Below are 72,089 nucleotides of genomic sequence, written 5' to 3'. Positions count from 1 at the left end.
TTCCACCTGAGGTCACTGGTTATTGTGATTCCAAGATATTTATATTGGCTGACCTTGGTCAGCGGTTCAAGCCGAGGTTATAGACAAACGACATCTTTTTTTTGTTATGGACATATAAACAGTTTTTTCTCTGTTCAATTCCATACCCCACCGACTGCACCAGGAAAGAATGTTTTGAAGGCCAGAGTTAAGCATTAATTGATCATCGTGGCAAGTAACCTCGTTAAACAACACACAATCGTCAGCAAATAGTCTAACTTGAACGGGATGAGAAATTTCGTTAGTGATGTCGTTTATGTATATTAGAAATAGTGACGGTCCTAGCACGCTACCTTGAGGTACTCCCGAGGTTACTGAAAGTTCATTAGAAGAGTAATTATCAATTGAAACAAACTGCTTGCGATTAGAAAGATAAGCCGCCACCCAGTTAATAATATAGGCTGGAAGGTCTATCGACTGTAGTTTTTCTATAAGTTTATTGTGAGGAACAAGGTCAAACGCTTTCTCAAAGTCTAAAAATATTACGTCAATTTGGCTTCACTTGTCAAGAGCACTTGCAAAGTTGTGAATAATTGTGGGTAATTGTGTTACAGTAGAGAAACCCTTCCGGAAACCATGCTGATGAGGGGACAGTACGTTGTTGTCACTTAGGAATTTGGTTATTTCATTAGCTATAATATGTTCGATTAACTTGCAACATGATGAAGTTAATGATATAGGACGATAACTAGTTACTAGGGTTCTGTCACATTTTTCGGTATGGGAACGACACGTGCAGTTAGCCAGTCTGTAGGAAGATTAGCCGAAGATAACGAGGAACGGAAGATAACAAGAAAAGGGGGCTAACGCTTCAGCATATCTGGGCAAAAAAGCGTTCGGTATGTTGTCTGGTCCTGGAGATGATTTAGCTTTGAGGTTCAGCAGCATCGACACTACACCCGGTTGCGATACAATATCAGTGGTCGAGTTGCATGACATGCGGTTAAGGTTTATACCACCATCAAAATGGGAAAAAACACTGAAATTATTGAAGCACTCCGCGATGCGTTGTTTATCGACAACGACATGGCCCTCATGAACAATTTGGTTAATTGACTTAGTTTTTGAGCTTAGAAAAGCCCAAAATTTTTGGGGTGCCGTTTGAATGAAATTTGGCAATGTATGGTGAAAATACCAGCGCTTAGCTAGCCGTACTTCTTGGTTTAGTTTATTTTGGATTTCATGAATTGAAACACGTGAGGCACATCGTCGTCTTAAGCACTTAACTTTTCTTTTAAGGTGCAAGATCTTTCTCGTTATCCAGGGTGTAGTATTGGAAGTTTTTTTAGTTCTATTAGGAATAAAGTTGCTAAGGCAGTGAGCGATAATTTCTTTAAATTTATCCCAAAGCACAGTAGTATTGTTACTGTGAAAGTTATCAAAGCATTGCTCAAGATAATCCAAGACACTTTCGTCTCTGGCGCGAGAAAAATCTTTAACAGTGGTTGTTTTACATTTTTTGGTGTTAAGCACTTCCAAAGAACAAGAAAAATATACCAGACTATGATCAGAAATTCCAGGCTCAACCGAAACAAAAAAGTTTTCTAATGAACGACTTACAAAAACGAGGTCAAGTATGGTTGCTGACGTACCATAGGTGCGCGTTGGCTGTCTCGCAACCTGGTGTAGATTGTGAGACAGAATGATGTGATGCAAGTAATCTAAGTGTGAATTAATCCCGGTGCTGAGAAACCCGTTCTCCCAATCAATATCTGGTAGGTTAAAGTCGCCTATAAGTAGCACTTTATCGCTTGTGAATGAAACCATGTGTTCAAAAAGATCACGAAAGAATTCTGGGTGCAAGTCAGGTGCTCGATAAACTGCAAATAGCAAAAATGATTTATCCCAGCAAGTAAGCTTCATTGTAACAGATTCCAAGTTATCGGCCTGACATAACAGAGTAGCGGATATAGTTTCTTTTATCAAAACTGCTACCCCGCCCCCTCTAGTACACCTGTCACGGCGATATGCTTGATAAGATGGAGGAAACACAACAGCATCATCAATATTGTCATGCAACCATGTTTCTGTTATCACAACTACATGTGGATTGTATCCCATGATAGTTGCCTCAAGGCTTTCCGATTTATTAACGACACTGCGGGCGTTGATGTTTAAAATTCTCAGTTCTTTAGCACTAGAGGAAGTATCAGCGGAGGCAAGTCAATCATTTTTCGAAGTATTTACATGGCCGTCAGTTTTGATCCTCAAGTTCTTACTGTCATCCCATGTGAAAAGCTCATTGTTAATACGCATCTTATCATTAATTAAGCGAACTTTCTTGCCTTGTTCTCTTTCACTTTTAGCACTATCCCACAAGAGTTTACGTTTCCTTAGTGTGCTGCGCGAGTAATCGTTTTGAATCGATATTCGACTACCCTTTAGTTTGTACGCACTTTTTAAGACAAGCTGTTTTTCGGTAAAATCCTGGAAATAAATGATTACTGGTCTCTTGTTACCTTTGTTACCAAGACGATGAATTCGGCTGACAGATTTGCAAGGGACAGCAAGCTTTGCAGAAAACACCTCGTCAAGAACTATTTTTAAGAATAGGTTCAGTTTCGCCGGCATCCTCCGGAATGCCAAAGACTACCAGATTGGATCTCCTGCTCCTATCCTCCAGATCAGCCAACTTCGCCTCCAGTGACCTTACTGTACGTTCAAGGTCATCTACACGCGAGGCTCGTTTTTCTAATTCAACGAATCTGGCTCCCCAATCAGCTATAACGTTTTCCACCTTATTCTGTTGCTCCCTGAGCGCAGTCACGTCAGCTGCCAACTTGCTCTGACCAGACAGCAGCTCTTTCAGCATGGATTCGATAGAGGCCCCACTACCGTCAGTGGGGCCGGGATTTAACTCAGTGTCGCCGCACATCAGCAGCAAGCATACGCAGTACACATCATGGACAATAGAAGCACACCGTAGGGGGCACGGCAAGACCAAAAGGCCACGACAATCACTTCTAATCGTGCTATAGCAGTTACTAACCTGCACAAGGTAGCAGAACGGTTTAAGCCACATGCTTGTCGATGGTCCGCCGTGCCCACTGAAAGTGTAGGCTTGGAGCTGTTCCTTTATAAAGCGATGCGTTGACGGCACGTGAAGAATAGGTAGCGCCTCAAGTGACGCATCCCAAAACAGCGAAGGGTTGGCGTCATGAAAGCAGTGACGTGGCATCGGTGTTGTAGTTGTGGTCCAAGTGCACATGGCGATGTTTGGTAGATGCGGACGGTCGATTTCATTTCTTGAAGACTGGTCAGGCTGCGGTAGTTGTGGTATCGTTGGTCCGACCAGGCCATGAGCAAGCACCTGCACAAGGTAGCAGAACGGTTTAAGCCACATGCTTGTTGATGGTCCGGCGTGTCCACTGCACACAAGATTGTCATTATTCAGAATCTGGGTTCTCTGTGAAGCACAGTGTTTTACTGTTGCTATGGCTTGAAGACGCCCCTGGCTGGGCCAATGAAAACCTGTAAAAATCGTCTCTAGGTGACATTCTGGCATTACCGTCCCAAGTGGCTGATGCTGTAGGGACATACCAGCGCCAGTTTAATTCACCGACCGACATCTGGTGGAGCGTTAACACGAAGAAACAAATATTGCGCTCCAGAGTTTGCCTGTATCAAGTCACTACTGCATGGCATGAATTCGGATATTCTACTGTAGTACCCACCAAATTCAGGTCTCCAAAACTGTGTCAACTTCTACAGCTTCTCTCGCCAATAAAGTAACAAATTACATGTAAAAGGTTACTGAAAAGAGTGATTGAATTACAGTAATTGAATTACAGGAACCCGTGTGGGTTTCCTTTGTAGCAATTGCTACGAACGGGTGGATGTCTGATTTTCCCTTTATTCATTACTTCTCTCCACCTTGCGGGTTTCCGCAGAACTACTACGTCAAACTCTTGCCTTTGCTTCGTGTTGTCGACAAATTCGACTTCACCCTGCCATCTGCTAGGCGCCTGGTTAGCTCAGATGGTAGAGCGGCTGCCCCGGAAAGGCGGTGGTCCCGGGTTCGCGTCCCGGACCAGGACGAATTTTTCTTCAACCATGAGGCTTTTCTTTCGAGGAACCCGTATGGGTTTCCTTTGTAGCAATTGCTACGAACGGGTGGATGTCTGATTTTCCCTTTATTCATGAATTACAGTAAGTGTATCAGAGCAAAAATTCAATCGTTAAATTACAAATTACCAAAATGTTTAATAGATTACAATAATTACATGTAATTTGTTATGTACATGTCTGCTTATCTGGGAATGACAATGTGTCATACAAATTAGAACATTTCTGTTGGGCTATAAAAGATGGCTTATACTTTCTGCCGCTGGGCCTTCCACTGATCTCTTGTGATTCAATGTACAGTCGTATGGGAGAACTACAGATAACTTTCAATTTTGAACTTTGCCATGAAATTTAGGCTTACTGTTAAAAAGTTCAAAACAAGAGATCACTGTTGCACTGTATGCCCCACTGCCTTGTACACTGGCCACTGATATAAAGGAACTATAGTATTGATGATATGTGGTGTTTAATGGCGCAAGGGCCAGGTGTGGCCAAAGAGCGCCATGACAAGTGGTGATGTTGACGATGTATTATGGTAATGGGACTTGGCTGTAAAGTGGCCTAAAAATAGTTGCTGTAAAGTGCATAAAATCTACGTGATATAAAATTATGGCGATGATTAATGATGAATACTATGAACATTAAAATCCATCGTAGGAGAATGATGCAAAATAGAAAATATATAAGACAGTAAAATCACTTGGGGCACTGCTGCCTCGCCAGAGCCCTTGAAACACAAGGGCCTGGAGGCATGTGCTATACGAAAGAGCTATCACAGCGGCATCCTCTGAAGAGAGGACCCGCTATGAACATGTGGGGCTAACAACATGCAAGACAACATCTTTCAGAAAACTTAGAACTGCGTTGGTGTGAAATAAAGGTTCTGGGCCGACTAGCGTTACAGGATGTAGGGGGAGGTGCTGCCGGTATGCCAGAGAAAAATGTTTCCTTCTCTCAGATTCGGCTGCCCGACACTCCAGGAGGACGTGGAGGACGGTCAGCCTCTCCCCGCATCTACCGCAGGTTGGAGGATCATTTTCAGTGAGTAAAAAGTTATGCGTGCCAAGTGTGTGTCCTATTCTGAGGCGGCAGAATAGGACATCTGTTCGCCGTGATTTTGTTACGGAGGGCCAAGAACCTAACTGTGGCTTTATCAAGTGCAGTTTGTTATTTACTTCTGCGTCCCATATACGTTGCCAGTGGTTTCGCAGTTTCGTTCTTAAGAAAGGCTTCAGGTCTGCGACAGGGACCGAAGCAGTACGATTAACTAATGTAATGTAATAAAATTGATGGGGCCATCTGGTCCACTAGAACGTTACCCTGGATGCCCCTATGGCCAGGCACCCAGCATATAATCACATGCTGGTTAGATACATATGCTTTACATAACACGGAATAGAGTTCAATTAAAACAGGATTTTTGCGCTTACAGAACGATATCAAAGCCTTCACAACACTTAGGGAGTCCGTAAAAATAACTGATTTTTTGAGTTTTGTTTTCCTTATATGCTTCACGGTCGACAATACTGCGTAGGCCTCAGCCGTAAAGATACTAGTTTCCGGATGCAGTACGTCGGATTCCGAGAAGGATGAACCGACGGCTGCATAGGACACCCCGTCGTGTGACTTCGATGCGTCTGTGTAGAACTCCGTACAGGAGTATTTGTGCTGGAGTTCCCGGAAATGCATTTGGATTTCAATCTCTGGAGCGTTTTTTGTAATTTCCATGAAAGATGTATCGCATTGTATCAACTGCCACTCCCAAGGAGGTAGCAGCTTGGCTGGATGCATTAGGCGAAGTTCGAGAAGTGGAACATGCATTTCATGACTAAGCTCCCTCACACGCAGCGAGAAAGGCTGTCTTACGGAAGGACGATTACGAAACAGTGTAGCATATGTCATGTCATTAATGGTGTTAAAACAGGGATGTTCAGGATTAGAGTGGACTTTCACGAAATATGTTTGGCTGATGTATGTTCTCTGGATATGAAGTGACCACTCATTCGATTCTGCATATAAACTTTGTACGGGACTCGTTCTGAAAGCTCCTGTGGCTAAACGGATACCCAGATGGTGAACAGGGTCTAGCATCTTTAGCGCGCTCGGGGCGGCAGAGTTATATACCACGGTACCATAATCTAACCGTGACCGGATTAGGCTCTTATAGAGATTCATTAGGCACTTCCTGTCACTACCCCACGTAGTCTGGGATAGGAGTTTCATTATGTTCATTGTTTTTAGACACTTTTCTTTAAGATGTTTAATGTGTGGGACGAAAGTGAGTCTATTGTCGAGTATAACACCTAGAAATTTGTGCTCTTTGTTTACAGGTATCTGTTGTCCACACAGTTCTAAGCAAGGATCCGGAACCAGGCCTCTCTTTCTTGTAAACAAAACACAAGAACTCTTTTGAGGATTGATTTTAATCCATTTTTCTCTGCCCACCCTGACACCTTGTTCAAACCATGCTGTACCTGTCTCTCGCACACTGCGAGGTTACAGGATTTGAAACCTATTTGAATGTCGTCCACATAGACGGAATATAAAATGGCCGGTGGTAAGGAAGCACGAAGTGTTGTCATCTTGACAATAAAGAGTGCGCAACTGAGCACGCCACCCTGGGGTACACCGGTTTCTTGTATAAAAGGACGCGACAGCACATTGCCTACTTTCACCCGGAAGGTACGATTGGACAAGTAGCTTTTTATTACGTTTAGCATATTACCATGAATGCCCATTTCTGACAAATCTCTCAAGATTCCGTAGCGCCACGTTGTGTCATACGCCTTTTCCATATCGAGAAATATTGATAAGAACAACTGTTTATGTATAAAGGCGTCCCGGATATTTCCTTCAATACGTACAAGATGGTCGGGAGTGGAGCGCCCTTCTCGGAAGCCACACTGATAGGGATCAAGCATTTTGTTCTGTTCAAGGAAATGGATGAGTCGCCGATTTATCATTTTTTCAAATACCTTACAGATGCAACTTATGAGGGCTATCGGGCGGTAGCTTGCCACTGAGGAAGGATCTTTGCCTTGTTTTAAAACAGGGACCACAATGGCTTCTTTCCATGCGGTCGGAAGGTACCCTGCGTTCCAGATAGTGTTGAAAAGTGTAAGTAGTGTAACTTGCGTGTCATTGTGTAAGTTTTTCAGCATTTCATACATGATTCTATCAGATCCCGGTGCACAGTTCTTGCATGCGCTCAAGGCAGCTCTCAACTCTGCAATACTAAAGGGGCGGTTGGACGGTTCATTCTGCCGGCACTTTTTTATCAGTGGCTTGCATTCTTCTATTTGTTTATATTTGAGAAAGGGTTTGGAATAATTGCTGGAACTTGACACGCTCTGAAAATGCTCCCCAAGTGAGTCTGCTTGTTCAAGCAGGGTATCGCCTTGTGTGTTTACCAGGGGGAGTGAATAAGTTTGTCGTCCTTTTATCCTGTTAACCCTGTTCCAGACTTTCGGCGCATCTGTATAAGAGTTGATACCCGATAAAAACTTCTGCCAACTCTTTCTTCTGGCCTGTCGGCGCGTTCTCCTGGCTTGAGACTTTGCTTTTTTGAAGTTAATAAGATTATCTGCAGTGGGAGAGGCGCGTAACGATCCCCACGCTTTGTTCTGTTTCCTACGGGCGATCGTACATTCGTTGTTCCACCACGGTACACGTCGTTTGCATGGCAAACCGCTTGCTTCGGATATGCATTTTGATGCGGCATCTATTATGAACGCTGTAAAATACTCCACAGCAGCATCAATTTCTAAAGACATGTGATTCCAGGAGATACTAGTGAGAGTTCGGAATTTCTCCCAGTCGGCTGTATCGATCTTCCACCTAGGAGCCTGTGGTAGATATTCGTTTTCTTTATATGTTCTCAGCAGTATGGGGAAGTGGTCGCTCCCGTAAGGATTGTTTATAACTTCCCATTCGAGTTCAGACAGTATTGACGGGGAAACTAGGCTAAGATCAATTGAAGAAAAGGTATTGTTTGCAGGAGAGTAATAGGTGGGTTCTTTCTTATTCAGCAGACACGCACCGGACGAAAAAAGGAATTGTTCAACGAGACGACCTCGCGCATCGATACGAGTCTCCCCACAAGCTGCTGTGTGCATTGAAATCACCCAGAACAACATAAGGTTCTGGCAATTGATCTATAAAGGATTGGAATTCATGTTTAGTTAATTTGTAATGTGGGGGTATGTAAACAGAGCTAATAGTGATGAGTTTGTTTAGGAGAACAGCTCGAACCGCCACTGCTTCAAGAGGCGTTTGTAGCTGTAAATGTTGACACGCAATGCTTTTATGTATGACAATGGCCACACCGCCCGATGATGCGACACCATCATCGCGATCTTTACGAAAGGTTATATACTGTCGGAGAAAGTTTGTGTGTTTTGATTTCAGGTGTGTTTCCTGTAAACACAGCACTTTTGGATTGTGTTGGTGGATGAGTTCTTGTACATCATCAAGGTTTCTCAGAAGACCTCTGATATTCCATTGTATGATTTGTGTATCCATATTTAATGCAAATTGGTGCTGTGTATACGGAAACAGAAATGATTAATTAGATTACAGGGCTCTTGCCAGGCCCTGTAACCGGGGTTTTGCCTTTTTTGGAGCGTTCGAGGGAGCCTCGCCGCTCCTTAGGCGCTTGGTGCGCCGTGGGGATAGGTGTTGTGTCCATTGCCTCTTGTGAGGCGCCGGACACGCGCTCTTGCAAGCGACAAGTTTTTCGGGAGAGTCTCACCTCGGAAGGCGAGACCCCTGCGCCCACCAGCCCGGAGGTCGATGGGGCTCCCTGTGGAATTTGGCTGTGCCGGCTGTTGCCAGCGCTGGGGGGGGGGGGGGGGCCGGGGAGGTCGCGGCAGCCTCAGCGGCGCCTACCTTCGTGGCCGCTATCGGTCCTGCGGGATCGCTGCGTGTAGCGCAGGTTGCCGCAGATAACTCTTGTGGGGCCGGCAACCCAAGGGTAGCCTGGCCTGGTTGCTGGTTGGATGGAGTAGGCTTACCTACTTCCACCCTGGGGGCAGGAGCCAAAGGTACCTGCTCGCTGTACGCGCGCTGGGTACTTGGCAATGGCCGCTGCAACGCTGCCCCCCGACGCGCCGCATCAGCATAAGGTGTGCTGTGGAAAGGTGAGCACCGTTTACGGGCTTCCTTAAACGAAATATTTTCCTTGACTTTAAGTGTGATTATATCTCTTTCTTTCTTCCAGTTCGGACAGGAGCGTGAGTAAGCTGGATGGTCACCACTGCAGTTCACACAGTGAGGTGTGCCACTGCAGTTCTCGGAGGGGTGGCCCTGCACTCTACACTTTGCACAAGTTGTTTGACCACGGCAGCTCTGCGAGCCATGGCCGAACCTCTGACATTTGAAACACCTTCTAGGGTTGGGGATATATGGTCGAACATTTAATCTGATGTATCCTGTTTCAATCGTTTCTGGCAGTACGCTGGATGCAAATGTTAGGATAAGATGCTTTGTGGGGATTTCCTTATTGTCCCGTCTAATTATAATACGCTTTACATCGGTCACATTTTGATCTTTCCACCCTTCCAGCAGTTCAGCTTCTGTCAAATCCTGAAGGTATGCCTCTGAGACGACTCCGCGTGAGCTGTTCATTGATCGGTGTGGTGTAACAGAAACTGGAATGCTGCCAAAGGTCACCAGACTGTCTAGCTTTTCATATTGATTTTTCTGTGGGATCTCAAGAAGAAGATCTCCACTTGCCATTTTCGTCACCTTGTAACCTGACCCTAAGGCTTCGGTCAAATATATTGAAACTATGAATGGTGAAATGAGTCTGGCCTGTTTTGCAGCATTCTCACTATGTACAACATGGTAGTTCGGGTAGTTCTCTTTGGTGCGGGTCAAATATGAATTTATTTCATCGGTGCGTCCCCTCTTCTGAGGGTGGCGATCAAGTAGGCGGGGAAATGCGGGTGTTCCCATAATTTGTTAGTTCGTTTTCGGCAGCAATGGCGGCCACCCACCACGGAGCCCAACATGGGGACGCTGCAGGCCTTAACGTGTAAGGCTGCAGGCGCCAACCGTACATTGCCACTATAACCTAATATATTATACCCAAGGGAGGGCACATACATAAGGTTAACCGTAGCCGCCGTGAAGAAAGGAAGTAGATGGAAGAGAGAAGAAGACAGGAAAGATGTAAAAGTGGGAGAGAAAGTCGAAGATTGGAGAGGAGGACAGGAAAAGGCGACTGCCGATTTCCTCCAGGTGGGTCAGTCTGGAGGCGCCGTCTATGTGAAGCCGAGGCCGAAGAGGTGTGTTGCCTCCGCCGGGGGGCCTTAAAGGTCCAAGCACCCAGCATCGGCTCAACCTCCAGGATCTCCCTTTCCCCAGGCACGGCTAAGCCGCGCACGGCTACACGCGGGAGGGTCCAACCCTCGTGTGCTCGGGTACGTGGTGTCGCAACACACCAAACGCCTGCTTCGCAGACGCCTCTGCGGGGGAACTATAGTGTAGTTACGATCTGTGAAGCAAGGCAAGCTCACTCAGTGGAGCGTTCAGCTGTCCTAAACAGTACTGCACGATACGCTGCCACGTACACTCACTAGTTTTATTCAGCCAGCAAAGCATGTGCCAGTGTAAGACAACCCAGAGCTACTAAGTAAGCACAATGTACAGCCTCATTAATTTAAAATTGGATTCATGACTTGTGGCTCTTCCACCATTAAATTTGTATGTGAACACAAAGTGTGCGAGTTTTTTAATACTGTATTTTGCAAGGTTAGAAGGAAATTACATGTAGTAGACTGCTTACCAGATTCACCTCTCCGTAAATAATTTACGCACTTGAGACCTACCCTTCTTGCTATCTTGCATCTCTGCTGGCACTCTACTGACAATTTTGGGCAATCCTAGTAAAACATGCATTTGTTTCTCACACATTGTGGTTTACGCAATGTGAAAAATAAAAGCAAATTCACATTCTTGGCAGCTCATAGAGCAGCCAAATGTGAAAAGAAAAATATGCAGTTCAGTTTAGCATTGTAAGAGAGCTTTCCGGTGTTTAGGTCTGAGAAAAAAAAGGCTCTCACAGAATAGATTGCTTGATCTAGCCTGTGGCTTTTTTTCCCTTTATATGCGACGTCGGCAATGATACTACAGCAGACATGAAAGCCCATAGACACTAGCCATTGAGTGAATATTTCTGACCATGAATTGGGCTCACACATGGGCACCCTTCCATAAATTATAGGGAATAGGGAAGAGGTGGTTGTTAAACAGTCCTCGCCCTTAAAGCTAGAACCATCAGCAAAAGGAAGAATGCTAACGTAACCCTAATCCATAAGAAAGGGGACGCCAAAGACTTGAAAAATTATAGACCTATCAGCTTACTGTCACTTGCCTACAAACTATTTACTAAGGTAATCGCAAATAGAATCAGGAACACCTTAGACTTCTGTCAAGCAAAGGACTAGGCAGGATTCCGTAAAGGCTACTCAACAATAGACCATCTTCACACTATCAATCAGGTGATAGAGAAATGTGCGGAATTTAACCAACCCTTATATATAGCTTTCATTGATTACGAGAAAGCGTTTGATTCTGTCGAAGCCTCAGCAGTCATGGAGGCATTACGGAATCAATGTGTAGACGAGCCGTATGTAAAAATACTGAAAGATATCTATAGCGGCTCCACAGCCACCGTAATCCTCCATAAAGAAAGCAACAAAATCCCAACAAAGAAAGGCGTCAGGCAGGGAGATACGATCTCTCTAATGCTATTTACAGCGTGTTTACAGGAGGTATTCAGAGACCTGGATTGGGAAGAATTGGGGATAAAAGTTAATGGAGAATACCTTAGTAACTTGCGATTCGCTGATGATATTGCCTTGCTTAGTAACTCAGGGGACCAATTGCAATGCTTGCTCACTGACCTCGAGAGGCGAAGCAGAAGAGTGGGTCTAAAAATTAATCTGCAGAAAACTAAAGTAATGTTTAACAGTCTCGGAAGAGAACAGCAATTTACTTCCAGCTAGCAAGGCACTGGAAGTGGTACGGGAATACATATACTTAGGGCAGGTAGTGATGGCTGATCGGGATCATGAGACGGAAATAATCAGAAGAATAAGAATGGGCTGGGGAGCGTTTGGCAGGCATTCTCAGGTCATGAACAGCAGGTTGCCATTATCCCTCAAGAGAAAAGTGTATAACAGCTGTGTCTTACCAGTACTCACCTACGGGGCAGAAACCTGGAGGCTTGCGAAAAGGCTTCTACTTAAATTGAGGACGACGCAATGAGCTATGGAAAGAAGAATGATGGGTGTAACGTTAAGGGTTAAGAAAAGAGCAGATTGGGCGAGGGAACAAACGCGAGTTAATGACATCTTAGTTGAAATCAAGAAAAAGAAATGGGCATGGGCAGGACATGTAATGAGGAGGGAAGATAACCGATGGTCATTAAGGGTTACGGACTGGATTCCAACTGAAGGGAAGCGTAGCAGGGGGCGGCAGAAAGTTAGATGGGTGGATGAGATCAAGAAGTTTGCAGGGACGACATGGCCACAATTAGTACACGACCGGGGTTGTTGGAAAAGTATGGGAGAGGCCTTTGCCCTGCATTGGGCGTAACCAGGATGATGATGATGATGATAATGATGTTGATGATCAGCAAATATGAGTACTGCTGCCAATATAGTACATCCATTTTGTCTGCATGTACTATCATTGCACAATTACTAGTCGAGAGTATCGCTACATACATCTAACACCACCTAGAAGCCCATCGGCTGTTCTAGCCACTAGCACCAGCTCCGGCACTTCAGACATTGTTTACCTTACACCAACCTGCTGTCATCTAATATTGTCGCGTTTAATTGTCAGGCGACTTCTGAAAGAGGCGTTAAAGTCCGAGTCGTTGACGGGGCAGCGCAGCACCGACAAAAGACTAAGGCCCGAGCCCGTGAGCCAGCTCTTCTTCGTTTTCTTCTGCGAGCAAGTGGCCCAAGCGCGCGGCGCAAGCGCATGGCATTAACCCTTCTCCCAGAAGAGCATCGACTTGATGCTAAACAAATCGTTCACAGGCAGAAAGACTTCTCCCAGGACAAGCGCAATGGTCCGAACACCATGACTATTATGGTGTGTGATATGGTTTTAGCCGCACGACGTGCACAATCTCGGGCAGCGGTTGTCGGCGGCGTGCTGGCTGGTTGCCATCCGGAAGAACTATATGGTTGAGGTCACTCACATGCCGAAGCACTTTGTAAGGGCCGCAGTACCGACTAAAGGCTGTTTCACATGCTGCGACTGCAACGACAAAAATCGGTGCAGTCGCAGGCATCGCAATGCGATTTTTAGAGGGCCCATTTCACATGATTGCGATTTCAACAATGCGACTGGTGCAAGGCCCAGGGTTGCTTACTGCCAGGTTTCGTGGCACACGCTGCATAATTCTTTTATTGCAATGAATAAGACGTTTACATTATAATATTGTGGACTTTCCTTTATTAGGAGCAAGTAATATGCGTGTTTTATGATTCTAAAACGTGTTGAAGTTAAGATTTGTTTTGGAGTGCGCAACAGCGGGTTCTGAAGTTCAGTGCGACATAGCGCACGTAAACAGCAGTTCGCAGGTGGTGCAGCACTGTGTGTTGTCTCATCTGCCTTCTATGACCGTTTCGTTCTGCCTGCGCTACAACAATCTACAAGATGACCTATCGACAAGTTCATAAGCTACCCTCACCGCATATGCAGTATTAGAAATTCGGCTGCCACGAAGTCGTCGTGACAGCCCAACAAGATCCTCGCGCTACTCGTGCTCGGCGTCAGCTTCTGGAGAAATGATGTGTGTATAGCTCGTGATTGCGCATATGCGGTGCCTGCCCCTAGCCATATTTTTGCGCCAAACGCAACAACAAGCACCAGCCCGAAAGCCCGCATGTGCCCCTGAACGAAACCGCAAATTATATGTGTGATTACTGGACTTGGAAAGAAAATTGTGCTGTGAAATTCAACCTAAGCGCTAGCCTGGTTCGTCCATCGCCATGCGTGTGCTTTGAATATATATATATATATATATATATATATATATATATATATATATATATATATATATATATATATTGTCACGTGGTAGTGACGTTAAAGCACACAGTAGCAGTACTGTGAAAGACAAAACTAGCTTTTATTGGGCGAACCTGTGCCCACAAAACAGGCTACAACGATAGCACAACGATAGCGGCGAACACAGTCGGCGATCGTTGAAAATATGATCTGCGGGTCAAGCGCGTCGGCTTTTATACTGCAGTTGTCGAACGTTCCAGACTAATCGTTCGGACCCGCGTGCCTTCCACAAAGTTCTACACCATTCGCGTCACGCGATGAAATCAGATAACACAGGGTTCGGCGACAACAGACAGCCGGATAGAAGCATCGATAACTTTCCAGAAACTTCGGATACATGCAGGCGCATCCCGCGCTGTGCGATTACATTTGTTAGGCGGCGAAACGTGGTCGCCCGATAAAGATAGGTACACGCGTCGATACCCCCCTCTTAAAAAGCATCGTCCCGATGCTACAAATATAAGAGCGAAACACAAAAGGACACTTATTAAACATAAGTAACAAAACAACGAAAAGAAACAAAGTCCAAAGGTCAGTTACGCGAAGTCCCAAAGTTCATTATCGCTGGTAGTACGGCTTGAATCGCACAACGTGGACTATTTCAGGTCGTGAGCGGCGCCGCTGTGATAGCGAAATGCCGTCTGGCACGACCTCATAGTCCAGTGCCCCAACACGTCGGATGATCTTGTACGGTCCGAAATAGCGACGCAAAAGCTTCTCGCTCAGTCCTCGTCGGCGTATAAGGGTCCAAACCCAAACACGGTCACCGGGCTGGTACTCGACGAAGCGTCGTCGGAGGTTGTAGCGTCGGCTGTCGGTACGTTGCTGATTCTTGATCCGTAGGCGGGCGAGTTGTCGGGCTTCTTCGGCGCGCTGGAGAAAGGTCGCGACGTCAAGATTCTCTTCGTCGGTGACGTGCGGCAGCATGGCGTCGAGCGTCGTCGTCGGGTTCCTGCCGTAAACCAGCTTAAACGGCGTGATCTGTGTTGTTTCTTGCACCGCCGCGTTGTAAGCGGATGTTACGTACGGCAGGACCACGTCCCACGTCTCGTGCTCGACGTCGACGTACATTACTAGCATGTCGGCTAGGGTCTTGTTCAGGCACTCCGTGAGACCATTCGTCTGCGGGTGATAGGCAGTTGTCCTCCTGTGACTTGTATGGCTGTACTGCAGAATTGCTTGGGTGAGCTCTGCTGTAAACGCTGTTCCTCTGTCGGTGATGAGGACTTCTGGGGCACCATGTCGCAGCAGAATGTTCTCGACGAAAAATTTTGCCACTTCGGCTGCGCTGCCCTTCGGTAGAGCTTTAGTTTCAGCAAAGCGGGTGAGATACTCCGTCGCCACGACGATCCACTTATTTCCGGATGTTTACGCCGGAAACGGTCCCAACAAATCCATCCCGATCTGCTGAAATGGTCGGTAAGGAGGTTTGATCGGCTGTAGTAATCCTGCTGGCCTTGTCGGTGGTGTCTTGCGTCGCTGACAGTCCCGACATGTCTTGACGTAACGAGCGACGTCGGCGGTCAGACGCGGCCAGTAATACCTTTCCTGTATCCTCGACAGCAATCGGGAGAATCCGAGGGGCCCAGCGGTTGGATCATCATGTAGAGCGTACAGTACTTCTGGACGTAGCGCTGACGGAACAACAAGAAGGTAGCTGGCGCAGACTGGTGAGAAGTTCTTCTTTACGAGCAGGTTGTTTTGTAATGTGAACGAAGACAATCCGCGCTTAAATGCCCTAGGTACTACGTCGGTGTTCCCTTCCAAATACTCGACGAGGCCTTTTAGCTCCGGGTCTGCCCGTTGCTGTTTAGTGAAGTCTTCTGCGCTTATTATTCCGAGGAAGGCGTCGTCATCCTCGTCGTCTTCCGGCGGGGGATCGATGGGGGCGCGTGATAGGCAGTCGGTGTCTGAGAGTTTTCGTCCGGACTTGTAGATCACCGTGACGTCATATTCTTGCAGTATGAGGCTCCACCTCGCCAGCCGTCCTGAAGGGTCCTTTAAGTTAGCTAGCCAACACAACGCGTGACGGTCGCTGACGACTTTTAATGGCCTGCCATATAGGTAAGGGCGGAATTTTGCTGTAGCCCAAATGATGGCGAGGCATTCCTTTTCAGTCGTAGAATAATTGCCTTCCGCTTTTGAAAGCGACCGGCTAGCATAACATATCACCCGTTCATGTCCGTCTTTCTTCTGGACTAGGACGACACCGTGGCCTAGGCTACTGGCGTCAGTGTGGATTTCAGTGTCGGCGTCTTCGTCGAAATGTGCGAGTACCGGCGGTGACTGCATGCGTCGTTTTAGTTCTTGAAATGCGTCGGCCTGCGGCGTTTGCCATTTGAACTCGACATCAGATTTGGTTAGATGCGTTAGCGGCTCAGCGATGCGTGAAAAGTCCTTGACAAAGCGCCTGTAGTAGGCACACATGCCAAGGAATCTACGCACTGCCTTCTTGTCGATGGGCTGCGGGAACTTTGCGACGGCAGCTGTTTTCTGCGGGTCGGGGCGTACTCCGGATTTGCTGATGACGTGGCCTAGGAACAGAAGCTCGTCGTAAGCGAAGCGACACTTTTCTGGCTTCAGAGTGAGCCCTGATGATTTGATGGCCTCTAGTACTGTTGCAAGCCGCCTAAGGTGATCGTCGAAATTTCCGGCGAAGACGACGACGTCATCCAAGTAAACGAGACAGGTCTGCCACTTCAATCCTGCTAAAACCGTGTCCATGACGCGCTGGAACGTTGCAGGCGCCGAGCACAGTCCGAATGGCATAACCTTGAGCTCGTAGAGGCCGTCTGGGGTGATGGAGGCGGTCTTTTCGCGATCTCTTTCGTCGACTTCTATTTGCCAGTAGCCAGACTTGAGGTCCATCGACGAGAAGTATTTAGCGTTGCAGAGCCGATCCAATGCGTCGTCTATTCGTAGGAGGGGATATACGTCCTTCTTCGTGGTCTTGTTCAGACGACGATAATCGACGCAGAAACGTAAGGTTCCGTCCTTTTTCTTCACCAGGACAACAGGAGATGGCCACGGGCTTTTCGACGGCTGGATGATGTCGTCGCGGAGCATTTCGTCGACTTGTTGCATAATAGCTTCACGTTCTCCCGTCGAAACTCGGTAAGGGCTCTGGCGGAGTAGATGAGCGCACTCTTCGGTTATTATGCGATGCTTTGCAACTGGTGTTTGTCGAATCTTCTATGAAGTCGAAAAGCAGTCCTTGTATCGTCGGAGAAGACTTCTGAGCTCTTGCTGCTTGCTTATGGGGAGACTTCGATTTACGTCGAAGTCTGGTTCGGGGACTATGGTCGGCGGGGTAGATGCGGCAGAATCTGAGAGGACTAAGGCATTGCTCGTTTCCACAATATCCTCGATGTACGCGATTGTCGTGCCCTTGCTGATGTGCTTGAACTCTTGGCTGAAGTTAGTTAGCATCACTTCCGTTTTCCCTCCGTGGAGTCGACCGATCCCTCTTGCGACGCAAATTTCACGGTCTAGCAGTAGACGTTGGTCACCCTCGATGACGCCTTCTACGTCGGCAGGTGTTTTTGTGCCGACGGAAATGACAATACTGGAGCGAGGCGGGATGCTGACTTGACTTTCCAGCACACTTAAGGCATGATGACTACGAGAGCTCTCCGGCGGTATCGCTTGATCCTCAGACAGGGTTATCGACTTCGACTTCAGGTCGATGACTGCGCCGTGTTGGTTTAGGAAGTCCATGCCGAGAATGACGTCGCGTGAACACTGTTGGAGGATAACGAAGGTGGCAGGGTAAGTCCGGTCATGAATGGTAATTCTTGCCGTGCAGATTCCAGTCGGCGTAATCAGGTGTCCTCCAGCGGTCCGAATTTTAGGGCCTTCCCATGCAGTCTTAACCTTATTCAACTGGGCGGCGATGTGTCCACTCATGACGGAGTAATCAGCCCCTGTGTCCACTAAGGCGGTAACTGCGTGGCCGTCGAGAAGGACGTCGAGGTCGATGGTTCTTTGTCTTGCGTTACATTTAGGTTGTGGCGTCGGATCACGGCTGTGTCGCGTTGACCTGTGGCTGGTATGGGACGTCGTCAGGTCGTCTTTCGTCGTCGTATTCGTTGCTTTCACACTTCGTCGGGACGGCGGCGTGTCGGTATGTCGTCGAGGTAGTTTCTTCGGCGTCTTCGGCGTCTTCGTCGGCGGCGGAGGATCTTCGTCAGTTCGACGAACAGCAACCGCACCTCCATCGGTTGCTGCTTTTAGTTTTCCGGATATGGACTCACGGATCGGCCCCGGGCTGGGCCAGTGTATGCTCGGCGCAGCGGCGACAGGTAGCGGCCTGGTGATGGTGAACGCGACGGTCGTCGAGAGCTCCACTGAGTAGCGGCGAGATAGTCGGCGATATCGCGAGGGCGTTCATCTTGCTGCGGGCGCGGAGCGTTGACGGCGAAACCTCGCAGTCCCATCTCCCGGTATGGGCATCGTCGGTAGACGTGGCCGGCTTCGCCGCAGTGGCAGCAGAGCGGGCGGTGGTCGGGGGTGCGCCAAATGTTCGTCTTCCTCGCGTAGGTGCGCTGGGCGACGGGTGGTCGTGCTGGCGGCGGCGGCGGCGGACGACGGAACTGCGGCCTGACAGGGCCCTGGCGCGGTCGCGGCGGGGGACCTTGACGGCGTGCGACGGCGGCGTAGGTCATCGCTTCTGGCTGGGGCTGCGGTAATTGAGCTTGCACCTCAGGAGCTCCCAGCGATCGCTGAACCTGATCTTTAACGACGTCAGCGATCGAAGCTACTTGAGGCTGCGACGAAGGCAAGACCTTGCGCAGTTGTTCGCGCACAATGGCCCTGATGGTCTCTTGGAGATCAACCGAGCCCAGCGCTTGGATGGCGCACTGAGGCGTGAGCACTTGGCGGTTATATTGCCTAGTGCGCATTTCTAACGTTTTCTCAATCGTTGTAGCCTCTGTCAGGAACTCAGCTACGGTCTTCGGTGGGTTTCGGATTAGTCCTGCGAAAAGTTCTTGCTTTACGCCTCGCATCAAGAAACGCACTTTTTTCTCTTCGGACATTTCCGGGTCGGCGTGCCGGAAAAGACGGGTCATCTCTTCTGTGAAGATAGTGATGGTCTCATTGGGTAGTTGGCCTCGGGTTTCCAGCAGAACTTCGGCCCTTTCTTTTCGGACAACGCTCGTGAACGTCCTCAGGAAGTTACTGCGGAACAGGTCCCATGTTGCTAGGGTGGACTCCCGGTTCTCGAACCATGTCCTCGCGGTATCTTCCAAGGAGAAGTACACGTGTCGTAGCTTATCTTCAGAGGTCCAGTTATTGAAGGTCGAGATCCTTTCAAAGGTTTCGAGCCAGGTTTCGGGATCCTCTGACGTAGCTCCAATGAAGGTAGGGGGCTCTTTGGGTTGTTGAAGTACGATGGGTGAGACTGGGGCAGCCATGGTGGTTGTCTTCGCCACAATCTTCTTGATCTTCTCAGGTAGAAGTCCGTGCTCCGGGGGCAGCTGTTGTAGACGACGGCTTACTCGATGGTCCGTGACTACGTTGGTGCTCTCTTTACGGTCCGGGCTTGGATCACGGCTTGTTGGGGGCGTCCGGTACATGGACCAAAAGCACCTCCCCCAGATGTCACGTGGTAGTGACGTTAAAGAACACAGTAGCAGTACTGTGAAAGACAAAACTAGCTTTTATTGGGCGAACCTGTGCCCACAAAACAGGCTACAACGATAGCACAACGATAACGGCGAACACGGTCGGCGATCGTCGAAAATGTGATCTGCGGGTCAAGCGCGTCGGCTTTTATACTGCAGTCGTCGAATGTTCCAGACTAATCGTTCGGACCCGCGTGCCTTCCACAAAGTTCTACACTATTCGCGTCACGCGATGAAATCAGATAACACAGGGTTCGGCGACAACAGGCAGCCGGATAGAAGCATCGATAACTTTCCAGAAACTTCGGATACATGCAGGCGCATCCCGCGCTGTGCGATTACATTTGTTAGGCGGCGAAACGTGGTCGCCCGATAAAGATAAGTGCACGCGTCAATATATATGGCAGTCCTCTCTAAATATTTCTAAAGGCGCGAAAGCCGACGCATCAAATGTTTTGAGCAGTTACCGTCACTTTTGTAGAAACCTGTACGTTGTAATATGGCATTCTAAAAGGCACACTTCTCATCCACTCTGTTGTCCTTTGTCTCGCGCTGGTAGTATACTCTGAAATTTCAACAAGAATACCATATCAATACGCGCTATCCATAGTGCAGGATCGTAGGCCCACGGCAGGCGCACTTGCCGTAGGGTATTTCAGCTTTCTGCTCAGCCTCGCACGCCGCTCACGGTTAACCTGTTTTGTGGAAATAAATATTATTATTATATTATTCATGTTATTAAATATTATAGCTTCTTCACTGTAATTTATAGCAATCATTTATATTTCTTAAGCTAGTCATGCATTTTACCTGTATTAGATCAACATTATTACGACATGCTTATGGGAGTCATTTCAAACTAGATTGCTCAGCCAGAGAAAGTACAAATGAAAGTCTCAATGGTTATGTCAATTTGGTTTTCCTAAACAGATTATATTGGTAGAATTTTATGTTTGCTTGCATATCCTTCAATTCGATGTTCAGAGCTGGAAAAACTGATTCCTTTTCTTACTGTCGAAAGGCTACTTCAATGTCGATAGCAAGCTATAATTATTCATTTCGAAAGTGTTAAGCAATGACTATATCTCAAGCTTATCAATGCGTTTTTGTTCCACGAACACAACTAAGTTTTCTTTCTCCCTCTCATTGACAGCCATGGAATAAGACTGTTCACTTTCAAAAGTCTTGATCATCATCATCAGCCTGGTTACGCCCACTGCAGGGCAAAGGCCTCTCCCATACTTCTCTAACTACCCCGGTCATGTACTAATTGTGGCCATGTTGTCCCTGCAAACTTCTTAATCTCATCCGTCCACCTTAGTTTCTGCCGCCCCCTGCTACGCTTCCCTTCCCTTGGAATCCAGTCCGTAACACTTAATGGCCATCGGTTATCTTCCCTCCTCATTACATGTCCTGCCCATGCACATTTCTTTTTCTTGATTTCAACTAAGATGTCATTAACTCGCGTTTGTTCCCTCACCTAATCTGCTCTTTTCTTATCCCTTAACATCACACCCATCATTCTTCTTTTCATAGCTCGTTGCGTCGTCCTCAATTTAAGTAGAACCCTTTTCGTAAGCCTCTAGGCTCCTGCCCCGTACGTGAGTACTGGTAAGACACAGCTGTTATACACTTTTCTCTTGAGGGATAATGGCAACCTGCTGTTCATGATCTGAGAATGCCTGCCAAACGCACCCCAGCCCATTCTTATTCCTTTTATTATTTCTGTCTCATGATCCGGATCCGCGGTCACTACCTGCCCTAAGTATATCTATTCCCTTATCACCTCAGTGCCTCCCTACCTATCGTAGACTGATGTTCTCTTCCGAGACTGTTAAACATTACTTTAGTTTTCTGCAGATTAATTTTTAGACCCACCCTTCTGCTTTGCCTCTCCAGGTCAGTGAGCATGTACTACAATTGGTCCCCTGAGTTACTAAGCAAGGCAATATCATCAGCGAATCGCAAGTTACTAAGGTATTCTCCATTAACTCTTATCCCCAATTCTTCCCAATCCAGGTCTCTGAATACCTCCTCTAAACATGCTGTGAATAGCATGGGAGAGATGGTATCTTCCTGCCTGACGCCTTTCTTTATTGCGATTTTGTTGCTTTCTTTATGAAGGACTACGGTGGCTGTGGTACAGCTATATATATATATATATATATATATATATATATATATATATATATATATATATATATATATATATATATATATATATATATATATATGTATATATATATATATATATTTCAGTATTTTTACATACGGCTCGTCTACACCCTGATTCCGTAATGTCTCTATGACTGCTGAGGTTTCGATTGAATCAAACGCTTTCTCGTAATCAATGAAAGCTATATATAAGGGTTGGTTATATTCCACACATTTCTCTATCACCTGATTGATAGTGTGAATATGGCCTACTGTTGAGTAGCCGTTACGAAGTCCTGTCTGGTCCTTTGGTTGACAGAAGTCTAAGGTGTTCCTGATTCTATTTGCGATTACCTTAGTAAACACTTTGTAGATAACGGACAGTAAGCTGATCGGTCTATAATTTTTCAAATCTTTGGCGTCCCCTTTCTTATGGATTAGGATTATGTTAGCGTCCTTCCAAGATTCCGGTAAGGTCGATGTCACGAGGCATTCGTATACAGGGTGGCCAGTTTTGCTAGAACAATCTGCCCACCATCCTTGAACAAATCTTCTGTTACCTGATCCTCCCCAGCTGCCTTCCCCCATAAGTATCAAGATGCAAACATTCTGGAGCTTGTCCTGAGCATTTGTCTGCATCCTGTAGTGCGCATGTTTGCATCACGTTCTAGTGTTGCAGTCGCAGTGATCTACGCATATTTATATATTGCAACAAACGAATTTATTGAACTTTGTTTTCAAATCTACAATGTGGCCACGCAGTAACGACCACATCATTAAGCAAGAAAAAACTGCAGATTCAGTATACATGTTGGAGTCAGTGCGAAGTGACGTTTTTGTTAAGTGGTCACTTAAAAACTGTGAAAGTAACTGCGATATATACAATTTGTCTTATTTTCAAAAATCCAACACGTCATCTTTTGCAAGGTTGCCTTATGTACCACATAGGTTACAACCTTAATGGCATGTAATATTTAGGCACTACACTGTTCACAAACTATACTGAAATGCAAACGACAGTTAATGTAGATACACACTGCGAGACATCAACACAGTGAAGTTTGTTAAGGAAGGAATGATGCGATGTGTATGCAGATGAATGAATGATACGTGCTTATTGTTATATTCAGTTTCGTTATTCATTTCAGTTCTTTATTCCCCATTACATATATTCGTTGTATATGTTAAATAAACGGCTTTTACTTCGGGACGGCTGGAGTCTGACTTCCACCTTCGGTCAACACCACATTGGCGACGAGGATGTCGTGAACGTACCCCCAGCCCCGCTGCGCCGTCCGTATCCGCCACCATGAGCTTCACCGGGCTTGCTCCGCCACCGTTTTTCCTTCCGACAGTATGGACAGCTGGGCTAGTTGGTTATGATTAGCATTATGAAACATAGTTCCAGCGCACATTTGGACAAGGCCGAGGATAGAAAGACGTTCCGGCGTTCGTGTTGTCTTCCTTCCGACGCCCGGCAGTCCCTCATTGCCATGGGAGCAGTGGGAGCAGATGTTCAACGTGTACTTGCTGGCATCCGGAGCCGCCGCATTCAAGCCGGAGCAACGCAAGGCTATTCTTTTGCATTGTTTGGGGGCGGAGGGCCAGCGTATTTATCAGACGCTACATGCAGGGACGAGCGTCGCAGCACCGGCTGCGCCAAGTGCCGCAGCACGCGCCGATGACAAGTCTGTCGTGGCCCCTCCTGACGAATACGACTCTGCACTCGCCGCATTACGGCACCAGTTTTCGACGTCGCGCAACGTTATCATCGAGCGTCATCGCTTTCACCGCCGCAGCCAACACACAGCCGAGTCCGTTCATGACTTTGTTGCCGCTCTACGGGAGCTAGCGTCACATTGTTCGTTTGCCTCGCAAGATGATGCTTTGAGGGACCAATTCGTTGCCGGTGTAGCTTCCACTCGCGTACGTGAGCGGTTAGTGCTCGAGGGTTCCACACTTTCATTCGAGAATTCTGTTCGAATTGCACTTCCGTTTGAGCAGGCGGCTGAAGAGCTAAAGGAGCGTTCTGCTTCGGTCGAAGCAATTTCATTGCGGCAGCGTCGAAAACCATCGTCGCATTCTTCGAAAAAAAAAAGGAAATCACGACCGGCAGCCGCCGTAGAGCAGAATTTAACGAGGAGCGCGGGCGGCTCACATGCGCCGCAGCGGAACCGCCCCCCTCAGCGGAACCGAGAACAGAGTAGCCGTTCCGGCTAGCCACATTGTTTCCGATGCGGTTCGCGGGACCACATCGCGTCAGCGCCACAGTGCCCAGCGCATGGCATGACTTGTTCGTTTTGCGGTCGCAAGGGCCACTTTCAAAGGGTATGCAACCGCAAGCTAACCCAAATGCAGGGCCGAGTCCGTGAAGTTGAATTTCATGAAGATGTTTCGTCATCCAGCAGTGCTGAGGAAGTTTTGACTATGCAACGTTCCGCGCGTAGCGGAATTCATATTCAAGTGCAAGTCGCGAATGTCACTTTGACATTCCTTGTTGATTCAGGGTCGTCTGTTTCAATCCTGTCGGAGCAAGAATTCAGTCGATATTTTCAGAGCGTGCCGCTGCTGCCTGCCCCACATGTTAGTCTGTTTGACTACTCTCAACGGCCGATTCCAGTGCTAGGTTGTTTCCAGGCAGACGTTCGGTTTAAAGGCCGCACAGCGTCGCTACGTTTTTATGTTGTTCACCGAGGAACTTGTCTGATCGGTCTTGACGGCATTAAAGCCTTGGATCTTCGCATTGAGGGTTCTGTTCTCAAGTGCTTATACACGTCCATTGCTCCGCAGCCGACTGTTGTTGACCCGCTATCCTGTTCTATTTCCACATCGTCATGCACGGAGCCCCGTAACAAAGCTCTTCCGCCAGCCTTAGCACATGAGTTCAGTTCACTTTTCCGGCCAGAGTTGGGTCTTGCTAAGGGCTTCACGCATCGCATCAAGACACGACAAGGCGTGCCGCCTGTAACTTCGAAGCTTCGCCGTCTGCCACATTCTCTCCGGTCACCAGTATCAAATGAGCTTCAGAGGTTGCTGAGCCTTGACATCATCGAGCGGATCGATGCTTCTGAATGGGTGTCCCCCATTGTTGTTGTTAACAAGAAAGATGGTAGCATCAGAATATGCGTAGACCTTCGAGAGCCGAACAAAGCTATTGTTCCAGACAGTTTCCCATTGCCCCATACAGAGGAGCTGCTTCACGCTTTGGTAGGCGCTACACACTTCTCCAAACTTGACTTTGCTTCCGCTTACCATCAGGTTCTCTTGCACCCTGACAGCAGGGAACTGACAGCTTTCATCACTCATGAAGGCCTTTTCCGTTTTAAAAGAGTTTGCTTTGGGTTGGTTTCTGCTCCAGCGGCATTTCAGAAGATGATGGCGAAAATCCTTGACCGCTGCCCTGGGGTGTTGTTCTACATTGGTGATGTCATCATTTTCGGCAAGACCGCAGAACACCTTTCAAACTTGAAGACCGTGCTGCAAAAGATCAAGAACGCAGGTCTGAAACTGAACAACAAATTCCTTTTCGACGTTCCAGAACTTGCCTTTCTAGGGCACAAGGTCACTGCACGTGGTATCTCGCCACTTCCAGAGAAAGTAGACTCCATAGTTAACACACCAGTGCAAACTGATGTGGCCACCCTTCGTTCGTTCCTGGGTCTCGTAGAATACTACTCCAAGTTTTTTCCACACTTGGCACAAGTGGTTGAGCCTATGAGAGTCTTACTTCGCAAAAATGAGCCATTCATCTGGTCTGCCGAAGCAGACAGCAGTTTCCGGAGGGTCAAGGAAATGCTTTCGTCGAGTACAGTCCTCCAGATGTTCGATCCGTCATTGCCAGTCATTGTGTCGACCGACGCGTCCGACTGTGGGCTGGGAGCAGTCCTGCAGCAACAAAGTGGCCACGAGCTCCACACAGTCCCTATCGCATCTCGTATACTGTCGCCTGCAGAGAGAAAATATTCAGTCGATTCGAGAGAAATATTCGATGGTTGGAGCATGCAGCTTACAACAGCAGATTTGCTGTAACGCTTGTTGACTACCATTCTAAATGGCCAGAGGCGTATTTTTGCAGCGAAGTGTGCACGAGCACCGTGAAAGACTTCTTAAGAAGTGTTTTTGCCCGTGAAGGCTACCCGGAAGAAATCGTTTGTGACAATGGACCTCAGTTCACTTCGCGTGAATTCATAACTTTCCTGCAACACAGAGGCATCAGTCTTTCACATTCTTCAGTATACTACCCCCAAGCCAATGGGCAAATAGAACGTTTCAATCGCACATTGAAAAACTTCATTCAAGTCTCACTCCTCGAAAGACGACCACTCCGGCAAGCTGTCACAGAATACCTTGCCATTTACCGCTGTACTCCGCACGCCACCACCGGGGTCGCCCCAGCAGTTCTGCTGCATGGTAGAATGCCCCGAACCAGGCTGGATATCGTGGGTTTGTCGGCACCAGCATTTGCGGAAGATCCAGCCAAGGAGTTGGCGCGACTTCGTCAAAGGGTTCGGCGTCAGCAGCAAAGCAGCAAGCACTACACGGATAAAAGGAGAGCCGCCAAGAAGACGAAGATAGCCGTAGGCGATTTTGTCCGTGTCAAAAAACCGTCCGTTCGGTTCAAGGGAGACTGCGCCTTTTCTTCACCCACTGAGGTGATCAAGAGGAGGGGACCAGCCTCTTTCCAACTTGGATACGGCCGTGCGTGGAATGCCTCCAAGCTTTCCAGGGTTCCGGAGAGGGGCACCTGTGGACCAGGCCCACCTGCCACGCCGCAGCCGCGGTCTCCTGAGGCGCTGCAGCCTGCTACGCCGCAGCCGCGGTCTCCTGAGGCGCTACAGCCTGCCACGCTGCAGCCGCTGTCTCCCGATGTGCTGCAGCCTGCCGTGCTACAGCCTCCTTCTCCTAGGACCAGGCACTTTCCTGGCATACCGCAGCCACAGCAGCCAACGAACCCGTCGCCAGTGCGACGTCCAACGCGGCCGACCCGAGAGCGTCGGCCACCGGCCTGGCTCCAAGACTATCAGACCAATTAGTTGGTGGTCTGACATTGTGTACATAGGTTGTAAATATGTGTAAATAAGTACAGTGTGCATGCTTTCGGGTTTTCCTTACTAATACTTACTAACAACTAACCACTAAAAATAAGGGAGGAAGTATGTTACATTCAGTTTCGTTATTCATTTCAGTTCTTTATTCCCCAGGGATGCTTCTGTTCTTCATTATATATGTTCGTTGTATATGTTAAATAAACGGCTTTTACTTCGGGACGGCTGGAGTCTGACTTCCACCTTCGGTCAACACCACACTTATGTACTTCTTTATTTATATACCTCGCAGGCTGCAAGGTTGGAGTATTAGGCGAGGGGGAATAAAAAAGTAGTTACAAAAGGAAGAAGGGCACAACATTAAGAAAAAACCAGCAAAAAAAGCAGTACCAATACAATGCACCAACTAGCCCAACGTGTTTTACTGACACAACATTATACAACACTTAACAAACAATAACATAAAAGATTACTGCCCATGCAGCCTGTACAGATGGTAAACCAGCGAAGCTGAAATGTGCGGCCCCGGTGTTTATCACTGGGCTAATCCCGACGGTTTATTCAAGTCTTTCTATATTATTGGTTATATCTGTGTTTCTTAATGAGGTTATGCACACGTTTGGCTTGCGTTTATCACATTGTTTATTTGGAATGCCACACATCGCGCTTTGCAAGATCACCATCATGGAAAGCGCAATCAGTGGCTCATTGTGTTGATCCAGCGGGTCCATCAAAGTCTTTATAAATTATGTTATGCATTTGTGTTCTGTAATGCGTTAGTCATAGTATTGATGACTCCGTTATGCATTGTAGTTTCTAAGTGACACACTGGGGCTGCACATTTCATTTAATCAAATAAAGGGACACATTTTTGAACCTATTGAGAAGTCAAAGAGAGACTGCTGCTTGTGTCCCTGCTGCTAGAGAGAAACGACGTCACTATCGGTGTAGTCAACGGCCCACCACACCTTTGCTGCGAGATAATTATGACATCATGATCTTGTCTTAACCCCGTCCCCTCTGTGTCCCTTCCCTGCGATAATATGTAGATAAGTGCATATCTTTTAAATGCATAAGCATTTCTATGTCTACCCAACAATAAGAGGGGGAGGAGGAGGAGGAGGAACTTTTTTATTACAGAAGTCGGTGCGCGGGTTATTCCAGGGCGGCTCCCTCTGACAGGGCTCCACTTGCGATCGCGGCTCACCGGGCCTGGTCGAGGGTCGCCAATTGGCTTCCCAGGTCCAGTTCGGAGAGTCTCGCCTCCCAAGACCACGTAGTGAGTGTGTGTGCCTTGACTCGTAGCGAAATTGCGTCGCCCGGATGGTCGGTGCATTCGTGTGTAACGTGCGTGAGTGTCGCTGTGTGGTTGCTACACTATGGACATGTCCGGGACGTATATCTGTCTGGGGAGATTGCGTGTAGACGAGACAAGTGTGGGTATGTGTTCGTTTGCAGGCGGCGCCAGTCCCTTGCCTGGAATTCATTGAGAGCTTTGTGCGGAGGTACGTATTATCTTCTTTCGAGACGTTGGTCCAGTAGTATTTGTCGACGTGGTTAAACCAACAAAAAATTTATCCGTCCATCATGCAATACGAATGCAATGGCTCACACCCCCCTTATCAATGGCTCATACCCCTACACTAGGGTTTTTGGGACCGGACCATGAGTGTTTTGCCTAGGCATATGCAGCTTCACAGTAAAAAGAATAAACACCTTTCTGCTAGAGACAAAGACGATCATGAGGCGTACTAACAAATGAAAGTTTCTTGAACATGTCGAGGAAATGCTTCTTGACAAGCAATAAATCGAAGTTAGACAAAAAGCAGAAGCAAAAACTTGTATGTGTCCATACAGATCCCGACAGAAAACGCATTTATCTCTGAAAGTGTAACAGAGGCCATGCTGATAAGATTCTCCCAGTGTCTTTGCATCTACAGCTTCCATAATTTCTCCAGGCAGCCGATGTCCATAGAATGCTAGCTTCTTCCTTTACAGTGCACTCTCGACATCTGAGCGTGCATTGTAGATGAAGAAGCTAGCATTCTGTGCAGATCGGCTGCCTAGAAAAATTACGGAAGTTGTAGATCTATAAATTCTGGGAAAATCTTGTCAGCCTCATGAACTGCGCAACATCCTGAACACATTAACTACAGTGCAGCAGTAATACAATCGACAAGAACGAAGTGAACACACAGAGCGCTTCGTTCTTGTCTGTTGTCTATCTGTTGCGCTTTAGTTAATGAATACACACCAACTCGTCCAGTTTTCAGTTCTTATGTCAGGCTTATAAGCGCGCTTGTGTCCTGGAATACCTGCATGGCTATATATCCTGTAATTTAATTCTTGACCATGTGCTAGCAAGTCGCGTCTCATTCACCTGATTTTCCTGACAATCTCGTGTGATGTGCAGGCCCAGACAGTTTCTGGTGAATCCATGTAGGTGTGCCGGATGTTGGAATATGCAAATTTGCACGGCAAGTGCTGCTTTTATTGCTTTCAGTTCAGCTTTTCTAGGTGTAGGATGACCTGGAATTGTACTCACTTGTACGGGGTTTAATTTTATGTAGTGTCATACTACTGTTACACTGCTATTGCCGAATCAGTGTACTATATGCGCCTGATGTTTGCTTGCATCTTCATGATTAGCAAACTTCTATGTGTGTTTGGCAGTTGCATATAGACTCCTGGCCTAATTGTTTGCCCCCTTATTGCACGGTATGGCCTGTTGTGTCTCAAGTTCAGGTGCTCCCAAGGTTGTTTCTGAATCTGAAAGGATGGGTAGTCGTCTTTGCATCTTATATACTAGCTGGCATTTTCTGTCTTTCAAAAAGTTGGCATTATGAAACATCGTTCTGGCGCACAATTGAGCACGGATGAGAATAGAAAGACAACACGAATGCCGGACTTCAACAAAATTTTTTGGTGATCCGGTGCACTAACAGCGCCCCCCTCTTTCTCCCCTCCCCTCTTTCTCTATGTACATAAAGCCCTGTTTTCCGTGAATAAAATTTAGTTGAAGTCCGGCGTTTGTGTTGTCCTTCTCTTCTCGTCCGTGTTCAGTTGTGCACTGGAATGATGTTTCATAATGCCAATCACAACCAACTAGCCCAGCTGTCCATACTTTGCAAAAAGTTACTGTTTAACCTAAGCGCTCTACCAGAAATTTTTTTGCTCGTCGTTCCTCTTATTAGAGTAGCATTAGGTACAGCTGTTAAAAGCCTCTATACTCTCTTTATTCCTTCACAAGCGGTATTACACAATGCCCTACAATAAAGTTTATGCTGCTTATGGGGCCCACTCATATCTGCCAGAAGGGACAACTCTTGGAAAAAGGTTTTCTTTATGGTATGTGTGCGACATAGTATGAGCATTCATGTCTTGACATTTATATATCTGTAGAACCAGCTTACTGACAGAGTACTTGCCATACTTGATTATGCTTATTTGTGCAGTGCTGTTGAACAATACATATTGATGCAATGAATGTTTACACACTCGAATTATCACGAAAGATGGTCGTTTTACAATTGTGCCCTTTGCTTTAGATTGGTGTTAGATTTTGCATAAGTATGCCTCCCATGCAATAGTATTTGGTAATTTAAGGGTCCATTAAAAGGATGAACTAAATTTAAGTGCAAGAGCTTTTTTTTTTTACCTATGACTGCCATTGAAGTGTGGCTTCCATGGCTGGCAAATCAACCCCTCGCTTTGTCTTGGCAGCAGAATGCTATAGCCCCAGTGGCAGGTGAATAATTGGAGAACAATATTTTTTCTATAGATTTTTTTTCTTGCCTGTATATAAGTAAAATTTGGAATAAGGTTGCAAATTGCAAAAAAGCAGTTTGTAGTCATTTATTGAATAAATCACATACTGTGTATAGTCGAAATGCAGAAATTTGTCCTAAAATCCTCGGGTGATATGTTCTTGCAAGAAGCATGGTATTTCATTACTTATAAAGATGGCAATCACAGCGGATATCGTTATATGAATTTACACACTAATATATTTACACACTAACTTATTAGAAACTTGTAATGCATGAATGTTTCTGCACACTTGATCAGCTGTGAACGTGCAAGAACTGTTTGTACTTAAAAGACTCAAAGTTTCACAGGAAGGGATGCAATTGGCTGACTTCACTGCGCAGTTTTATTTACTTTTCTTTAACGTGTCGTTTTCCACTCTTTTATCCCCACAAGAACAGGCTATTTGCCTGCTTTTCGCATTGTTGCACGAGTTTTACATGACGGTGCAGGAGGGTACGTGTCACTGCGCCACTATAGCAAATCGAATAATTTACTTAATTTACTAGAGTTAATTACCTTCCAAAGCAAATGTTAATACAGGTGCAGTAAGGGTACAAAGTCCGCAACATAGTCAATGTTTATTGGTGAGATAACCTTTCAAGATGCATCGGGAAATTCACGCTTGATAACCGACAAGAAAATGCAACTCAACGGTGCCGCGTTCAGCACAACGTTGAAACTTCGCGTACTTTCCTGTCTTGTCACTTGCCCTTGCCGAGGCTGAAATAATTCAAGCTACTCCGTAAGCGCCATGTTTGCATGCTACTCAGCAAAAGAAATTTGTGACGACCTCCTCGTCTGGTGGCCATCGAACACTTATGGCATTTTTCACTGGTCGATTCGGAGCACGATTTCTTGCTCCGCGGCAACGAATCCTAATTTCACTGGTCGATCTGGAGCGGGTTCGCGCGTTCCACTGGTCGTTTCGAATCAACTCGCTCCGCGCCGGATCGCTCGCACTTGCTCCGCCGCAGGGGCGCGGATTCGGGCGGAAATAGCACGCGTCACTTCCGTCTTCAAACGAAATCGGTACCCGGTTGGTACGCATAACATATTGTGTTGCTTCGCAAGATGGCTGCGTTCGGTGCTGCTGTAGCGCTCGCGTTTAGCGATGAGAGCTCGGACGACAGTGATTACGAAGTGACGCAGGTGCTGTACGAAGCCTTCTATGCACTTTGGCCATGCACAATCCTTGCGGGCGCGACTCGGAAATGACGGACCATGCGACTGCCGCGGTCAAATTACACACGGGGGACGGCGAGTTTGGTTGCCGTGGAAACGTACAGAACGGAAGTCGGGCGTGGTTTCTGGAACCGGTTCGTGTGACGTATACGCAGACTTCCTGTGTGATCCCCCGCGGAGCGTTTTTGCGCTCCGCTGGCCGATTCGGATTTGTGAAACCCGAGCATTCGCTCGAGGATTTCGGCGGCTGCTCCAGATCGACCAGTGAAAAATACCAATAATACCACAACTCGCAAAGGCGTACGAAGCAAATGCGAAAATGCACTTCATTTGCTGTGTAGCATGTCAACAAACGCATAGAAGTCGGAGAATGGAATCTGCGGTACAAGTTTTTTATTCTCCATTCGCGTACGTACCGAATTCGGCAATCCATGTCTCCGCGCATTGCATTTGTTGTGCGAGACGCCATTTTCCAAAACAAGCGGGCGAAATAGTTCCATGATATCTCTCCGCGTAATTTCGACGGAAAACCGCAGCGATCGCTGCGACGGTGCGACTGTGCGACCAACCAGCTGGTGGCAGCCGAAAATCAGGGTGTCGGCACTGCGACTGCGATTTTCGTCGCAAACGACGGAAATCGCACTTCCGGTATGACGAAAATCGCATCTTGTGAAACAGGCTTAAGAAATTTTTCCGAAAGGCCTTTATGGCGGATGGGGTCCAAACTAACACTAGTTCACCCGGTTAGTAGTCAACTTGTCTGCGGCGGAGATTGTAGCGCCGCGCGTCAATACACTGCTTTTTTCCTGATGCTCATGCGAGCTAATGCGAGCCAGTTGGCGTGCTTCCTCGGCACGCTGTACAAAACGCTCGGTGTCTTCATCAAGACTGTCGGAATTCTCACATGGTAACATGGCTTCTAACGTTGTCTGAACTTCACGGCCGTAAACAAGAGCATACGGTGTGAAGTGTGTGGTCCCTTGCGTAGCGCTATTGTACGCAAACGTGACGTACGGTAGCACCTCGTCCCACTTCTTATGCCGCACGTCTATGTACACGGTCGTCCACTTCCAATTTGAACACGGCTCCGGGAGCGCCGGCGTCGCCGGCCGCCCGGAGCCGTGTTCAAATTGGAAGTGGACGACCGAGTACATCGACAGCATGTCAGCCATCATTTTGTTAAGCCTTTCCGTCAAGCCATTTGCTTGCGGATGATAGGCAGTCGTCTTTCGGTGCGTGGTGTAACACAATTGAAAAAAACTTCTTCAAGTCTTGCCGTAAACGCCGCCCCTCGATCTGTGATGACACAGATTGGGGCGCCAAGACGTAGTACGATGTTCTGTAAGAAAAATTTTGCAAGCTCAGAAGCTGTACCTTTAGGAAGAGCCTTTGTTTCAGCATAGCGGGTTAAATAGTCCGTGGCCTGATGCACTTGTTTCCGGAAATAGACAACGGAAACGGGCCCAGGAGGTCCATGCCGACTTGATCGAAGGGCCCTCGAGGTGGCTCGATACGATTCAGCAATCCCGCAGGTTTCACAGGTGACTTTCGGCGCTGGCATTCACGGCAGGCTTGGACGTATCATTTAACACAATTGGCGAGTTTCGACCGCTAGTACGATTTCCGTACCCTAGCAAGGGCTCGAGGTAAACCCAAGTGGCCGGATGCAGGCTCGTCGTGGCATGTGAACCGGATTTCGTCACAAAGCTATGCTGGTACGACCAAATGATAGGTTTTGTTGCTGGCAGCAGAATTCTTCTTGTATAACATTCTCTGTCTCAAACAAAACGACGACAATCCGCAAGCAATTTGTTGGGGCAGATTAACGTTGTGGCCTTCTAGGTGTTCAATGATAGGTCGCAATTCCCAGTCTGCTCGCTGTCATGTAGATACGTCTGCCTCGCTTATGGCGCCGAGAAAAGTACTGTCATCTTCGGTGTGTTGATCGGCAGGTTCAACAGACGCGCGCGACAATGTGTCGGCATCTTCGTGTGCGTGGCCGGACTTGTGCTTGATGGTCATGTCGTATTCCTGCAGGCGCAAACTCCACCGTGCCAGTCGTCCAGAAGGGCTTCTTAGGCTTGCCAGCCAGCATTACCCACGAAACACAGAACCCCTTGAAAAACTCTTAAAACTGCTACAAATGGCTATAGACGTCTTGGTCAATGATAAGATTCAAAATAGAATATCTTCTAAACGTAACCTCAGCACCTGGATTATGCAAGTATATATTCTATCTGCGGTAAAACCCACTACTTGTGTCGCCAGAGCCTATTTTGGTAAACACATTCAGAAAGTCTAACTCAAGAACTTTTTTAGATTTTTTTGTCTAAAAGTGCATAAAATGCCAAACGGCGTGTTAAGAGTGCGGTTACCGTCGCCGTCGGCGTTAATGAATAAAAGATGCCACGGACAAATCGAACTCGTAGGAAGCAACATCATAAGTTGGCTGTAATCTGAAAAAATTTTCCACCAGAACTTCAACAATCAAGGGCGTGTTATTGTTTTCCATACGGGGCGCGCACACGACGCCTGGAAACCGTTCTATGCTCGCGCAGCAGGTATACTGACAGCAGCAGGAACGAAACGCCGGCGTCGCAGTGACCACAGCGGTGTCACAGAGCCACCGCGATGCGAGCACTTCGGCGGCAGTCAAGTAGACACGCTCCAAATTTATCAGGCATCTCTTTTCGTGCTGGACACACTGGGAGGCAGGAAGTGCGGAAAAAAAACGACCACTGCCGCCCGCAATGTCTCGGTCGTGGGCTCGTTATGCCAGTTGTGCGTCATTCTAAGCCGTTCTGCACATTTATTCTGGATATTAACTGAAGTCATTTAGCTGTGCTGATGCTGTTTGCCGTGTGTTTTGCATCAGTGCTTCGTGACATCGGCTGTATTGCGTGTTTTCGCCGACGGCTTACTACCACAATGGCGGGATCTGCGCTCGCCACCTTCGTTGTTCTCTGTGCGTCTTTGTACGTCACACGTTCGGATGACACCTTTTCCGGTAAGTGAAATACTTTGCACTTCGTTTTTCGTCAACAATGTGAATATTTTAGGCGTTACCCACGACAATTCTTGATGGATGGGCTCTTCTACCCTGCGAGTTTTCGTCATTTTTACTTTTGTACGAGGGTTCTGCTCGTGTTCAGCAGTTCAGCACTACCGCGTTCCACTACTTCTGCAATACCAGTCAGAACTTTGCCCTGCTTGTTAGTCTTTGTGGTTAACGCAGCACGAACCAACCGTAGGGAGTACATTCGAAGACGACGCGCTGGCTGTAATCCTGAACTAGACTTAACTCGCCCTATTTCGTGTCCTTTTGTTCTTGCATGGATTACAGCGTTTCGTGCAAGCGCGCTTGACAGTGAATATGCAGCTTGTAGCGCTCCCACTTTATAGCAAAACAAAAATATAACTGCAACGTTTACTTCATCTACACAATTCCAAATGTAATCGTCTGCTGATTAACAAATTTCACTTGTGTTTCGTTCTAAATTACCAGCAAAACTTTTAGCCTAGTAGGTGCTTCATCTGGGAGTGAAATGACGACTGCTTGGCATTCATTAATGAATCACTGTGACCGCGTCACCTCATTTGTAATTGCAAATCTGTCTTTCAACTGACTTGATGCTCTCGTATTTTGTTCCTTTCTCCATAGACAGCTGGACATCTTTCTTGTACCTTGGCCCCTAGCTGGATGACGGGACCTCATCATGATCAGTGTGAGCCAATGTACTGTACCCTTTCTGGTCCTCCCAGTGCTTTGTTTGTGGTTTAAGCCCAGGGTGCCCTTCGTGGTAAAATAGCTGGTTGGTGTCTCACAAACGGGCATTTTTTTGCACTGCACCTTATGAGCTGCCACCATTATAACCAATTTCTCAGTGCCAGTGTACATACACAGTTCTACTAATAATTAGTTTCACTAAGTCTAACAAAATTTACCTGCAGGTAATCACTGCTATGTAAGAACTCACAAATTAACTGTTGTGTCATACGAGTATTCCATACATAAGTAAAAATTTGCTACAACAGTGTATATTACACCTTGCTTCCCTAATGCACAAATGTATTCAAGCCAGTATGTGATTAGTTCTGTATTCTAAATGTTTCCTGTATGATTTAGTTTATTTACAGGAATTTACTGTTCAGCATCAGCAAGCAGTCTAATTTAAGATTTATGTGTGCTGTAAAAGGTATGCTTTGCCGGTACACTTGATAAAACATGGGCCGAAGCTTCCATACAAGGACGAACTTCAATTTCGCTCTACCACCGTTAGCACTTACCTGGCGCTTGCAAAATGAATCACATCAGGCAGCATGTGCCAGACTGTTCTTTAACCTTATTGTGAGGATATCACAAAGTGATTTGTGGAGGCGCCTGCGTCTGAGATAGAGATTGTGCTGCAACATATGTGGGTGTACAACAGGCATGATGCTGAGGGTTCCAGCAGTTTGCAGAGGTGCTTTTAAAATTTTGTCATAACTACAACTTTACCTGTGCTGTTTTTTGTCACTTATTTCAATAATATCATTGGAGGTGTTATCAGAATTTAACAATTTATTTGCCCTATCTCATTAGGCTGCCACATTAGACCTTTCACTAAGTGGGCAATTATTCAACATGGACCATTACTTCAATACATGTTTTTGTGTGCAGTGGCTTCTTAATTGCGAGTCAACGTAGGTGCTCAGAATTACCTGAGGCTATAGCTGCACTTATGAATTTGCTGCCTATACAAATCACTTTGCACTTTCTGACGCAATAAGCATGTTAACACTTCCAAGACAGTTAGCAATGTTATCGTTTGATCATATCATGAGATAAAATTTTTATGACGTATCATCCAAGATGATGCGTCATTAGTGTGAGGTATTGCCCTAAGCCAATCAGGATCACATGAAAATATATCAACAAAAATGACTGATCCAGCCTAGAAGTGTTGCTTTGGGGCACTACTTTATCACCAGTACTCATTTGCATGCTACCTGCTTACCCTGTACTGTGTCATGTTTAAGTTTGAAAAAATGCAACAGCTAGACAGTGCAAAATGCCAAACTTGCTTTTGTTTTAACAATATAAAACGCTATCTAACTTTTTAAGTCAGTACATCATTTACCTGCAGAGTGGATTACTGTTTTAGACTGGTTATATATTGCATGAAGCTTTTCAGACGTGTTTGACAAGTTGATAAGTGCCTTTTTAGCCACAAAACACCATATATTAATTTGAAGGCTGACTTTGTTTGACTCTGCTCTGCAGTTTAATAACTATATGCCAGGAAATATACTAGTCATTTTAAACATCGTCACATAGATAACTTAATATACCCGTAATTTAACAGAAAGGAGTGTTTCAACTGGTTTTTAATGTGAGCCATACTTCTTACTTCGCACATATCGCTAATTGAAATTCCAATTTCAACATTCCCGTTTCCTCCCTCGCCTTTTTCCCCTCATCTGTGCAGGTATTGCTTGCCTATGTCTACAAAAACCGTCACGCGTCGCCTGTGACAGCAAGCTTTTGTGGACAGCAAGTGCTCTCCTACGAAGGCTGGCCTGCTCTGGCAGCGGCGGCAATCATCTTCGAGATTTATTCATGATCACCTGTGCTGGTATTTGTCACTCTTGTTAATTACACTTTCTGCATCTTTTCTAATTTATTAGGCAATAAAGTATGACTATGTGACATGGTTAGAAATAGTTGTCTTGCGGCATTTTCGCTTGCAATCATGTTTTATGCAGTAGTTCCGCGGAAACCCGCAAGGTGGAGAGAAGTAATGAATAAAGGGAAAATCAGACATCCACCCGTTCGCAGCAATTGCTACAAAGGAAACCCATACAGGCTCCTCGGACCAGGACGGATCAGAACGAATTTTTCTTCAACTGTGAGGCTTCTCTTTCGAGGAACCCGTATGGGTTTCCTTTGTAGCAATTGCTACGAACGGGTGGATGTCTGATTTTCCCTTTATTCATAATCATGTTTTATGCATGAAAAACTCATCGTACAATGGATGAAAGAAATAACAGCATATTATGGTTTATCTTTCAGTTTCGGTAACATGCAACATGCAAGGAATTCACTAATGGATGATAAGCCGAAGAACTGGCCATTATTTCTGCGTGATGCTATGCAAGCATGTGGCGTTACCTTACAAGGGGAACCCACAAAGTAAGTTACAATTTACTTTTAAATTAGGCATGGACATCAGAAAAAAAAATATTTATATTGCCAGTTAGAGTGGCCCGCAGAGTGTTTTTCCAGATGTGAACTATACTTTATTTCTTGACAATTCTTTGCAGCACAGCGTTCTGTTTCGTATACTGGTGTAAGGCTATTGTGCCCCCTGTAGCTGAAACCAGGATGTAATTTTTGCCTGAACTGCAGCATCACTGACAAAATGTTTCCCTGCTAGAAACTATTTCAATTCGGTGGAGACCCAGCAGGGCGATGTTTTGTCGATAATGACATGTTTCATGCAGAGGTGTTCTTGTTTTGGTCAATGGGGGAACATTGGCATGATATCAGCATACAATACAGATTTTGTTTTATTTCCAAAATAATTCTGACAGGCGGCATTCAATTGATTGTTCGAAGTAAAAAGCACTAATTGACCAATGAGGCTGTATTACACTATTCCTATGGTTCACATCTGGGAAAACTACCTGTGCATCACTCTATCCGACAATATCAACTTTTTCTTTCTGATGTCCGTGCCTCATTTAAAATAAGTTGTAACTGTGGGCAAACCTCCTGATACTGTAACATTAGGGACCGGTAAGACCAACCTGCGTGCCCTCCAGTCTGTACAAGCTCAAGCTCTGCGAATTTGTCTTGGCCTTCCCAGGCGTGCACCCACGGCAGCAACAATAGCCGTCGCGCATGACCACCCCATCAATACGTATATTCGCGTCGACTCTTTAAGGATGCACATCAGGCACTTCGCCCGACTTCTATCGCATAATCTCGCCTCCCTTCCTGGGGCTCGACCTCGTTCAGCGTTTAGCAGAATTATTGCCGCCAACTATGGAACTTTACTGTCAACCTTCACACCTGCCGCACAACCATCTCTACCGCTGTGGTGCCTGCATCCACTCCAGGTCCTTCTTGTCATTCCCGGCATCAAATGAAAACGGAGATGTCATCTTTCGCCCTCCAACAAACCACGATTTCATTCCTACATGACAAGCACAACGAACGCGCCCACGTTTACACAGACGGTTCTGTCTCCTCTAAACGTTCAGCAGGAGCAGTGGTAATTCCCGCTCAATCTCTCACCATCAAATTCAAGACGTCTCACATTACATCTTTGACGGCTGCAGAACTCGCAGCTGTCCGTGCTGCTCTGGAGTTTATTGGTCCCAAATCACCACATTCAAGGTCCATATTTTGTGATTCAAAAGCAGCACTCCAGTGTCTGCTGTCCCTTTCAACCGTGGACCTAATGTGCAGTTAGTCGCAGACATCCGACTACTCCACCATCATGCAAGGGACACATCATTTACCACTGGATACCGGGTCACTGCGGAATTTCGGAAAATCACTGCGGATGACGCTGCCCGGCCGGCCCACGATGTTGCCCATATTATACCCATACCACTGTCAAGAACAGATGCAGCCGCAAGTCTTCGCTCCCTCGCACGCGAGCTTACGCCAACTTTGTGGAACACCAGTGAGTTCACCAACGCACGTCTTCACAGATTGAATCCACGTTTGCAACTCCTTTTTCCACGAGGGTTACCACGAGCGGAAGCAACACTTCTGTGCCGCCTATGGCTCGGCGTGGCATTCACGAACTCCTATTCCTTCCGCATTCGAATTACCTGCGGCTGCGAGGAGACGATCGCGCACTTCATCTGTGACTGTCCACGTTACAATGTGCCAAGAAAAGTGCTTGGGGCCGCGCTTGAAAAACTGAACAATCGCCCCTTCACATAAGAGAAAGTTCTAGGACACTGGTCCACACGGGTTTCTGCACTCAAGGCCTTAAGGGCTTTGCTGAAGTTTTTAAGGGCCTGTGAATTGTGCCACCGCCTTTGACTGTTGTTGCGCGTAGCATCACGTTACTGTGTGAATTTTTCTCGGTTTATTTCTCTCTCTTCTTCCTCCTTTTATTCCCTTTACCCATTTCTCCAGCACAGGGTAGCCAGCCAGTATTTACACTGGTTAACATCCGTCTTTCCTTCACTTTTTTTTTCTTTCTCTCACCTACTGGTTGCCTTGGTGCCTTGCCTCCCACTTCAAATGCTGCCTCTGAAGCCAGCCTCGTTACGGTTTCGTTCATTGCCCCTATGTCGTCATCATCATCATCTATCTGTTCTAAGACTGCATATTTGTTTGCAAGTACCAGCCTAAATTTGTCTTCTTTTACCCTTACTGCCTCTAAGTTGACCTGTTTCTTCTTGACCAATTTTACTCTTTCTTTGTTCAAATTGACGTGAATCCTAGCCTTCACTAACTTCTGATCACTGCACTTTACCCTACTAATCACTTCTACATCCTGCACTATGCAGCATAGAGTTAGTAGAACAACTCTAGAGGAAAAGCTGGGCCGGAAAAGTGGGAACCTCTAGGGCGCCGCCCTGTTGCTACTGGTCAATGTGGCCAGCGCAATTACTATTGAAAGAGCTGAAAACAAGTACAGGTCACCGTATGCTTTGTCATCTAAAAACGCATACCTGAGGTTTTATGAAGGTGGTGGGTTAATATTAAGTTTACAGAAAGCGATCACTAAGTCCGTGACTTATGTAAATCACGAACTACGCATTCATTTAATAAAGGATGACGCGAATTTCGGTTTCGAATCTGGTTTTTGGATGCGTAGTAGTTTCGTACAGTTTAGGTTTGACATGCGATCGCGCGTCGACATCGGATGCTATGGCACACTCGTGCCTTATGTGCCACCGAAGCGCCGAAGTGCTCTGGCATATACCTTCACATGTAAGTAAACGAATGTATCTCCTTGTTGAGAATATCACGCGAGTAAGCAGCTCTTGTGGTGCATCACAATCGTTTGAGAAGCGTCACAGTAGAGCATTTTTCTACATGAGGAGCGGCGTTTATATTTGCAGGTTTCCCTTCAGTAGGAAATTGCTGGACAGGCGGACCAGCGCACCGGAATTGTACTGGCGAAGCCACAAGCAACTCAAAGAATCTGTTTAATTGTTGCACTTTGAACAATCATGCTTCTACAAAGGCCACAGCAGAAAAACAGCCTGATGCCGAGTACGTATTTCTGTGCCACGAAGTAATCAAGAGGCGAGTGCCTAATGCGGACGAAATCGAGTGCATCGAGACTTAGAACGACAGAAAGCTGAGCTAGTTGGTAAGGATTCATTATGCAAAACAGAGGTGAGGCGTGCAGACAGGACACAAGAGTAGAGAAGTGGGCGGCGCTCGTGTTGCATGTTTGCTTGTAAATACTCTATTCTTGTGTCCTGTCTGCACGCCTCACCTCCGTTTTGCATAACGAGTGTATCAACCCACATATTAATAGCGTAGGCGTTTTATTAACTGTGCAATATTTTCAACACTTCCTTGCATGCCATTTCATGTGGAATATCTTTTTTGGTCACAAATTTGTGCAGCGAATCTATTTGCATGATCGACTTCGGCCCTGTAGGTCCGTTCACTTGCACTTGATGCTGAGTCTTTTACATGTATCCATAAACTGCAGATATGCACATCAGATCCCTGCGAGCATTTTCAAAATTCAGTTATTTTAGACAACAGGCACATATGCAATACTGACATAATCTCAAATACCACTAAGCAGCTGGGACACATTTTTGTTGACCATACTCGCAGGTAAAATAAGCAGATTATGTGGACAGCTCCAGCTCATTTTCCTTAAATCAGTGTGTACAAAAATAATTTTTTTCTCGCGCACAGATTCTTTTGCTGTATAAACAAGAGAAGCCACCACGTTAGTGTAACGTATCTTGTACATCACACTAATAAGTGCTTTAATTTACCAAGTGAGATGAGTTACTTTTATGGATCATTCAGTCGTATCACACTGCAAGCTGCATTCATCAATCTTCAATTGGATTTCGCATGAAACATGTTTCCCTTTTATGCAGATATGCAATGGCAAGCCCTTCCGTGTGTTCCAAAGGTAAAATTTAAGCTCGAAATTAAAGAAGACATTTCTAGTCAGAAACAAGCAAAAATGGTGAATGCAGAGTATCGAAGCCCAAGGTACAGAAATTATGAGAAGTGTCGAATGATTTTAAGGAAAGAATGGTATTTGAAGATGCAAGATTCTTTAGTGGAAATCAAGCAAGTCAGTATAGGTAGAATACTCTGAGAAATTATGCGAGTAATGGGGTAGCACACAATGGGTCAGGAAATGCGTTGTTTTTCTGAAAAACTAAAGCTGATGACTGTCATATCATGAGTCACTTTAGCATCATGAGACTGCTGTTTGATAAATTCAGAAACAAACCAAAAAGCAAGCCATGCAAAAATAAAAAACAAACTATTTAATGATGCTCTCTCCACACTGGGATAAATAATAAGAAACGGATCACGTCTAATGTGGACATATCAGACACCTTGTGAAACACTAAAGGAAAAATTCAGTTTCGAGCTATGGCACTTGCCGCATAGATGTGGGGGGCCTTGCACCAATAGTAATAGTTACCACTGCATCTAGAAATTTAAAGCATTCATGCCGAGAAGGATGATTCTTTATATTTTTGGCTACCACTTCAAATGCCTCCACTAAGTGTTACAATGCTGCACGCAGCCATACTAAGGATCGCACAGCAACACTTGCATGTAAACAGCAAAAGCAGTTAAAGTGCTGGTGTATTCTGGACACTGTCTTTGAAAACTTTTAGGCAAGAACAGTGCGAGAAACAGACATAAGAACTGCATTTATTTCTATAATTCCCCATTTGAATGGCCTTTTCTTTTTCCTTCGACAATGCCTTCGCCTAGCCACAGCAGCTCCCTCATACAGACTCCGCAAGCCAAGAGGCCGTGGAGGCAAATGCAGGTAAGAGGCAAGAAGCAATAGCACTGGTATCGACATTCATCTAATTTCTTTCTTTTTCTTTCGTTTAGACAGCCAGCACACCTCGAACAGCCACCTTGACTGCGGGTGTGTCACCCTAGTCGCCAAGGAAACATTCGAGGGAAAGCGACAGGCAATGTGAACAGTCACTTCTCCATGTAAACGATACTCTTTCTCTCGGATGACTCCTACGTTCGCCTCGCCAGCACACTTGTGCACAAAGATGCCGCGGAGGCACGTGCAGGTCAGAGGCAAGAAGCAGTGGCACTGGTGTCGACATTCGCCCAATTTCTTTTTCTTACACTGAGGCAGCCAGCACACCTCGAACAGCCACCTTAACTGCGGGTGTGTTAGTAGATTCCTGTTGTACATATGCTCATAATAAACTTCAGTAAACTTGAACTTGATAATAAACTTGAAGGCTAATGGGACATTGATGCATTGTTTTTTTGAACATTTATTGCACACATACAATATATGTTATACTTTGCAGTGCTACTGAGCGTATTTTGAAGCTTCCCCCTATATTTTGCACCTTTAATTACGTATGTGTTGTGTGGCCCTCAATTCAGTTCATGTTGTAGCAGATGTTTTGTCTGTGTATCGCACATTGGTTTAAGCTCGTGATATCCACATACTTCTCTCATATATACAAAATAAAGTTCTATGTAGTCCTCAGTGTTACAACAAAAAATGAAAGTAAACAATCCGATCGTGGAATTGTGTTTATTACAGTCATTCCTATGACAGTTACTGACAAGTTGACAACTTGAACTGGTAGCCTCTATTTTTCAAAAATAAAGGAGGCTATGATCCATCATGGCAAGGAATTGTATGTATACATAAAAAAAAGGGGGGGGGGGGTATGTGTGTGTGTTTGTAGTGGGGGGTATAACAGGATTAGGGCGGTACGAAAAAAATGTATCAACACCGTCCTCTAGACCCATTCCGTTAAGGTACCGTAACAAAGCGCATTAATATGATGAAGTTCATACAACCAACTCTGATATTACTACACACGCCAGGCGACGCGAGCTACATTTGCCATGACGCATTTGCGACTGCACCGGATGCCCTCCATATTATTCTCATTAATCGTGCTAACTGCACCGAGGCAAAAGAAAGATCATGCAGGTGCCTTTAAAGTATCTCGACCTTGCGAGGCACTGCTGCGCGTGCCAGGGGAGCTGTCCGTGCGAACACTCCCTGGCACACACCTGCCTCGGCGGCCCCAACCTACGTACCGTTCTGCTTCGAGCTTTGATCCCCCCACTGTCCCTTGGGTGCCCTGGAGTTCCTGTGCCGCCTGCTTTATTATAATCTCAAGTGCTCTCCTGAGACTTCTGTTTGTCGGCTACATGTGCCCTACAGCTGGATCAGTACTTATAATAATAAAGAAACCCGATCTATCGTCGCTACGATAGATCGCGAAAGCGGCTTTTGCAACATACCGCGCCCGTGCGAAGAGAATTACGGAACGCCAACGAAGAATCTGACCACAGCTTCGAGCTCGTAACCTCGTCGAGTACGTGACACTCCTGCAACATGCGTGACCGCTGAAAACCGCATACCGCCGGAAACTTCAACAGGATCATCTCTCGGTTGTATAACTGCCACCTGTACGGCCAACATGGATCACACCCACACCGTCCCGCAACATAGAATAAAGAACCAACTTATAAAGCCGAAACACACGGCTGCACGCACACATCACGACACTACTAGCGTGGCGCCATGCTGCTTCGCTGCTACGGTTGCCTGATTAAAACTGACTACTGTCACCAAGTCTAGCAAGCGTCTCAGGAGCTGGCAACCTCGGCGCGTAGCAACATGGCGGCGCTCTTGCGGTTCCCCATTTCAATGCATGGGCCCTATGGGTAGCTTGTCCTCTAGAGTCAGTATAGTAACTCTATGCTATGCAGAGATCGGCAGAGAGCAAAGGCGAAGAAAGTAACTAGGCGAAGACAAATTTCAAAGGCCGAAAGTCCCCGCATTTCTCTCTCTCAACCACTGCTTCTCACGCATGCGCAGAAAGAGCGCTTAAATACAATTTTGATGTGCTCGTTATGAACGCGGCCAGCGCAAAATTTTTACGTGCTTCTATGGTGTACTGGAATAGGGTAGTGTGTCTTCCGGCGGCAAACACTTGCCTCTTTTTGGGATGACGGCCGGAGGTGCTGGAGCGCGGATGGATGGATTTATGTTGTGAGATTCCTCTTTGGAACAGGGCGGTGGGTTGTGCCACCACGCTCTTGCTATTACACTGCCTAATGTCCTACCTAGGTTAAACAATAAAGTAAAGAAAAAAGAAACGCTATGAACTCTCACAACCAAATTTTCTGATCGCGTATTGCGAACTTTGCTTTTGTACGTCTCCGTTTTTTGTCGTTTCCCTGCTTCCACCAATCCTCCAATCGCCTCTTACTAATCCCTATGGTGGACATTTTTACTTTTGGCATTTCCACTGCTCTCGCTGATTCCAAGGGCTTCAAGGAAGCCGCTGGTGCCTAAATCGACTGCAGGGCAGGTATCTCCACATTCTAATGAAACATGCTCCATCGTTTCCCTAGCTTTACCGCAGCCAAGCACATGCTTCTTATTCGTTGTTATATCTCGCTTTATAGGTGCGTGTTCTAAGGGATCCCGATCTCGCTTCGAAAAGTAATGAGCTTCCCTTTGAGTTATCATAAATTGTTTCTTTCCTGATTTCGTTTCTTCCTCTTAAGTAGTTACTCATGGCAGGTTTCGTTTCCATTGCCGCCACCCATGAGATTATTTCAGCCTCTCTGACTTTCCGCTTGACCTTCCTTGTTGCTGTGTTGCCCACCCCACAGGCCGCATACTTGCTGGTAAGCTTCCTAGTTCTTTTCCTCCACTGTGAATCAATGTTTTGCCTGTACAGATACCTGAACACTCTCCCAGCCCATTCACTTTCTTCCATATTCCTCAGCCGTTCTTCATACTCAATTTTACTGCGAGCTTCCCTCACTTCAAAACTAGTCCAGCCCATATCACCCTGCACAGCTTCATTTGTAGTATTCCCGTGAGCGCCCAATGCGAGGCGACCCACTTACGTTTGGTTCTCATCGAGTCCTGACTGTACCCCTGATTTAAAGCAAACAACCGTATTTCCAAAAGTAAGTCCTGGCACCATTACACCTTTCCACATACCCCGGAGCACCTTGTACCTATTGTATCCCCACCGTGCTTTGTGCTTCATTACGGCTGCATTTCTCTTCCCCTTCACTGTTATTGTTTTTTACTGTGTTTCCATATATCTATTGCCTTCGTTTATCCATATACCAAGGTATTTATATTCTTACGTGTAACTGGAGCCCAATGATATGTACAATTTATTTACAGGGAAGCTAACGGAAGGCCAAAATGGCGACGTTATATCAAGCGGGGCCACGTCGTCTTCTTTCTCCTCAGTGCAGCCACACTGTGGCGGCTGTTCGTAGCATCACCCCCGGCAGTAGAAGCACCGTCCCGGTGCTTAATCTACACATCCGCGGTGAAAGGTGTGTGGTATGGCTTTAGTCTCGCCGCGTGAACGATGTCACTTGCAGCCGACGATGACGCTGAGAGGTTGGCGGGGATGACTTCATACGTGACATCGGTCACTTGTCGCACCACACGGTATGGGCCAGTGTAGCGCGACAGCAGCTTTTCGGAAAGGCCCACACGTCGAATGGGTGACCAGAGAAGCACCAGAGAACCCGGAGTAAAGTTCACGTCGCGATGGTGGCAATCATAAGGGCGTCTCTGATGCTCCCTGCGAGACCTCGAGACGGGTGCGGGCGAGCTGGCGCGCGTGGTCGCCATGTGCGATCGCGTCGCGGGCGTATTGAGTGGCTGAACGTGTGGCCGAGGGCAACAAAGTGTCTAAGGGCAACGCGGGTTCTCGGCCATATAGGAGGTAGAATGGTGAATAGCCGGCGGTGTGGTGACGCGATGAATTATACGCGAACGTCACATATAGCAAGTGAATATCCCAGTCGTGGTGGTCGGTCGCAACGTACTTCGAAAGCATGTCGGTGATGGTCCGCTTGAGGCGCTCCGTTAGGCCGTTGGTCTGTGGGTGGTAGGACGTGCTGAACTTGTGCTTTGTCGAGCAGGAGCGGAGGATGTCCTCGACGACTGCCGACAGAAAGCTGCGGCCACGGTCAGTGAGTAATTGGCGTGGAGCGCCGTGCACTAAAATGTCATAGAGAAGAAAGTCCGCAACGTCAGTAGCACAACTTGTCGGGAGGGCTCTGGTGATCGCGTACCGCGTAGCATAATCGGTAGCGACGGCAACCCATTTATTTCCGGAGCCCGAGAGAGGAAACGGTCCAAGAAGGTCTAGACCAACACGGAAAAAGGGTTCCGGTGGGATGTCAATCGGCTGGAGACATCCAGCTGGAGGTGTGGAGGGCTTGTTCCTGCGCTGACAGGGCTCACAAGCGGTAACGTAGCGCCGTACGGAGCGGGCAAGACCCGGCCAAAAGAATCGACGGCGTACACGGTCGTATGTGCGCGAGACGCCCAAGTGTCCAGCCACGGGAGCGTCGTGAAGTTGTTGGAGGACAGTCGAACGCAGGTGTGATGGAATTACGAGCAGAAGGTCAAGGCCGTGTGGATCGAGATTGCGGCGGTATAGTGTCCCCTCCTTAAGGAGAAACATCCGGATAGAGGTGTCGCCAGGCGTTGACTCCAGATGGTCGATGAGGGCTCGTAATGAAGGATCGCGGCGTTGCTCGTTGCCGATTTCAAGCAACTGGGACACAGAGAAAACGCACGCGATGGCGTCCGCATCAGCCGGTTCGTCGACGGAGTAGCGGGACAAACAATCGGCATCCTGGTGCAAGCATCCCGTCTTATATACCACGGAGAAAGTATATTCTTGCAGGCGTAACGCCCAGCGAGCGAATCGTCCCGTGGGGTCCTTGAGCGCGGATAGCCAGCAGAGCGCGTGGTGATCAGTGATGACACAGAAGGGGCGTCCGTACAAGTATGGACGAAACTTCGCAACAGCCCACACAAGAGCGAGGCACTCGCGCTCTGTGATTGAATAATTGCGCTCGGCGGGTGATAGAAGTCGGGTGGCATAGGCTATAACGCGATCATGTCCACGCTGGCGTTGTGCTAACAGTGCTCCTATGCCATGACCACTGGCATCAGTTCGAACTTCCGTTGAGGCAGACGGGTCAAAGTGGGCCAGAATTGGAGGTGTGGTAAGGAGAGTAGTAAGCTGCGAAAAAGATGCGGCATGATCAGGTCCCCAAGAAAATAGGGCGTCTTTCTTCAAGAGGTCGGTAAGGGGACGTGCGGTGGTCGAAAAATCCTTCACAAAGCGGCGGAAATCAGAGCACAACCCTACGAAACTACGAACGTCCTTGGTAGACTTCGGAACAGTAAAGTTCGTAACGGTGCGAATTTTGTCCGGATCAGGTCGCACGCCTCTAACGTCCACGAGGTGTCCAAGGACGGTGATTTGGCGGCGAGCGAAATGACATTTTGACGAGTTCAACTGGAGAACGGCGCGGCGGAACACGTCAAGAATCGCTGAAAGACGGTCTAGATGCGTGTAAAATGTGGGCGAATAAACGATGACGTCTTCCAGATAGCACAAACAGGTGGACCACTTGAACCCCTGGAGCAAAGAGTCCATCATTCGTTCGAAGGTGGCGGGCGCGTTACAGAGACCGAAAGCCATCACCTTGAACTGATTAAGGCCGTCAGGGGTAATAAATGCAGTCTTCTTTCGGTCCATGTCGTCGAAGGATATCTGCCAGTAGCCGGTCCGTAAGTCGATAGAAGAAAAATAGGTGGCACCGTACAGGCAGTCTAGAGCGTCATCAATACGTGGCAAAGGGTACACGTCCTTTTTTGTGATTTTGCTCAGGTGGTGATAATCTACACAAAAACGCCACGTGCCCTCCTTCTTTTTGACAAGTACGACGGGAGAAGCCCAGGGGCTACAGCAAGGCTCGATAATGTCCTTTGCAAGCATCTTTTTGACTTCCTTTTGGATAACAGCTCGTTCGGACGCAGAAACACGATATGGACGTCGGTGAATAGGGTTCGCATCGCCAGTGTTTATGCGATGGGTCACGACGGACGTTTGACCTAAAGGTCGATTGTCAAAGTAAAAAATGTCGCGATAGCCTTCAAGAACGCGGCAAAGAGCTTCAGCTTGAACAGGTGTAAGGTCAGAGGAAACCATCTTCTCAATGTCGACGTCAGTAACGTGCGATGACGTCACGGTATGGTCTGAGCTGTGACGATCTTCCACTGTGAATGGCTCGATCTCATCATCCTGCAAAGCGCTATATAATTATAGCCAATGAAATTCCCTGAGGCAGAACTTGCGCGGTTAGCGCGAAATTGACAAAGAGAAGACAGGTGCGGTTACCAGTAATTGTCAGCACAGTGTGCGGCACGGTAACACCATGTGCAAGTATAACTGCCGCAATTGGTGCGACCACGTAATTACCGTCAGGTACAGCTGGTGAGCAACAGCGCGCGCATGCGATCCCATAGATGAGATGAATATATATATATATATATATATATATATATATATATATATATATATATATATATATATATATATATATATATATATATATATATATATATATATATAGAAAACTATCAGTCATAGCTCTCGTAGTATAGCCCTCTGGGCCGTTTCCTTTTTTTTTCTTTCGAAAGTAGTCCTATTAGGGTTATTATAATTACACGAAGGTATTTCGCCCTCGTCAGCAGCAGTCCTTGGTATAGTTATTCTGGCGGCTAGCTTCCCACGCTATGCGTGCCGCCATCGCACCTGGTTAAGCTTTTCCTAGACGCTAGAGTTATGCTTTGTCCGCGCAACCTTGAGCGATCGGAAAGCGCGTTTTCCCCTCTTGGCCGGCGGAGAGGGGAGGCTTCGTTCCGGCCGCGAAGCTCTCCACATCTCTGTAAGGTGCCTTGTGGTGGTCTCGTGCTGACGATGCCCTCTCGGTGAGCGCATATTTCCCCCCCTCATCTTTTAAGAGGTTCAATACATACAAGCATTTGTCTCGCAAACCAGATTTTTTTCAAGGGAATTTTCCACGTCTCAGTAATTTCTCTCGTCGTATTCGAGTGCTGATTGCCGTGTTATAGTTTGTTTACGAAGCTTTCCCTCAAGTCTAAATATTTTAAGGCAGTTTGTCGTGTGCGTATCATGGCCACGCACGCTTATATCGCCTTCCGTTTCTCTACCACGGTTGCGCTTTAAAACCACGGCGCTGCAAGTTTGCTTCAGAGACCTTCCTTTCCTTCCCACTTCTCCGCCCTTAAGCTGGCTCTCTCAACTACTACACGCAGAGACAAAGCAACAGCGCGCGCATTAGATCCCATAGATGAGATGAATATTTACAATTATTATTAGGGTTATAATTATATCCGAGTGCTGATTGCCGTGCTACCGTTTGCTAACGAAGCTTTCCCTCAAGTCTAAATATTTTAAGGCAGTTTGTCGTGTGCGTATCATGGCCACGCACGCTTATATCGCCTTCCGTTTCTCTACCACGGGTGCGCTTTAAAACCACGGCGCTGTAATTTTGCTTCCGAGACTTTCCTTCCCTTCCTTCTTCTCCGCCCTTAAACTGGCTCTCTTAACTACTACACACAGAACAAAGCAACAGCGCGCGCATTAGATCCCATAGATGAGATGAATATTTACAATTAGTATTAGGGTTATAATTATATTCGAGTGCTGATTGCTGTGCTATCGTTTGTTACCGAAGCTTTCCCTCAAGTCTAAATATTTTAAGGCAGTTTGTCATGTGCGTATCATGGCTACGCACGCTTATATCGCATTCCGTTTCTCTACCACGAGTGCGCTTTAAAACCACGGCGCTGCAGTTTTTGCTTTTCTTTCCTTTCTTCTTCTCCGCCCTTAAACTGGCTCTCTTAACTATACTACACGCAGAGACAAAGCAGCAGCGCGCGCATGCGATCCCATAGATGAGATGAATATATATATATATATATATATATATATATATATATATATATATATATATATATATATATATATAGAAAACTATCAGTCATAGCTCTCGTAGTATAGCCCACTGGGCCGTTTCCTTTTTTTTCTGTCGAAAGTAGTCCTATTAGGGTTATTATAATTACACGAAGGTATTTCGCCCTCGTCAGCAGCAGTCCTTGGTATAGTTATTCTGGCGGCTAGCTTCCCATGCTATGCGTGCTGCCATCGCACCTGGTTAAGCTTTTCCTAGACGCTAGAGTTATGCTTTGTCCGCGCAACGTTGAGCGATCGGAAAGCGCGTTTTCCCCTCTTGGCCGGCGGAGAGGGGAGGCTTCGTTCCGGCCGCGAAGCTCTCCACATCTCTGTAAGGTGCCTTGTGGTGGTCTCGTGCTGACGATGCCCTCTCGGTGAGCGCATATTTGCCCCCCTCATCTTTTAAGAGGTTCAATACATACAAGCATTTGTCTCGCAAACCAGATTTTTTTCAAGGGAATTTTCCACGTCTCAGTAATTTCTCTCGTCGTATTCGAGTGCTGATTGCCGTGTTATAGTTTGTTAACGAAGCTTTCCCTCAAGTCTAAATATTTTAAGGCAGTTTTCCTAGCCTCTAAAGCCGCTCGAGTTCGCTCTTCTCCTTGAGCGGCCATTTTTCCTAGAAAGTATGCCTTCCAACTATCGCGGACAACATGAGTCTCTTTCCACGTAAGTGTGAGGCTCGGAGCAGGAGCTGTGGCGCTTGAAAGTAGCCTGGGGCCTGACGAACCAACCGACTGAGCTATCTTTCCGGGCAACATCGAAGGATCACGAGTTCAAATCCCCTGTTATGTTCCTTTTTTTTCACCCCTTTTTCTTTCTTTTTTTTTCTTTCTTTTAATGTCTTTTCCTTTATTTTATCACTGTACGGGAACCCTCCTAAAAAAAAAAAGATATATATCTTCAAATATGTATGGCCTCACATGTGCAGGTCATAAATACCAGGTTCTCTAGCCGAGTGCCATCCATGCGGTATAACCGAGCTCAGATTGGTCCACCTTGACTGATCAAATAGGGCACCACTGTAGGTTAAATGAGGCGTACAACTCCTGCGGGACCCGCCGTGGTGGCTCAGTGGTTATGGTGTTAGACTGCTGAGCACGAGGTCGCGGGATCGGACCCCGACCACGGCGGCCGCATTTCGATGGGGGCGAAATGCGAAAACACCCGTGTACTTAGAATTAGGTGCACGTTAAAGAACCCCAGGTGGTCGAAATTTTCGGAGTCCTCCACTACGGCGTACATAATCAGAAAGTGGTTTTGTCACGTAAAACCCCATAAATTAATTTTTAATTTAACTCCTACGGGGACGGTAGAGTATCCGTCTCCAGTGCAAGAGGATCGTGATTCAAATCCCGGTGCCGCGCTATTCTCCACCGGAAATACAAAAAAAAAAACCGTGTGTTGAGAAAATTGCACAAACAGGCCTGGAGTGCGGCCTGATCCCGGTGACCAGAACCGGTAACGCACTCTCTCACCAGAGCAGGATTGGCCACCCTGGTGCAGTACTTGGCCAGAACCTCCTATATGAATACAACAATCGAACCCCGGCCCTCAGTCCCCAGCAGCCGCGAAGCAACTGACCACGGCGGCGGTCAGATCTGTGACGCTGCAGAGGGTGCTAAGAATACCTGGCTCCGGACAGGCCGCCATTGGAATCTGAACCTGGCAACGTTTAACGTTAGAACGCTATCTAGTGAGGCGAGTCTAGCAGTGTTATTGGAGGAATTAGAGGGTAGTAAATGGGATATAATAGGGCTCAGTGAGGTTAGGAGGACAAAAGAAGCATATACAGTGCTAAAAAGCGGGCATGTACTGTGTTACCGGGGCTTAGCGGAGAGACGAGAACTAGGAGTCGGATTCCTGATTAATAAGGAAATAGCTGGTAACATACAGGAATTCTATAGCATTAACGAGAGGGTGGCATGTCTTGTTGTGAAACTTAATAAGAGGCACAAAATGAAGGTTGTACAGGTCTACGCTCCTACATCTAGTCATGATGACCAGGAAGTCGAAAGCTTTTATGAAGACGTAGAATCGGCGATGGGTAAAGTCAAAACAAAATACACTATACTGATGGGCGACTTCAATGCCAGGGTAGGCAAGAAGCAGGCTGGAGACAAGTCAGTGGGGGAATATGGCATAGGCTCTAGGAATAGCAGAGGAGAATTATTAGTAGAGTTTGCAGAACAGAATAATATGCGGATAATGAATACCTTTTTCCGCAAGCGGGTTAGTCGAAAGTGGACGTGGAGGAGCCCGAATGATGAGACTAGAAATGAAATCGACTTCATACTCTGCGCGAACCCTGGCCTCATTCAACATGTAGACGTGCTCGGCAAGGTACGCTGCAGTGACCACAGGATGGTAAGAACTCGAATTAGCCTAGACTTGAGGAGGGAACGAAAGAAACTGGTACACAAGAAGCCAATCAATGAGTTAGCGTTAAGAGGGAAACTAGAGGAATTCCGGATCAAACTACAGAACAGGTATTCGGCTTTAACTCAGGAAGAGGACCTTAGTGTTGAAGCAATGAACGACAATCTCATGGGCATCATTAAGGAGTGCGCAATAGAAGTCGGTGGTAACGCCGTTAGACAGCAAACCAGTAAGCTATCGCAGGAGACGAAAGATCTGATCAAGGAACGCCAATGTATGAAAGCCTCTAATCCTACAGCTAGAATAGAACTGGCAGAACTTTCTAAGTTAATCAACAAGCGTAAGACAGCGGACATCAGGAACTATAATATGGATAGAATTGAACAGGCTCTCAGGAACGCAGGAAGCCTAAAAACAGTGAAGAAGAAACTAGGAATAGGCAAGAATCAGATGTGTGCGTTAAGAGACAAAGCCGGCAATATCGTTACTAATATGGATGAGATAGTTCAAGTGGCTGAGGAGTTCTATAGAGATTTATACAGTACCAGTGGCACCCACGACGATAGTGGAAGAGAGAATAGCCTAGAGGAATTCGAAATCCCGCAGGTAACGCCAGAAGAAGTAAAGAAAGCCTTAGGAGCTATGCAAAGGGGGAAGGCAGCTGGGGAGGATCAGGTAACAGCAGATTTGTTGAAGGATGGTGGTCAGATTGTTCTAGAGAAACTGGCCACCCTGTATACGCAATGCCTCATAACCTCGAGCGTACCGGAATCTTGGATGAACGCTAACATAATCCTAATCCATAAGAAAGGGGACGCCAAAGACTTGAAAAATTATAGACCGATCAGCTTACTGTCCGTTGCCTACAAAGTATTTACTAAGGTAATCGCAAATAGAATCAGGAACACCTTAGACTTCTGTCAACCAAAGGACCAGGCAGGATTCCGTAAAGGCTACTCAACAATAGACCATATTCACACTATCTATCAAGTGATAGAGAAATGTGCAGAATATAACCAACCCTTATATATAGCTTTCATTGATTACGAGAAAGCGTTTGATTCAGTCGAAACCTCAGCAGTCATGGAGGCATTACGGAATCAGGGTGTAGATGAGCCATATGTAAAAATACTGGAAGATATTTATAGCGGCTCCACAGCCACCGTAGTCCTCCACAAAGAAAGCAACAAAATCCCTATAAAGAAAGGCTTCAGACAGGGACATACGATATCTCCAATGCTATTCACAGCATGTTTACAGGAGGTATTCAGAGGCCTGGAGTGGGAAGAATTGGGGATAAAAGTTGATGGAGAATACCTTAGCAACTTGCGATTCGCTGATGATATTGCCTTGCTTAGTAACTCAGGAGACCGATTGCAATGCATGCTCACTGACCTGGAGAGGCAAAGCAGAAGGGTGGGTCTGAAAATTAATCTGCAGAAAACTAAAGTATTGTTTAACAGTCTCGGAAGAGAACAGCAGTTTACGATAGGTAGCGAAGCACTGGAAGTGGTAAGGGAATACATCTACTTAGGGCAGGTAGTGACCACGGATCCGGATCATGAGACTGAAATAACCAGAAGAATAAGGATGGGTTGGGGTGCGTTTGGCAGGCATTCTCAAATCATGAACAGCAGGTTGCCACTATCCCTCAAAAGGAAAGTGTACAACAGCTGTGTGTTACCAGTAATCACATATGGGGCAGAAACCTGGAGGCTTACGAAAAGGGTTCTGCTGAAATTGAGGACGACGCAACGAGCTATGGAAAGAAGAATGATGGGTGTAACGTTAAGGGATAAGAAAAGAGCAGATTGGGTGAGGCAACAAACGCGGGTAAACGACATCTTAGTTGAAATCAAGAAAAAGAAATGGGCATGGGCCGGACATGTAATGAGGAGGGAAGATAACCGATGGTCACTAAGAGTTACGGACTGGATTCCAAGGGAAGGGAAGCGTAGCAGGGCGCGGCAGAAAGTTAGGTGGGCGGATGACATTAAGACGTTTGCAGGGACAACATGGCCACAATTAGTACATGACCGGGGTAGTTGGAGAAGTATGGGAGAGGCCTTTGCCCTGCAGTGGGCGTAACTAGGCTGATGATGATGATGATGATGATGACAGCTGGTGAGGACAACAAGTCGACGTGTGTCACAGATTGAGGTGGTAGGCGAATAAAATCCATGCAGCTCAAACGGCTTGCGGGCGGGTCCACATGGTCGGCAAGAAGAGGCAAGTCAAGGCGAAGTGAGCCGGCCGAACAGTCAATGAGGGCAGAATGATTGGCAAGAAAATCCAGACCGAGAATGAGTTCGTGAGGGCAATGCTCGATGACGGTGAAGAGAACGACGGTGTGTCTCTCAGCAGTGGTGAGTCGGGCACAGCACATGCCAACAATAGCGACAGTCCCTCCATCGGCGACTTGTACAACTCGGTTCGGGGCGGGCGTCAGAACTTTCTTGAGCCGACGGCGAACAGCAGCACTCATAATGGACACATGCGCCCCGGTGTTGATCAACGCGCACAGAGGAACATTGTCGAAGAGAACGTCCAAAAGATTCTTGTTCGTGGGTAATGTGAAGCGAGGATTTCGTGACAATTTCGTCATTGCAGCTTCACCTCCAGAAGCTGCACTGTCTTGTTTTCCGGTCGGGGGTGCGGCGAGTAGGTCGAAGAAGGAGCACAGCGTGACGGGGGCGAACGAGATTGACGACGGGAGGGAGAAGGCGAGCGGGAGTAGCGGGGTCGCGTCAAAGGTGTCGCAGGGTCAGATGATGGAGCGGGCATAGAAGGGGCGAAGGAAAAGCACTCGCTAGAGGGGCGACGGTGGTAATCAGGAGAATAGCGTATCGGAGAAGTCCAGCGGCTGCGGCAGTGGCGAGCCACATGTCCTATGCATCGGCAGTTAAAACAGATCGGCTTGTCCTCCACGGTTCGCCATTCGGAGGGGTTGCGCTGTCCATAAGAGGAGCAAGAAGAGCGCGGTGGCGACGTGCGTGGAAAAAGAGGTTCCGAGCCGATGGAACGAATGGAATGCAGGCCGACGTTGGACAACTCTTGACGGACGACGGCTTGGATCAAGGAGATTGTCACCGGAGAATGATTAGGTGACGGGAATGAAGGGGCCACCGGTTGTGCCGCTTCGACCTCACGACGAATGATGCGGGTCAAGTTGTCACATCCCGACGGCTGGTGGAAGAGGTCGTCACAGGATGACGTAGCAGCTGTGTTGGGAAGTCGCGTGATGTGCTGGGATACCCGGCGGCTTTTAGCATGCTCAAGACGGCGACACTCCTTGCGGATCGTATCGATACTGGTGACGTTCGTAAACACCAGTTAATTGAAGGCGTCGTCAGCAATGCCTTTGAGAACGTGATTAACCTTATAGTCCTCAGACATGGTCGGGTCAGCCTTGGCACAAAGGGCCAAGACGTCGAGAATGTACGACACGTAGGACTCGGTCGACGTCTGTACACGTGTGGCAAGGGCTTTCTTGGCATTGACTTGGCGTCCGACGGGATTGTCAAAAAGGTCGCGGAGCTTCTCTGAAGAGATCCCAGCTCGAGATCTCCTCCTCGTGAGTCTGGAACCATGCAAGTGGAGCTCCGTCGAGGTAGAAAAGAACGTTCGCAAGCATTATAGTCGGATCCCACCTGTGACTGGTGCTGACACGCATCAGGACTGCCGACTCCGTTGAAAACACTAGGATCCCGAGCGGGGGAAACGGCAACGTAGGTCGGGGCTGCAGGCGGAGACGGTTGCGTCGATGAAGTGCCGCCAGCAGGAGCCAAAGTTGCACTGTCGCCGTTGCGACCGCTGCGAAGCTCCATGACGGATACGGGGAACGTCCACCTCCACCAAATTAATGTTACGTGTAGCTGGAGCCCAATGCAATATACAATTTATTTACAGGGAAGCTAACGGACGGCCAAAATGGCGACGCTATATCAAGCGGGGCCACGTCGTCTTCTTTCTCCTCAGTGCAGCCACACTGTGGCGGCTGTTCCGTAGCAATATTCTCTTACCCGAGGTATTTCCTGGCCCTGTAGTGCCACTGTATGTCCACTGTTTTCGTTGAATACCATAACACCTGATTTTCTAACACTAAATTTCAGACCTAAATTGTTGCCTTCCTGTCCACAGATATTAGCCAGACGTTGCAAATCACTTTGCTTGTTACCTAGCAACACAATGTCGTCCGCATAAAATGAACTTGGAATCTGCTGCTCTACTACTGTACCCGCCTGTTTGTAGGATAGATTAAACCCGATATTACTTCCTTCTAGCGCCCTCTTCATCCTCACCATGTACATCATAAACAGCAGCGAGGATAAAGGGCACCCCTGCCTCAGTCTGTTGTTGATATGAACTTTCTCCTCGCTCCTCATCCCTTCCCATTCAATGCAAACGGTATTTTCTAGGTAAATCTCTCTCAAATGTTGTAGACAGTCGTCACCTAAGCCTTCCCCTTCCAGAATATCCCACAACATGTTGCGGTCTACGTTGTCATAGGCTCCTGTAATGTCTAAAAAGACCACATATAACGGTCTGTTTTCTACTTTTGATATTTCAATACACTGAGTAAGAACAAATAAGTTATCATCTAAACGCCTACCTATTCTAACGCCATTCTGAAGTTCTCCCAAAATGCCGTTATTCTCTGCCCATGCTTGAAACTAATTTGATTGCCTGCATTGCTACCCTGTATATTACCGATGTAATGGTCAAGGGTTTATACGAGTGAATTTTATCTTTCTCCACCTCACCTTTATAAATTAAATTAATGCTACTTTGTCGCCAACTACCTAGTATTCGCCTATCTTTTAAAGTTTTTTCCACTGCTTTCACGAGAGCTTCCTTACTTTTTGGTTCTAGTTCATTAATCAGCCTAACAGGAACCTCGTCTAGCCCCGTGGCTGTGCGCTTAAAAATTTTCTCTTCTGCTTTCTTCCAGTTTAAATTTGTCAGCACCAGCTCCTTTTCCACCTGGGTCTCTTTCATGTTCTTTTTTTCTTCAGATAAAGCCTCGTCATTGCCTTGGAAAGATTCGGCTGTTATTTTTCGGATGTAATTTATTGCCGCTTCTCCTTCCAGTCTGATTTCATCTTCGTCTACGATATGTTGTTGTACTGTTGTTGACTTCCTGCCTAATAATTTTATGTAGTTCCAGAATATTCTAGGTGCGGCCTTCTTTTTTTAACGTATTTCTGACAACCAACGTTCACTTTCACCTTTTATTTTTGCTTGCGCCAGTATTCCAACCATATACTTTTTTCCCGGTGTGCCAGGTAAGATGATTGCCTGCATTGCTACCTTGTATATTACCGATATAATGGTCAAGGGTTTATACGAGTGAATTTTATCTTTCTCCCCCTTACCTTTATAAATTAAATTAATTCTACTTTGTCGCCAACTGCCTGGTATTCGTCTAAAGTTTAAACTTTTAAAGTTTAAGTTAAATGGCATTTCCCATTTACTGGCTACGTCATCCTCCGGCAACTGCGCCTCATTTGATTGCCGGTGCTTTCGGGATGCTTTCTGTCGTTCGGCGATCGCTTTTCGTATCTCCCTGTTCCACCAACTTTTCGGTTTCTTTTTTTCCTTTCCAACGAGCGTCTTGTTTCTCTTTCCGTATTTCTGTCGTTATTATACTTAGAAGCTCACTATATTCCCCCTCTTTATTTGGGCATTTGCCAAGTTCTTCCTCGACTGTAGTGACTGTATTTGTTATTTGTTCAGCGTTCAAATTTGGACTGGCCATTTTGCACTCCTTGCTCTCTTTCCCAACTACATATCCCATTTTCAAAATGATGCGTTTATGGTCACTCCCTATAGACGAGGCAACCTAAAGTTTGCCCGCGCGGCACCAGCGCCGAATGCTCCCCTAGCGGACCGATGGAAGTTTCGAGGGTCGTCGCTGCGCGAGCGCGCGCCCGTGATCTGTTCGGCGGGAGCGCTCGTGCTGGCTCGGGCGCGTTGTTTTTGCGATGGCGAGTGCGACCTCATCAGCCAGGAAAGGTGGCACGCAATACTGCTGTATTGTTGATTGCCATAACAGCCTCGAAAACACGAAAGGTCGAACGCCGCCCGTGAAATTCTACAGATTTCCGGGGAAGTGGTACGAGAAGGTCAGACGACAAGCATGGATAATTGCAGTGCGCCGAGTCAAGTAAGCACCATACTTTCGTATTCGCGTGCAATATCGCGGCTGCTCGATGAAACGGAATAGTGATATGCCTGTTTTTAGCGCCCAACCGTTTGTTTAGTCATGCCGCGTTGTTGAATTGTGTTGACATCCGCTGCTTGTTAGCGGTAAATGCATGCGTGTTGCGACGCTGAGCTTGACGACGCGAGCTCGATTCCCGGCCACAGCGGCCGCATTTCGATAGGGGCGAAGTGCAAGAACGCCCTTGTTACCGCGTGCCTTGATTTTTGTGCACGTTAAAGAACCCCCGGAGGTAATAAGTATTCCTGAGACTAACCATTACAGCGTGCCTCATAATGATTTAGTGGTTTTGCATGGTTTTGGCAGTTAAAACCCCCGAATTTATTTGATTCTACTGTGCCTTCACTCGCAATCGGCATGGACGAGCTTTAGAGAATTATTTCCATTTTCCAAACGCTGCAACTTAGTTTACTAGTTGTGCAGGTAACGAAAGGGGACGCGCACTACTTTTGTCTGATAGCAGACAGCATTTAATGCAAGCCGCGGTCGTCGCGTGCGTCGGTAAGCGGCAGATCGGAAAGCAGCCGATCGAGACGTGCGCGTTATGTTTGTTGTTTGGCCATGCTTTCTAAGTTCACAATATCCAAGCTTGCTTTAAGGTAATTACCACCTTGCACATTCTTGCTGATTCACTCTTCCTGCCAAAAACCTTCGTTTCCTGTAGTAGCCGGCCATCGGTGCAAGCTTACTTTAGCTGTTCGCCCGACGAGGCACTAGATTTGCTTTGGTGAGGCATGTATCCCTAATGCTTGCGCTCGTGCTGTTGGTCCTAAGGTAATCGCCTGTTAACGTGGTCTGGGTTCACTTCGCGGAGCAATCTGTACGAGCCAATCCTCATTAGCAGTGAAAAGGCACCTTGCTGATTAATGCGATGAGTTGCAATGACTCCAACATCTTCATTGAATAAGGCGTGATATACACTAAATATTTATTGCAGCATGATTCAAAGCAATATGCGCCTATATAGTATCTAAATTGTTAATTTTGAGCAGATGTGTGTTTTGGCTGTTGTGTTCTAGGATTTCGTGTATCCTGGGAAGGAAACTGCTTTAGTGTTCTGGTGAAGCAGCGTACTGACCAGGACAAGGCAGACACACACATGAATACAAGACACTCGCTGTGCTTGTGTCTCTCCTATTTGTACTGGTCATTGCGCTGCTTCACCAACACGGTATGATGATTAATCACCAACTCGCCCAACTTCCCACATTACTGCGTTAGCTTTATAATGCAGTTCTCTTCGTGCCACGCAGTGACGTTATTGGGGCAAGAAATAGGCATCACAAATTACAGGCACTAGCATCTCCGAATCACCATGTATTAAAGGCATGTACAGTTTGCCAAAAACAGCTCAATTTGTGATTTGCCTGAACCTAAGCCTGAGAGGGTATAATGAGCTATAGGCTAGGCCACGTTGTTGAAGGTGGGAAGATGGTCTTTCTCGTTAGTAACGTTCCATGCTCATTTGTGCCTGATACATGTGTTCTTTCTGTGCTCGCAGTGCTGATAACACTCCCTGGGAGCCTTCCAAAAGCATGCGAATTTACAAAAACAAGCAGGCTTTGCGAAGCGAAGACATCGATAACGCTTGCCGTTGTTCGCTGACAGCTCCGCGCAAATCAGAACGAACACAAACGTGTAATTTACTAATGCTCCAGCCAAGAAATTTGGCAGCAAAAGGCGGAAGCACAAAATGAGAGCAGCCGTGTGCGCGCACTCAGCTACCGAGGAAACTAACGGCAATCGTCACCGTCCCTCCACATCTCTGCAAGTATGCATGACCGCTTTGTGCCTGCATCATATAGAAATAAAGTGGCTAAACTTCTGAACTTGGTGTATACCTCTAAATCGACGTCGTATACGATTCTGGACACCTGTGACACGCCCTTGGCTTTCACTGTCACATCACCGTCCACGATTTGTTGAACGCCGTACACGTGCGGAAGCAGATGCTCCCCTTTCGTGAAGTTGCCGCCACGAAAAAATCTGTTCGCGTCGGCAGGCTTCTTGAAACCGCATTGCAATCTCTGCGTCGCTGTTGCGCAAGCAGGCGATCTGCCGCCGTCGAAAACTGAGCGCCGTGAGAACGAGCAGCGAAGAAACGCGCGGGCGAACCGGTGTAAACAAAGCGGAGACCGCGCCACGGCACGACCGCGCTACATCACGTTTCCACATTGGGGGCGCTGTCAGGAGGCGCAGTAGCGCCGCCTGGCCATGGTTTTCTCGTCTATGCTGCTGCACCCTTCTTACCGGCATACGTGGGCCAGCACTTCAGCCAAATCATCTTACCTGGCCCACCGGAGGCACTGTTGCGCCTGCGCCTAGCATACACCCGGAGCAACCACGACTACAGCGGGTGCTCGTGCTGGCAGCGGTTGCGACAGGAAGCACGCGCAATAGCCAGAACACTTATCTGCGCAAGAACCCGTTGAGTTTACTTTTACTATTTACTGCAACTTTTTTTTTCTTGTGCCGCCTAAACACACGTCTGTTGTCCAGAGCGCAGTGCCCTCAAACGCAGAACTCGCAAAACGAGTGGAGCAACTTGAATCCAAGCTTGAAAATTTGAGTTCCGAGTTTCTTGATGACGTGTATGGAAAATTCTTACTAAAAATTAGCCCTTCGGAATTAGACGTTGTTGAAAGGAAAAAAAAAACAAATGGATAATTTGGTGACCAGTGTGGAATTCCTCAGCAATCTGGTAGAGGAAATGAAGGATGAAAAGGCTGCACTGGTAGCTGAAAATAACGCTCTAAAAGCTAGCAACAGTATGCTCACAAAAAAGTGAGCGATCTAGAACAGCACTCGAGACTGAACAACGTCGAGGTGAAAGGTGTACCTTGTTTACAAGGAACCCGCCGTGGTTGCTCAGTGGCTATGGTGTTGGGCTGCTGAGCACGAGGTCGCGGGATCGAATCCCGGCCACGGCGGCCGCATTTCGATGGGGGCGAGATGCGAAAACACCCGTGTGCTTAGATTTAGGTGCACGTTAAAGAACCCCAGGTGGTCAAAATTTCCGGAGTCCTCCACTACGGCGTGCCTCATAATCAGAAAGTGGTTTTGGCACGTAAAACCCCATAATTTAATTTTTTTTGTATACAAGGAGAAGACTGCCTAGTGGTGATGCAAACCATTGGCGACAAAACTGGTTGCCCAGTACCGCCAGATGATCTCGACGTGGTTCCCCATGTGCCTACAAAACTAACAACAACAAAAACATCATTGCCCGTTTTATCTCGCGAAGGGAAACGTCTGACTTCGCGACAAAAGCAAAGAAAGCGCGGCTAACTCTAGATGACATTGGCTTATCGGTAAGTAAAGAAACGCCGCTGTATGTAAATGACCACCTAACACCTGGAAATGAGGCCGTCTTTTCTAAGGCCTTAACTCTGAAGAAATCTAACAAACGGCAATTCTTATGGACTGACGCCTGCCAAATAGAGGCTCGCAAAACAACTGGCAGCCGCGCCTTTCGGATCGTCACGGAGGCGGACCCTTCTGCGATCACTCGGCTACCTTCGCCTTTGACAAATCGCATCACCGGACAAATTCACAATGTCATCATATTTTACAGCTAACGAGCTAAATAATCATATGTCCAATAATCACAAATCTATCATTCATTTTAACGCACGAAGCATACGCAGACACTGTGATGACTTTTCAAATCTGGTTGCGACACTTCAATTCTCATGCTCACTAATTGGGATCCCGGAAACTTGGCTAAGTGACCACGACAAGAACCTGTTTTGTTTTCCTAACTATGAAGCAGAATACTCAAATCTTCAGTACAGCTGTCATGGCGGTGCCGCAATCTGTATTTTAAGTACTGTTGCGTACAAAAGAAGGCACGACCTTCTTCTCAGCGTACGTGACTGTGAATCAGTGTGGGTCGAATTTAAAAGTGATTTTAGTAATGTGGACAACAAAACTCTAATAATAGGTTGTGTATATCGCTCGCCTTCATTGTCTATGAATGATTTCTGCACCACGTTTCATGACGTGCTGAGTACTCTTGCAGACGAGAATAAAAACTTTACATTTATAGGCGATATTAACATTAACCTCGCAGACAGCTCGTCCGCCTATGCCTTACAATATACAAATTGTTTCAATATCTTCGGTTACGAATGCTTAATAAAAGTACCTACGCAGTGCACTAACTATACAGATGGTACAATAATCGACCATGCGCTTTCAAATTTGCTGTCTCCACCAGACGCAGGCGTCCTGTTACAAAATCTGATTGATTACTACCCGATATTTTTACGCTTTCAGAATAATGAAGACTCTGTCAAAGCCACTTACACAAAGCTGACACTTGACAAAGAAGCTTTCATTTATTCACTAATGCAAGCTGATTGGTCTTCTGTAGCAGATATGAAAGATCCACAAACGGCCTTCTCGTTCTTTATATCGGTACTAAAATCGTATTTCGACTGCCACGCCCGCAAAGTCAAATGCAAAAAGAAGTTTGCGTCCCCACAGAATCCTTGGCTGTCAGATAAACTTCTAGCCTCGATGCAGACAAAAGACAATCTGTACAAGAAAAGGAAACTACGGTCATTTAACGGCATTTTGACTAGGAGATACAAAAAATTTTCCAACTTTCTTGCTATCAAACTAAAAAAAAAAAGCTAAAAAACTTTATTACGAGAAAAAAGTTATTTGCGGAAAAGACCGTAGTAAGAAATGGAAGGTAGTAAATGATTTTTAAATAGGCGAAACAATCACGATATTTTAAATGAAATTATTCATAACGACAGAGCGTACACCTCCTCACAAGACATTGCCGATGCTTTTGCAGAATTTTTTTAGCAGCGATTCGCATATGCCAACGCAATATAACCATTTATTGCGGCGCCTACCTCACTCATTCTTTCTTTTTCCAACCACACCGTAGAATATAGAAAACGTTATAAGAAATGCAAAAACAACAAGGGCAGGTCTTGATAATATGCATTCGAATCACATCAAGCTAATTGTGCACCTAATCTCAGATGTTCTCGCAAGTATTATTAACCTAATGTTTAAGACTGGAACCTTCCCACAAGAACTAAAACAAGGTAGAATTAATCCTGTATTTAAAAAGGGTGACCGTGCCTTCATTACTAATTATAGGCCAATATGCATTCTATTCTTTCTTAGCAAAGTTATTGAACGGCTGGTAGAAAAGCGCCTGACTAAGTACCTATCTAAATTCTGTATTCTTTCACCATTCCAATTCGGCTTCCGCAAGGGCTATTCAACCGAACTTGCTCTTATCACCCTAACTGAACAATTAAAGATGGCAATCGATAAGGGCATGTATGCTGGATCAGTGTTCATGGATCAAACTAAAGCCTTTGATAAAATTAACCACCGCATTTTATCCTTTAAACTTGAATATATCGGAATAGCAGGTCCTGCTTTAACTTTGATACAAAATTGTTTTAAAAATAGAACACGACGAGTTAGAATTAATGGTGTTCTTTCTAAATAAATGTTAACAAACGTTGGTGTACCTCAGGGATCCATACTTGGCCCACTCTTGCTTTTAATATATGTTAACGACCTGCCTAATTGCCTGTTTTCTTCTAGCTGCATTCTTTATGCAGATGACACAACTATCTTTACCTCGGACATTTGTGTAGGAAACCTAGTTTCTAAACTTAATACCGACCTAAACAACGTTTAACATTGGTGCAATATTAACCATAACAATACAAACTCGTCTAAAAATAAATTTGTTTTATTCACGTCCCACCAACGTTGATCCGCATTCATTCCTTCGCTCTACCTAGTAATAATCTTATCGCGCTTAGTACTTCCTGTAACTAGATGGGTGCAGAACTTTATTCTAACCTTAAATTTCATCAACACATAGCCAACGTTAGGTAGAGGGCAACATATGGCATAAGGACACTTTTAAAAGCTCGATATGTATTTAACCAGGAAACACGACTCTCTTTATACTACTCATTTATCTATTCACGTATAAACCATTGCATTGCATGTAGGGGCAATACGTATCGTACCCACTTACAATCATTACAAGTATTAAAAAACCAGGCTGTTATAATAATTACATTTAGTCCTAACCATTTCAATTCCAAATAGTTATTACATAACTATAATATTCTTACTGTAGACGAACTTATTAACTTTAGGCTTCGTACGTTTTTATAACAACTAGATAACGCTCACCGCAGATACCTCAATCTTGTCTAATGAATACTAATCTTACGCGATTTGCACTAAACAATAACTTTATTCTTCCCAAGGCACGCATGAATTATGGTAAGTAGAGTATCCACTTATCGTCGGTTTCCTTCTGAAACACACTACCTCCTACTATTAAGTCATGTAAATCATTTCAATTTAAACGGCAACTAAAAGACCACATTTTATCATCTGCAACCACTTAGATAAGTCTTTTTTCCCTTTTCTCCCTTCCAAATGTACATTTGGTTACGCGACACAAATAAAAGTTCCTTTGGTTATGTCTCACTTTCCATTTACTTTCATAATGGCGTTATAGTTCTGTAATTAGTCGAATGTAATGTACTGAAGGCACTGGGCAGTGGGCATGGTGCTAGTGAATGAGAAGAAGACAACGAGGTGTGCTTGCTTCCCCGTTTCGAGATAGCACCGACCTGTTTTAAGCCTACCGCTGCAACCTAGAGCTAGTACTGCTAGGCGAACACCCCCGTTGCATTTGGTGGAGCTGCTGGGTTTCTCTTTAACATCCTGGAACTCCGCGGTCGCACGCTACCACCAGCTGTTACAATGGATGAACCGGGATTGTCCCAGGCTGCTGCTCCCGTGCCCCCGGCCATCGTCTGCTCTGGTGTTATCCGCCAGCGCGATCCGGCTATATTTAGCGGCACAGTCGACCACGACGTGGAAGACTGGCTCGCCGAATATGACCGTGTAAGCGCCTATAATAAGTGGGACGACCGCGCCAAGCTCACAAATGTCATATTTTATTTGACTGACGTGGCCAACCTATGGTTCCACAATCATGAAGCCGATTTCACCACCTGGTCGGCTTTCACGGCGACTTTGGCTGAGGTCTTCGGCCGTCCCGCAGTTCGCCGGCTTCGCGCTGAGCAGCGCTTGCGTGGTCGAGCTCAACGCCAAGACGAGACCTTCACCAGTTATATTGAAGACGTGCTCTCGCTCTGCAAGCGCGTCAACTCATCCATGGATGAAGCAGACAAGATCAAGCACGTCATGAAAGGCATCGATGAGCATGCCTTTCAGATGCTCGTCGCGAAGAGTCCCCGGACTATTGCCGAGGTCATACAGCTTTGCCAGCAGTACGACGAGCTGCGCAAGCAACGTGCATCAACACGCGCTGCTCAGCAGGACACTGCGGATCTATCTCCGTTGGACTTCGGTCGCGACGCTGCCGACATCTCTGCTTTAATGCCGGAGATAAAGCAGTTCATCCGCCAGGAAGTCGCACGCCAACTCTCTCTGGCGAATAGCGCACCCGAGCCGTCGACAACCCTGGCTCCTTCGCTTCGTCACGTCATTCAGACGCCAGTTGCCGCGGCGCTGCCATCTGCCCCTCCTCCGCAGCCTGCAGCTGGACCGCTAACGTACGCTGACGTTGTCGCGCAGCCTTACACTCCTCCGGCTCCTGGTTCCTACCGGGCCACCGGCACCTTCCATGTACCGCCGCCACCTTCGCGTCCGATAGTCGTTCCTTACTCGGCTGCTGGAGCCCCTGTCGTCAACCCGTGGCGAACACCTGATAACCGGCCAATATGTTATTCATGCCATTTTCCGGGCCACGTAGCACGATTCTGCCGCCGTCGCAGCCCCCGTTTACCTGACAGTGGGGGTGCCTCAAGCTACAGGCCTGCTCGACTTCCGCGTCAGGACCAATCTAACCTTTCTCCGGACACCTCTTACAGTCGCCTCCCCTTCGATTCACGCCGGTCGCCTTCCCCACCTCGCCGATCCATTTCCCCGATGGTTCGCCGACCCAGCCCAGCCCGAGAGGAAAACTAGCAGTCGCAGTTCCAGAGGCAAGAACTGCGTTTCCGTCGAACATTTCAAGGCCTCATTCTGCGCCGGCGAACGAAATTGAACTGTCCGTAGACGGCGTCACCGTACACGCACTTATCGACACCGGAGCCGCCGTTTCTATTATTAGTGAGAAGCTCTGCCGCAATTTGAACAAAGTGACCATTCCCCTTGCCTCTCTTTCTCTGCGTACGGCAACCTCGCATCGCATTCAGCCTTCAGCGTCGTGCACCGCCCGGGTTGTCATTCAAGGCGTTATGCATGTTATCGAATTTGTCGTCCTGCCTCGTTCCTCGCACGACGTTATTCTTGGTTGGAATTTCCTATCTGTCAATCAAGCTCTTATCGACTGCGCTCGTTGCGAACTTACGTTATCAGTACCGCGTTTTGACCCTGACGACCATTATTCTCCTAAAGTTGTTGCCGCCTCTGACATCGATATCGCACCTTTCTCCGCCGCTCTGGTTCCTGTGTTATGTAGCTCTGCTGCGAACTCATCTGTTCTGTTTACGCCGTCGACCACTTGTGCGCGCCGCCGGAACTTCCTGCTTCCGTTTGCTGTCGTCACTTTTTGCGAAGGTTCTGCTGCCCTTTACGTGTGCAATCCGTCCGGCAGCCCATCATCCCTACTCCGCGACGAGTGCCTGGGTACCGCTGAAGCTTTCGATAGCATTCTCCCGGCCACCATGTTTGGTGACACGGCATCACTTCCGATTTGTGCCGTAACTCCTCCCGCCGCGACCGATGCCCCTGTAGACGTCTTCGCTCGTGCCGTCGACGCAGAACTCACACCTGCGCAGCACACCGAAATCATCAAGCTCCTCCAGCGTTTTCGTGCCTCATTTGACATTGGCCAACCATCCTTGGGCCGGGCGTCCGCAGTCGTTCACCGTATCGACACCGGCCAACAAACACCATTGCGCCAGCGTCCGTATCGTGTGTCGGCCGCTGAACGCCGTGTCATCGACCAGCACGTTTGCGACATGCTGGAGCGTGGCATCATCCAGCCCTCTAACAGTCCCTGGGCATCTCCGGTTGTCCTTGTTAAAAAAAAAGACGGCTCCATTCGGTTCTGCGTCGACTATCGCCGCCTTAACCGAATAACGCGCAAAGATGTCTATCCTCTGCCGCGCATCGACGATGCCTTGGACAGTCTGCAGGGAGTGGAATACTTTTCTTCGCTGGATCTACGCTCCGGTTATTGGCAAGTGCCAATGGCAGAGGCCGATCGCCAAAAGACAGCCTTTGTAACTCCTGATGGGCTATATGAATTCACCGTCATGCCGTTCGGCCTCTGCAACGCGCCTGCCACTTTCGAGCGAATCATGGATAGCATTCTTTGAGGGCTGAAGTGGAAAACATGCCTCTGTTATTTGGATGACATTGTGGTTTTTTCCACCGACTTTGCGACGCACCTCAGCCGCCTCGAGCAAGTCCTTGCGTGCCTCTCCACTGCAGGACTGCAACTAAATTTGAAGAAATGCCATTTCGGCGCTCGCACGCTTACTATTCTCGGTCATGTAGTCTCCAAAGACGGTATCCTCCTGGACCCCACGAAACTTAGCGCCGTAACCGAGTTCCCTAAACCGACCACCATGAAAGAGCTCCGCAGTTTCATCGGCTTGTGCTCATATTTCCGGCGCTTCATCCGTAACTTTGCCTCTATCATCGCCACCTTGACGCAGCTTCTCACCGGCAGTCATGACGTATCAGCCTTGTCCCTGGCATGCGACGACGCATTCCAAGAACTGCGACGCGTTCTCACCTCTCCTCCAGTACTGCGACACTTCGATCTCTCTGCACCAACTGAGATCCATACGGACGCTAGCGGTGTCGGGCTCGGCGCTGTTCTTGCACAACGCAAGGATGGCTTCGATGAGTACGTCGTCGCGTATGCCAGCCGCACCCTTACCAAAGCCGAGGGGAACTACTCGGTTACTGAAAAGGAATGTCTGGCCATCATTTGGGCAATCGGAAAATTTCGTCCTTATGTGTACGGGCGTCCATTTGACATCGTGACCGACCATCATGCCCTATGCTGGTTATCTTCATTAAAAGATCCAACTGGTCGGCTTGCCCGTTGGGCATTGCGCCTACAAGAGTACGACATCCGTGTTGTTTATCGCTCCGGCCGAAAACATTCAGACGCAGACGCTCTATCCCGGTCACCCCTGCCCTCCGGTCCTGTCCACTCGTCTATTTCCACACATGGAGCCTTCGCCCTCAACATTACCGACATGCCATCAGAGCAGCGCAAGGACCCATGAATTTCTTCGCTTTTTGACTTCCTGTCTAGCCAGTCGCCAGCGCCAATTTCTCGGACGCTCCGTCGTCAAGCCGCGCACTTCATCATTCGGGATAACCTGCTGTACCGCCGCAACTACAATTCGAGCGGTCGCAAGTGGTTGCTTGTTATACCCCGACACCTGCGCCCTGACATCTGCGCCACGTTCCACGACGATCCCCAATGCGGCCACGCTGGTGTCTTAAAGACATACTCTCGCATCCAGCTTCGGTACTACTGGCGCGGTATGTACCGCTTCGTTCGCCAGTACGTCCGGTCCTGCCTCATATGCCAACGACGCAAGACGCCACCTCAACATGCCACCAGCCCCTTGCAACCTTTACCATGCCCCGCGCGCGCGTTCGACCGTGTCGGCATTGACCTATACGGTCCGCTTCCCAACACTCCAAGTGGCAACCGCTGGGTTATTGTCGCTATCGACCACCTCACGCGGTACGCCGAAACTTCAGCCCTAGCATCTGCCACAGCAAAAGACGTCGCCAATTTTATCCTTCGAAACCTGATTTTACGCCATGGAGCACCTAGAGAATTACTGAGCGACCGCGGTCGCGTTTTTCTCTCCGACGTCATTGCAGCATTGCTAAAGGAGTGTCGCATCATTCACCGCACCACCACGGCATATCATCCTCAAACTAACGGGATGACAGAGCGTTTCAACCGCACCCTTGGCGACATGTTGGCCATGTATGCTTCATCTGACCACTCGAATTGGGATCGCATTTTGCCTTTCGTCACCTACGCTTATAATACCGCCACGCAAAGCACCACTGGGTTCTCCCCTTTCTTTCTCCTTTACGGACACGAACCTTCATGCACTACGGACACGATTCTGCCTTACCGACCAGATGCTTCGGAGTGCACGACTGTTTCTAGAGCGGCTGCTTACGCTGAAGAATGTCGCCAGCTCGCTCGTTCGTTGACATCCCAGGACCAGTGGCGCCAAAAGCATCGCCATGATTCATCTACTGCGGCTACGTGCTTTGCGCCTGGCTCGCTGGTCTGGTTGTGGGTGCCCTCTACTCCTCCAGGCCTTTCCTCTAAGCTGCTCTCCAAGTATCACGGTCCTTATCGGGTACTGAAAAAAACATCCGCGGTCAACTACTTCATCGAGCCAACGAAAGCGCCTTCCGATCAGCGTCGTCGCGGCCAGGAAATTGTGCACGTCTCCCGGCTCAAGCAGTGCCATGACCCTTCTGTGTTTTCCTGCCCTTAGGTCGCCAGGATGGCTACTCTTTCGGTGGGGAGTGATTGTACTGAAGGCACTGGGCAGTGGGCATGGTGCTAGTGAATGAGAAGAAGACAACGAGGTGTGCTTGCTTCCCCGTTTCGAGATAGCACCGACCTGTTTTAAGCCTACCGCTGCAACCTAGAGCTAGTGCTGCTAGGCGAACACTCCCGTTGCAGTAATAATAATTATTAAACATTTTACTAGCATATCTACAGCTTATCTGTATTAGTACTGCCAAAGCTAAACCAATACTAAGTTTGCTATTTAAATATTTTACACTATTTGTTGCAACTGTTGTTTACATATTTACTTATACGCTGTACAAGAGGTGCCATTACAGTCTTTGACCTCGGGACCTCCTCCTGAATATTATTCCCTTGTACTGTATCTTGTCTATTAATAATAAAACCTCATTCATTCATCAATGACCATATTCTCTCAACTTATCGTGAATTCCTTCTGTCATCAGCCAGTCATCAATGGTTGATTGCCAGTTTCCCACTTAACACGTGATCTGCCCTTCACACATAGGCCCTGTACTCACGATGACGAGGTTATGTTGCTCACAAAGTCTAGCATTGACTTCCCGTTGTTGTCGGTACAGCCTTCCAAATCCTGTATCTGGGCATTCATGTGACCTAATAGGATAATTTCACCACCATTCCCGAAACCCTTAATATCAGCGCTTATGCATTCCACTAACTCTTTATTCTTCTCTGTGCAATTACTTCCGGTCCACAAATACGTAACGCCCAGCCAAGTTTTTTTTTTTTCGCTCGTTGTACGTGATAACCAAAGATGCTCTTGGCATTTTGAATTTACTCTTTTCCATTTGGCTCCCTGATGGATGAGCATTCCGACTCCCCTT

General features: G+C 47.1%; 3 long non-coding RNA genes across 4 annotated transcripts; 2 read left to right on the top strand and 1 right to left on the bottom strand.

The window, feature by feature from the left end:
• The first annotated feature begins 34,741 nt into the window (after nt 1-34,741).
• On the top strand, nt 34,742-38,177 carry LOC129381391 (uncharacterized). Its single transcript, XR_008609579.2, has 4 exons — nt 34,742-35,018; nt 35,673-35,736; nt 37,480-37,626; nt 38,064-38,177. It is a non-coding gene; the product is annotated as an uncharacterized lncRNA (long non-coding RNA).
• A 2,339-nt stretch (nt 38,178-40,516) lies between these two features.
• LOC129381389 (uncharacterized) lies at nt 40,517-43,463 on the top strand. 2 transcript variants are annotated; one of them, XR_011891230.1, is made up of 3 exons: nt 40,517-40,952; nt 42,095-43,014; nt 43,083-43,463. It is a non-coding gene; the product is annotated as an uncharacterized lncRNA (long non-coding RNA). The 2 variants fall into 2 exon arrangements; XR_008609576.2 differs by lacking the exon at nt 40,517-40,952 and having other exon boundaries at nt 41,699-43,014.
• LOC140214259 (uncharacterized) lies at nt 41,502-44,593 on the bottom strand. Its single transcript, XR_011891231.1, has 2 exons — nt 44,484-44,593; nt 41,502-41,705 (listed from the first exon to the last, which is right to left on the bottom strand). It is a non-coding gene; the product is annotated as an uncharacterized lncRNA (long non-coding RNA).
• Between the last annotated feature and the right edge of the window lie 27,496 nt (nt 44,594-72,089).

This window comes from Dermacentor andersoni, chromosome 11, assembly GCF_023375885.2.
Source record: "Dermacentor andersoni chromosome 11, qqDerAnde1_hic_scaffold, whole genome shotgun sequence".
Lineage (NCBI taxonomy): Eukaryota > Metazoa > Arthropoda > Arachnida > Ixodida > Ixodidae > Dermacentor > Dermacentor andersoni.
Note: the sequence above shows the minus strand (reverse complement) of the source record. Positions and strands in the feature narration are given on the sequence as shown.